This window comes from Quercus lobata, chromosome 7 (genome assembly GCF_001633185.2).
Source record: "Quercus lobata isolate SW786 chromosome 7, ValleyOak3.0 Primary Assembly, whole genome shotgun sequence".
NCBI classification, from domain to species: Eukaryota; Viridiplantae; Streptophyta; class Magnoliopsida; order Fagales; family Fagaceae; genus Quercus; species Quercus lobata.
In genome coordinates this window covers 11,547,842-11,619,930 of record NC_044910.1, presented here as the reverse complement: position 1 = coordinate 11,619,930, position 72,089 = coordinate 11,547,842, and the positions used below count along the sequence as shown (strand labels likewise).

The window sequence follows — 72,089 nt, the reverse complement described above, 5'->3', positions numbered from 1 at the left end:
TTACATACTTACACTCTTCTTCTCTTTCCCGATACGAAAATACACTCTAACATGTATAATTGTGTATGGTTTACTGCTATGGATTTTTTTTTATATATATATTTGGGGTACTTTTTAGTTTACTGTCAATCTATCATTATTATTATTATTATTATTATTGTCTAGTAATTGGTATTTGAAATACTTTTTTTGTTTTACAGGTTTTTGTTTTGTTTTAGAAGCTACTGAGTTACAGACTATGTAGTCTATGACTCTGTGTCATACTGTCATGTCATGCATAAGCAATAAGCATCATTTTCTTGCAAGGAAAAAAAAAAAACAAAAACAAAAACAAAGCTTTGGGCTGGCCCAAATTTGCCTAGCATGTGTTGATTAGGATAAGCCGGTCTAAAATAAATAAATAAATAACTAGTTCAACAGTTTAAAATTTGGCCCAAAAAAAAAAAAAAAATCAGTTTTGGATTTGACCAATCCAGTCCAAAATTTTGAAAAATATATCAACCCAAAACCAACTAGTCATACCTTGAACACTGCACCAAATTGCATATTTGACCACAAAATTGAGGTGCGGTACGGCAATGGTTTTGGCCAAACTGTTAGTTCAACTGGTAAAGTTTCTAATGGTTAAATAAGAGATCTGAGGGTCAATCCTCGTCTACACCAAAAACTGATTGATATCTTAGTTTGATGATAAAGAGCTATCATTAGAAGCGGACATCATAGGTTGAAACCCCCTAAAAAAAAAAATGCACCCACTCTTTTCCTAATGGGGGTAAATACAAATTCTTTATCCTATTTTTAGTGTTTCATTTTTTGTACTATCAGCCACCATATGTCATGTCTATTTTTACTTTTTTTTATGGAATAATTTTTCATTTTAAACTTTAGAAATGAAATATTGATAAGGAATATTTGAGAAAACTTATTAGTGCAAATCTTATAAGGTAGCACCAAATGAGGCTATTTGGGGCCAAGCGAAACAAACTCCTACAAGTTATGACCATATCTTAGGTTAATATATTAAGTGTTACGAATGCCAATTTTGAAGTGAAAATCTTGTAATTTAATGATATTATTTGAATTTTGTAATGTCGCTGGCCTTAAGAGAAATGTTACATGCAATGGTGGAGCCAAGATTTCAAGTTAGGAGGGACAAGATTAAAAGACAAGATTGAAGGTAAAATTAATCTAAGAAATATATATTAATCGATACTAATTACAAAATAAATCGGTTCAAAAAATAAATAAACAACTATATGCCAAAGTCATTGTCATACATAATCTAATATAAAATTTTAATTTAATTCATTTTTTTCATTTCTAATTAAATTTACTCAATTGCAAAATCTACTTCGATACAAGCTCATTTAGAATTTGACCTGGACATATTACTATAAAGTTGTATATGTTCCTCAATGCCATGAATGCTTTTAAAATGTTATGTAGACATTTGAGTTTATGGCAAAAACTCAGCTTTTTTTCTTTTTTCTTTTCTTTTTTTTTTCTTTTAGATAAACAAAAAATCAAGTTGAGACTAAAAATAGTTGATTACAAGAGAAAAAAATTGTAAATAAGAGGCGGACTGGTGAGGTGCTACAGTTTGGTATCACTATATTTTTTTCCCCATACCTATTCAACGAAGTTGTGTGCAAAACCAATGTACTAGTAGGCGGGACCCATTATTTAATAAAAGTGCTACTTCAGTGCTTTGTGAATGTAAAATTGTCTTTTTGTTGACAAGTTAGCTTTACATATATGGTAAAAACTAAAATGTTGTTTATGTCAGGAGGGGCAAATAACCTTTTACTACATTTATTAATAGTTTACTACTAATACATAGAGAATTTTTGAGAAGGTCAAGGGGGGCAACTACCCCCTCCTCTCTGTCTCTGGCTACGTCCATAACATTTTCACAACAAATGTTAAGTGGTAGGTTGTTACTAGTAGGCAATAAAGTAATCTTATTAGTAGATTTAACTTAAAAACTTGTAACAACCTACCACCTAAGATTTGTTGTGAATGTAACACTTCTCCAAGCCTTAATCATTCTAATAGATTTGTTAGTCATTCTACTAGAGTAAAAATCTACTATTGCTTCTTCAACTATAAATCATGTTCCTAAAGTTGTTAATGCCATGCCATAACTTGGGTCAAGAAATCGGCCCATTAGAAGATCCAAGCCCACAAATCCCTAAATTTATAGGTCTTTTTGTATTTATTCTCTTCCAAGATTGGTTGCAATAGATTTTACCATGGAATAAAATCAAGGTATATAAAATATTAAATTGGTCCATACTTGACAAAGTTAAATGGGAGTATTTTTTATGCTGCGATTGTGGTCTATTATTCTTTGGGTAATTCTACGGTACTCCCCCTTTTTTTGGGGGTATGGTACCCACTAGTGGGCAACCTGCTATACCAAGTTACCAAAACATCACATTTGATGGTACCATTCTTACAATGTGCAGTACCAGTATCACATGTGACTATATTTTTGTCACATTTGGTAGTTCCTTATTTTTTCTCACATTCAATGGTACCATTCTCACATTGTGCAGTACCAACATTATATGTAACTATACTTTTGTCACATTCAGTGGTTCCCTTTTTTTTTCTCACATTTGATAGTACCATCCTCACATTGTGCAATACCAATATCATATGTGATTGTACTTTTGTCACACTCAGTAGTTCCCTTATTTTTTCACATTTGATAGTATCATCCTCACATTGTGTAGTACCAACATCACATGTGACTATACTTTTCTCACATTCTGTAGTTCCCTTATTGTTTTCTCACATTTGATGGTATTATTTTCATATTATGCAGTACCAACATCATATGTGATTATACTTTTGTTACATTTGGTGGTTCCTTTATTATTTTTTTTTTTTCCTTACATTTGATGGTACCAACATCACATATGACTGTACTTTTATCATATTTAGTAGTTCTCTTTTTTTTTTTCCTCACGTTTGATGGTACCATCCTCACATTGTATAGTACCAATATCACATGTGACTGTACTTTTGTCACTTACGGTAGTTCCCTTATTTTTTTCTCACATTCAATGGTATCATCCTCACATTGTGCAGTACCAACATCATATATGACTATACTTTTGTCACATTCAGTGGCTCCCTTATTTTTTTCTCACATTTGATGGTATCATTTTCACATTGTGTAGTACCAACATCACATGTGACTGTACTTTTGTCACAGTCGGTGATTTCCTTATTTTTTTTCTCACATTTGATGGTTCCATTGTCACATTAGACAGTACTAAATTCACATTTGGCCGTACTTTTGTCACATTCAGTTGTACTAGTATTTTTTTTCTCACATTTGATAATACCACCCTCAAATTGTGCAGTACCAACATCATATGTAACTGTACTTTTGTCAAATTCAATAATTCCCTTTTTTTTTCTCACATTTGATGGTTCTATTGTCATATTGGGCAGTACTAACATCTTATTTGACCGTACTTTCCTCACATTCAGTGTTACTTTGATTTTTACTCACATTTGATAATTCCATCGTCACATTGGACAATACTAACTTCACATTTAACTGTACTTTTGCCACATTCAGTTGTACTAGTATTTTTTTTCTCACATTTGATAATGCCACCCTCAAATTATGCAGTACCAACATCATATGTAACTGTACTTTTGTCAAATTCAATAGTTCCCTTTTTTTTTTTTCTCACATTTGATGGTTCCATTGTCATATTGGGCAGTACTAACATCTTATTTGACAGTACTTTTTCTCACATTCGGTGGTACTTTAATTTTTACTCACATTTGATAGTTCCATCGTCACATTAGATAATACTAACTTCACATTTGACTATACTTTTGCCACATTTGGTTGTACTGGTATTTTTTTTTCTCACATTTGATAATACCACCCTCAAATGTGAGGATGGTACCGAAATATCCTTAGAACCTAAAAAATGACCGAAATAACATTAAAACCTAAAAAATGACTAAAATACCCTTAGAACAAAAAAAAAATGAGTGTAATGCCCTTATTATCTAGAGAATGTTTGAAATACCCTTAGAAACTTAAAAAATGACCAAAATACAACTAAAAATATGACTGAAATAATCGTGAAATCAATAAAAGGACCGAAATACCCTCAAAACATAAAAATAACCAAAATACTCCAAATTTTCTCTAAAATGAACAAAGTACCCCCAATTAATTAAAATTATCTTCCAGTTAACACTATTAATATTTTTTTTAAATAAAATAAAATTTTGATTATTTACTTCTACTAATTTTTGTTTTTATTTTTTCATACTTTTTTGCCAAGCATCTAGTATGAGTCGCATGACCTGTCATCATCAATAACATGATGACATTATGCTTCCAAAATAAAATGCCATACTTGGAAACCTAAATTTGGATTTAGATTTGGATTTAAGAACAATAAAATGTTTTTCCCAATTATTATTTTTCTTAAACCTTATACATTTTAATTTTAGTAACATTTTTTAATAAATACATGAGGTAATGAAAAAGCTATTGATAATTAATTGACAAGATGATGACTAAAAAATTGTCATCATAGCCAACTAAAATGTTCTATATCAACAGAAAGAGAGAACCCAAATGCATGACTTTTTCCACGACATTTAAAATCTCAAATTAAAAAATCGTTTCGAAGTTCTTAACAACTAAAAGGTTCTTTTACACAAAATTCAAAAGAACAAACTGGCACTCAATTTTTTTTTCAATAATTACTTTTTAAAAACCTTTTGCATTTTAATTTTAGTAACATTTTTAATACATACATGCAACAAACAAAGAAGCCATTGGTTGACTCCTCATATTTTGCAACATAAGCTTTAGAACCTCAACAAATTTTCACATCACCAATATTATTTATTTAAGTTTTATCAAAAAAAAAAAAAAAAACCGCCTGTCTCTCTTTTTCATTTTCACATAGCTCAAACGCTAAGCCTTCACCTCGCACCTCTCTCCCTAATGTAGAGGCCTTCACCTCTCACCTTTCTCTTCCTGTGTTCTCTCTCCATTGTTTTCATAAGCAGTAGTTTGTGGACAAATAATAACAAACAAGATTCACATTGCAAATCCTTCCATTCATAAGCAGAATTGAATTTATTTTCATTAACTTAGCCAAGCAAGATACAATTTTGAGTACACTTTGTACTTTTGAAAGTATAACCACCACAAAAAGGATTGTTGTCCTTGCTTAATTGATTTGCATTTCTCCCAGGTTGATGCTTAGGCCAGTAAACTTTGACCATTTGAACATATAACCATCACATGAAGTACGTTGGTTGCATTTCTCCCAAGTCTTTTCTACCATCTTTCTTTATAACTCTAGTTATTTTGGAGAATACAAATCTTACAATTCCAATTGAATGTTGTGAGAGTGCCCTTTTTTAGGATACTCAGGCCCAAGGATCCCGGGCCTAAATAAAAGAGAGGGATTTGGTGGACCGGGCCTTGACTCACCGCAGCTAACGAGCTGTTTAAGAGTCATGTAGGTGCAGAGAGTACTCCTGACAAAAAAAAAATGACAAACAAGGATATCGTAGAATGCCAAAAATGTTAACAACGTAAATTCAGAAGAAAGACAGGATTAGCAAAACGATAAAGAAAAGGTGCTGTGGGATCCTGGGAGTTATGAAGCAGTATTTCATTAACAAATTGTCTGTTTGATTACAGAAAGCTCACTAGGACGTGATACAAGGTCCAATCAAGCTCAAAAATTGCAATCTTGAATGGCTATTTCAGCCTTCAAAACTTGCAAAGTTTGATTCCCGTTGGATCCGAGTATGTGCAATAGTGGCCTTTACAGGATATCGGGAAAAAAGTATTTCGTTCTTTCCTTAGTATTTTCTTTCTGGGTGGATTTTTCTGATGGTTCTTTCTAGAGAGTTTCTTCTTTTTTGTGCTTCTTTCCTTTTTTTCTCGCTACCTTCTTCACAACCCGTCCCCTCCTTTTATAATGGAGTTTTTCTGGGTGTCCCGGGTTCCCCTGTTTTGTTCTTTTGCAAACAGAGCATGTTCTGTCTCTGTCGCCTCGGTAAGTCCCTTTGCCGTTTTCTCTCACTCTTTCCTTCTCTTGGTTCTGATTCCTTCGAAAGCTTCTGGTTGGCCATCCTCTTTGGGACGTACTGAGGTATGCCCTTCTCGGTATCCCCATTTCTGGCGTATTCCTTTCTTTCCTATTTGGGCAGAATCCTGTTCTGCCATTTTTGAAAGTCATTCATTGCCATTCTTTCTTCCCTGTCCTGGTTTCCCGAGGCCCTTTTGCTGTCTGTGCCATGAAAGGTCGCTCGCGTTTCTTGTTTTTTTTCTTTTCCTGTCTTCTTTCTACCGATCTGTCCCAATCTTCCTTTTTTATTTGTGCTTGAAGGGATTTGAGGATCCTTGTTTCTTTATATTTTTTGTCGTGGTCTTTTTTGGGATGTTTCTTCCTTTTCTGGGCTGCAGGATCCTCTGGGCCTTCCTTTTATCCCCATGGGTCATCCGTGCCTATTATTTTGGGCTTAGCCTGAGATTCTTCCTTTTGGGCTTGACTTGCTCTTCCATTTTTTCTTGGGCTTATTTTTATTATGACCCCTTTTAGACCTCAACATTTAGCCCCCCGAGCTCGTGGGTTGCCTGAAACCCACGCGTGAGTGATTTAGGTTTCCTAGGACTCTCATGGTATCCCCCTTTCCTTCGACTTCTACTGGGTTTCCTTCCTTTTTAATTGGGATCCCGGCCCTTTTCTGCTGCTTTTAGTTACCTCCTTTTTGCGTGTTGCATTCCCTTATAATTATTACCTCTCGCAGCTTCCTCTTTATACGGGACGTGGCAGTTGGGTATTTGAGGTAAAACTCCTCTACCCACTTTTCTCGTTTCCCGTTATTCCTCGTTAATAACTGCTGATCACTTCAAATTAAATTTCTTGGCAACTGGTGCGTCTTTCCATAAACTGTTTTTCCCAACTGCTATTTGCGCCTTTATTGTAGCCGTTTCACCTTATCACTTTGCTTCTCTGAGTTTTTCACTCTGTGTTTCTCTTTCTTTCTTTTTTCTTCTTCTCCGTTACTCTGGTCTTCCTCCCTTTCGCACTTTCAATCTTTTTTTCTTCTCAGAGCGCGTGTTGTTTCGATGGCTTCTTCTTCTTCTCGAAAGAGGAGAGAGCGTACTCCTAGTCCTTCTGAGGGTGAAGGTTCTTCTGGTTCTGCTCCAAGTGATTCTCACGAGGTTACTGAACGTCCGGCCTTCCCTTTACGGGATCCTTGGTATTCTCTCAGTGCATTTTTTCCTCATATATCTCATGGTGAGGCTCCTCCATCCCCTCACGTTTGGATGTTTTCTGGTCAAGCGGGTTTCGCTGGTTCCGCCCAAGTTCCTGACCCTAGAGAGATTTTTGATCTCCAGATCAGACAAGGAATCCGAGAGGCGGTTCCTATTTTCTTTGATTTTGTTCCAGGAAAGATTCAGGGCTGGCCTATATGGGTAGACAAAGAACTGTCTCATGCTGAGTTTGTGGGTCGTTTGGAGCGCGCCGGTATCCTAAAGGCAGTGGCTATTTCCAGAAACCTTGAGGGCTTCAGAGACGCCAAAGGGCTCAGGCATCTGGTACGTCGTTGGTGCCCTTTCCTTCATACTTTTTTCTTTTCTACTAGTGAATTAACAGTCACCTTGGAGGATGTGGTTAATAACTTCCTCCTCCCGGTGTTTGGTGAAGAGAATCCCTTTGATATTGACCTTTCTGGTGAGGATCTCATGGTAGAAGAGAAATTATTTGGTCATTTTGGTGGTCGCGCCGCTTCTTCTGGTGGCAAGCCGGCTAGGATGGGGAGATGGGTGATGACCCTCTCTCGTGAAAAAGATAAGGAAGTGAGGTGGGCCGGTTTCCTGGCTTTTTGGCTTAGTAAGTTTTTGTTCAGTGAGTTCCCTGGGTACGGAGTTAAGTCTTCGTTTTTTCCATTGGCAATCAAGTTGGCTCGAGGTACCCAGTATCCTTTGGCCCCTCTGTTTTTGGGTCATGTTTATTCTCAATTGGACCAGCTTCATGGAGATGAGGTTGAGGGTGACTCTTGTTATGTGATCACTTCGTCTCTTCACTGTGCTATCCTTCAGATTTTCATGTGGGACCGTTCTGCAGCTACTTTGGCTAAGTGCAGGAATTTGAAGTTTGTGAAAGACAAGTTCCAAGAATCCCCCGACATAGTGAAGGGTCTTTGTGGCAATTCTACCGATGCCTTTCCCATTATTTTTCGTTGGATCAGCTTGAAGGGTGGTGGTCTCAATCTTGTGGAGTTGTTTGACCAAGCAGGGAGCTTGTGTTGGAGATCCCCTCGTGAGTTTGGTCCTGGCTTTGCGTGTGATTCTATGTTGTCTTCTTTTTTATCTTCTACAGGTAATACCTTTGACTTGCGCCGTGGTGATGAGGGCAGCCTGGCTTATCTTGCTTGCATTAGCCCTTCTTGGCTTCCTGTGCCTTCTTCAAGTGGCCCAAAGTATACTCATTATTCAGCACATCGGGTGCTCCGACAATTTGGTTTTGATCAGGACATTCCTCTAGTTTTTAAGGATGTGGTGCCATCCCTTCCTTCATTGGATCCTTTCTTGAGGCTGCAGGCCTTTTCTTATTGGTCACGGGGGAGCCCCCAATTTGCAGTGCCTAACTCCCAAAGAGGAGTCTTTGCTTCTAGTGGCTATACGAGTTATTGGAGGAGAGTTCAAAAGTCCTTTGTTGATTATGTTGGCACTGGCACAGTTCGGGATGTCCCGAATCCTAGCATTGTTTCTGCTCCGACATCCAATAGACGTTTATCCCTTCCTACTGCTGGGATTGTTTCTGCTGCTGCAAGCAGCAAGACTGGGTTTGCAGAGTGGCATGCCTCCAGGGGAGGTTGGGTGGTTTATGGACAGGATTTTCCTGAGACCTGGCTAGGTGATAGCCTCATCATTGGTGCTTCCTCTGGGGTGCCCATCAAAAAGGGTGCAACAGAGACAATAAGTGCTGCCACTGCTCCGGGTAAAGGTAAGGATGTCAAGTCAAAGAAAATGAAAGCTGCTGATGTTGGCGAAAGTACAGGAGGTGTGGAGATAGGCTCTGAGGCGAAAAGAAGGAAATCGAGGAAATCTCAAACACACTTGGCATCTCAGGAAGGCAAGGATGTCAGGGAACCTTTGGTTTCAAGGACCCGGAAGAAGACTAAGGTAGAGCCTTCTTTTCCCCAGGTTCCTGTGACTGCCTCAGTCCATGGTTCTTTAGGATCCTCTGGTTTGGTATCCCAGCCTCCTTTAGGACCCTCTGGGCGTACTCGTAGTAAGCAAAAGACTTCCAGAGAATCTGTAGAGAGAGAGAGAAGGGCAAGACTTCTTTCCTTCTTCTCTCTTTTTTTTTGTTGTACTTGTTTCTATTTTGCTAACGAGTGGTGATTTCCTTTGCAGTCCAAGCGCAAGTCTGATCACAAGACGGGTAAGAGCCAATCTTCTGGAGACGACGTGGTATGTGTTCCCCTTTTTCTTTTGTTCTTTCCCTTTTTTTCTGTCATTGTATTGTCTGCATTTCCTGCTGTTGTGTTTTTTTCTTTTTTCCTTTCTTTTGACACTGTCTTCTCCTCTTCTTCTTCCTTTAGGTGGAGGTATCCCCTCCTATGACTGACAAGGCTCTGGGGAAGGAAACTATCACAGCTCTTTCTGTTGTTTTTCCTGTTATGGGGGAGGAGCCCCCTACTGATGACCCAACCGAAGAAACTGGGCAACCAATGCAAGGTTCCCAGGATTCCCAGGATCCCAAAGCTTCTAGGATCCCGTCATCTCAAAGTCCCCATCTTGAGCGTACTCCTAGTCCTATTAGGACTGTGTTTCCTCAGTCTTTGTCAGATAAAGGTGCTTTGGGAGATACTCTTTTATCCAAACAAACAGGTAAACCTTGTTTCCTTGGAATGACGTTATATTCTTCTTTCTTTTCCAATTTTTTTTCTTGAGTTCCTCCTTTTCCTTTTCCTTTTAGGTCAAACCAGTGAGAAATCCGCTCCCAGTGTTGCCTCTTCTTTAGAATTAGAGAGCTCAGAAGGTGAGTGCAAGCTACTCCAATCGTGTTTCCCTTTCTTTCTCCTCCTTTTCTTTTTATATATGTCGAAGCCCCCTGCATCTATCCCTTCTTTTAGCCACTTTGCCATTGGTCCTTCACCTTTTCTTCAACTTGCCTTATGTTCCTTCCCAGAATCTTCGGGGAAGTCAGGAGATCAGGAAGAAGAGGCTCTGCCCCAAGAAGCTGGAATCGGTTTGTTCTTCTTTTTCTCCCTTTTTTTTTTAAGACTAAATCTGTTCTTCCTTTTCTTTTCTTTTCTTCTCTTTTTTTTTTTGAATATTGATACAGGCTTTGCAGGTTCTGAGCCTGTTATTCCTGAAGGAATTGTGAGACCTGTTCAAGTTGCTGACCTTCGTCTAGAGCAAAAGGCTGCAAGTCCCCCTGTTTCTGCAAGTGGTGACACAGTGATGGGGGATGCCTCGAAGATGACTGCCTCAGATCTTGATTCAAGGCTTTCTTCTTTTCTGGCTCGCTTTGATCTCTTGGAATTCAACAGTCTTCCTGCCAGCCACTTCCATGTTTTTGGGTCTTCTTATGGCAGCTTCCTGCGTTTCTCTGTTCCTGTGGAAGGTTTGCCGTTGCTAGAGAGTCTGCTTAAGAGTCACGGGGATTTCACCAGCGGCTTCAGGGGAGGCGTTTTTCTAGGCAATATTTTAATGGAGTTGCTGTGTGCTGTGCTGATTTCCCTAAGGAATTCCTCTGTAGATTCCTTATCTGAAGAAAAGCTTCTGGAGTGGAGAGGGGTGGTGCAAGACCTTCTAGAGGCCAAGTTTAACTTGTCTTTTCTACTGGATCACTTGCGTCTGCTGGCCCATATGCTGTTTCAGAGGCAATCTTTCAAGAGTATAGACACTGAGATAGCTGCTGCTGAGGAAACTTTGGCTCGTGCTCACAAGGTTTTACAAGACTTGAAGGTCAAGCGGCAGAGGATCCTTTCTACTTTGACTGTGCCTGTTATTTCTCCGGATGCCTCCCTGTTGGCCGGCCTCATTCCTTAGCCTTCTTTTTTAGATTTACATAAACAATTTGGGATTGTATAAGTTTTTTTTTTTTTTTTTTGAACATTGTTCTGCTCTTTTCTTTCTCTTTTGTGTTTCAAAACTGCTTCTCTTTTTTTTTCAGTATGTGAATCTACCTTTTTCTTTGGTATATTGCCTTTTCTTTCCTATGGCTCTTTTCTTTCCTGAGTCCTGGACCATGGTCTTCACAGGTTTCTCTGTAAATTCTGGTCCAGGTACCCGGTAATCTATTGTGTAAGTACTGAACTGGGTACACTGGTATCCTTCTCTATGTACATATTTTTTTTGAGATACGGTCCCAGTTCATGAACTTTGACAGGTTCCCCTTTTGCCAAGTGCTAGGCTAGGTATCCTAGATATTTTGCTTTTATTCTGTGATCCTAGACCTATGCACTTGGGACTGTTTGTGGGATATTTGAAATTATTTATGGGGTGAATCCTGGGCCATATGTAAAAGGGTATTACACACTCTCCCCTTTTTTTTTTGACTCAGGTATCCTTCCTTAAATTTATCCAAACTTTGTTTTTTTTTTTTTTTTGTAGTATGAAAAACTTAAATGTTGAAGAAACAGGAATTTCATTAAAACATAGTCATTTTCAAGGAACAAAGAAAAGTCTTTTGGTGCAGTATTGACCACAAAGTGTCAATCTATCACATGTTCCTGAACAAAATTATCTTAGACTAAAATTCATGATAAAGGCTGAAAAAGACAAAAAATAAAAGGAACTTAGCAGATAGTGAAGCTGGTGAAAGGACCCTGAGGTACCGGGATCCCCTTGTCCTTATGCATAATATTGCTTCAGCCATTTCCCGTTTATGTGCTCTGTCAGGACTGTTCCATCTTCTTTGGCAAGGTAATAATACCCACTTTCATGAGCTGCATTGATGATGTAAGGTCCTTCCCATTTTGGGGTGAACTTGGAAGGCCCTGGCAGGTTCCTCCTCACATGCTCCGCCATCCTTAGCACTAATTGCCCTTTACTGAACACTCTTAGGCGTACTGCTTGTGCATATGCTCTGGTCATTCTTTGCTGGTATCTCTGGCTTCTTTTCTTAGCCAGTTCTCTTTCTTCTTCTACTCCTTCCAGATCTGCTAGCCTCTTTTCATTGTTTGTGTCCTCACTTTCTCCCTGGTTTTCCTCTAAAACTACCCTTGGTGTAGGAATGACTAACTCCACAGGGCTGATGACTTCTGTTCCATAAACCAGGGAGAATGGGGAGAATCCTGTGGCTGTCTTTACAGAGCTCCTACATGCCCAAAGCACATCTGCCAGATGGTCACTCCATTTTCCTCCATACTCATGCTTCATTTTCTTAAGGATCTTTAATATTACCCTATTAGTGGCTTCAGCTTGGCCGTTTCCTTGTGGGTAATATGGGGTAGATCTTCCATGCTTGATGTGGTATGTTTCAGTTAATCCCTTCATATCTTTGTTTATGAATGGGGTTCCATTGTCGCTGATCAATCTTTTGGGGATCCCGAACCTTGTAATGATGTGGTTTCGAATGAAATTTGCCACAGCTGATCCAGTAGCTTTTTTCAAAGGGATGACCTCTACCCATTTTGTAAAGTACTCCGTGGCTGCCAGGATCCATATATAACCATTGGATGGAGGATTTATGGGCCCTATGAGATCGAGCCCCCAAGTATGAAAAGGCCATGGCGTCGTCATATCCTGTAGGACATTTGGGTGAGTGTGAATTGCATCTCCTAGGACTTGGCAAGCATGACATGTTTTGACCAGCTCCTCAGAGTCTCTTTTCATCGTTGGCCAGTAATATCCCAACAGCAATAACTGCTTATACAGTCTTCTCTTTCCTGGGTGACTTCCACAATCTCCAGAGTGCACCTCTTTGACTACTTCTCTAGCTTCCTTTGGTCCCAGGCACCTGAGGGGATCCCCATGATATCCCTTTTTGAATAGAATGTCGTTCTGCAAGAAATACCTGCTTGCTAGTTTTTTGAGCTTGTGGGCCAGTTCCCTGTCGGTTGGCAGGATACCCCGAGCCAGGTATCCTATGAAAGGAACCCGCCAATCTTCTGCAATAAACACCGCGTAGCTTTCTTCTTTGTCTACTGCCAAACGACATTCCTGGCATCTCCCCTGTATGATTGCTGCTTCCTTGTCCATATCCGGCCAGTAATATCCCATGCGTTGCATTCTTCTGTATAGACTGACTTTTTCTGCAACTCCACATGCTTGGGCGTGTAATTCTTCTAGTTTCGCTTTCCCTTCCTTCTCGGTGATACATCTGGACAGTATTCCTCCTGGCAGTCTCTTATATAACTCTCCTTCTATCTGAGTGTAATCCATTAGTTCTTTGATGTTTCCTCTGGGGCTTGCCTCTTTCATCCTTTCTTTGATTTCATCCCTCCAGTCCCACTGTTTGGATTCCCCGGGGTACATCCCTTGGAGGATCCTTACAATAGAATGTTCCTGCCTTCCTATTTTTATCAGCGTATCCCTCCCATTAAATGGTATTTGGGATCCCAGGGTGGCGAGAGCATCTGCGAACTTGTTCTCACTTCTTTGAGTGTATTCTACGCTGAAGGTTTGAAATTCCATCTCCAGCCTTTGTGCCCAAGTCCTGTAGGCTGCTAAGCTTTGTTCTCGTAGTGCAAAGTCACCTTTCACTTGGGAGATTACAAGATTAGAATCTCCCAACACTCTCATATGTTTCACTCCTATGCTGAGTGCTATAGTCAACCCGGTTAAGTATGCCTCATATTCAGCTGCGTTATTAGAGCATGAGAAACCAAGCTTGAAAGACAGGGGCATGATATCCCCATTTTCGCGGCTTAGTACAATTCCTACCCCATTTGAAGTTGCTGTAGCTAACCCATCAAACCTCATGGTCCATTTCTTCCTTGGGATCTCCATCACTGCTACCTCACCAGGGATTTCTTCACTCAGCGGGCCTTCTTCCTTTCCTGGGAATTGAGCTAGCAAATCTGCTATGGCCTGGCTCTTAACAGCCTTGAGAGTTCTTATACCTATATCATATTGTGAGAGCAACACTAGCCATTGTGCTATCCTTCCCGTGAGAAGGGGCTGGTGCAGGAGTGCCTTTATGGGGTGGGACTTGGTTACCAAGAGGATTTGGTGAGCTGAGAAGTACCTTTTCAACCTTTGGGATGCATAAATGATCACTAGGCAGGCTTTCTCTATTCTGGGGTACCTGGTCTCGGTATCCTTGAGTGTTCTGCTTACATAATATATGGGCTGCTCATTTCCTTGGTCATCTTCTTGTGCCAGCAAAGCTCCTATTGCCTGAGAGTTTGATGCTAGGTATAGCAACAGAGGTCGCCCACGTACTGGTGCCTGGAGGGTGGGCAGATGATTCATAATGCCCTGAATTCTTTGAAAAGCTTCCTGCTGCTCTGTTCCCCAGGTAAATTCATTTCCTTTTTTCAATAGTTTGGATAGGCCTGCTGTAGCTGAGGCTAAACCAGGAACAAATCTCCTGATATAGGAAACCCTTCCCAGGAAACTTTTGAGTTCCTTAATAGTAGTTGGTCTTCTCATCGTGGCAATAGCTGTGGCCTTGGCTGGGTCCACACTTATGCCTTTGTGATGCACCAGGAACCCAAGGAACTTTCCAGCAGACACTCCAAAGGCGCACTTCATGGGGTTCATACGTAACTTGTATTTCCTGCATCTTTCAAAGACTTGCTCAAGTACTTGGAAATGTCCTGTTCTAGTTTTTGACTTGACCACAATATCGTCAACATAATCTTCCATCTCCTCATGCATCATGTCATGGAAAATGGCTGTCATGGTCCGTTGATACGTAGCCCCCGCATTTTTTAGGCCAAAGGGCATTACAGTATAGTAAAAGTTCCCAATCGGAGTTCTGAATGCCGTCTTCTCTGCATCTTTGGCTGCCATGCGGATCTAGTTGTATCCACTGTACCCATCCATAAATGAGAACATCGAGTTTCCAGCGGCTGAATCTACAAGGAGGTCGATATTGGGCAAGGGGAACTCATCTTTAGGACATGCCTTGTTCAGGTTGCGAAAGTCTACACAGCAACGGATTTGACCATTTTTCTTCTTCACAGGTACAATGTTGGAAAGCCATTTTGGATGTTGGATGGGTTTAATAAAACCAGCTGTTAGTAATTTCTTGACCTCTTGGACTATTTGAGCTTCTACCTCAATGTGGAAGACCCTAGCTGGTTGGACTACTGGCCTCATCCCTGGGTCCACATTAAGAGAATGGACTACCAATTCTGGGTCTAGACCAGGCATCTCATCATAGGTCCATGCAAACACATCTCTGTATTTTTGAAGTAAGGTTACCAGTTGTTCTCTTTCTTGAGCCACCAATTGACTACTAATGAAGACAGGTTTTCGGGATCCTGGTTCTGTTCCCAAGTCTACTTCTTTTAATTCTTCCTCAGGCTGGATCTGAGCCTCCTTAACTGGTTCTTCTGGGATTTCTTCTTGGGCCATCATGCAGCTTGGTGGTCCGGGACCTTCCTGCACAATGCATTCGGGTCCCGCGCACCTTCACAAACGATAAATTAGCCTTCCCCCAGGTTCCCGCACCACCACACATTCTCGGGATCCTGAAGAGCTGGGCTCTCTCTTTTGTCTTTTTCTTTCTAGAAGGTTTCTCAGGTCACGGGTGCCCCTTCCTCCTTCTTCTTCTTCTAGGACAGGTGCCCCCGAGGTCCCCGGGGCAGGGTTCTCATCATCTGGCTCCAACTCATCATAAAACATTGTTTCTGCAAAGTTCACTTCTCCCTGGCTGAAAGGATTATGATTGGCAGGGATTCTTATGGGCCTCCCATTCAGTCTCCCTTTAATGCATTGATGGAACGTGGATGGAATAAGGCGATGTTTATGAAGCCACGGGCGTCCCAGCAACACGTGATAAGAAACTTCTGCATTAATCACATGAAATCTTGTCAGAACTACTATCGGCCCCACCCTTAAAGCTAGCTGTACGTATCCTTCTGTTGATTCTACTGATCCTCCAAATCCTGTTATCTCCATGGGAGTCCTCAGGATCCTTCTGTCAACCAAGCCAACAGCTTCTAGGGTACTTAAGGCTATGAGGTTGAGTGATGCCCTCGTATCCACCAGTGCTCTTCTGACTTGAACGCCGTTTATGGTGGCCATTAGATAAAGGGGTCTACGGTGGTCTGGGTGCTCAATCTCCATGTCTTCATCAGTGAAGGTTATTGCATTGGTCGTTTCCAGGAAAGCTCGACTAGCATGTGACTCAGCTGTAAAGCATTCCATCCCTGAATCTGCTGCTATGCTCATGAGAGACTCTGTGGCCACCCTCCTTGCTTCTGGTCCGAATCCTAATTGATTGAATAGTGACCTTAACTTGGGATTCTTCTGGAGGGTCCTGACTGTGCTCGGGTGGAAGGATCCTTCAGATTCTCCTGCTTCTGCCGGGTTCCCGTGTATTACCACTGCTACCACCCCTTTTCCTTTGTGGTTAGGCAAGGGGTTCCTCTGTACTTCCGGCTCCTTCTGAGTGAGCTCCAGGGTTCCCTCTCTCAACTTTTTGTGGAAGAGTCTGCGAAGGGTCCAGCAATCCTTGGTGGAGTGCTTGACATAATTATGGATTTTGCAAAATAAAGGGTTCTTCCTTTCTTCTTCTGTTGGTGGCCTGGACACAGTGAATGACCTGACAACCCCATCTCCAATCCACTTGTCTAGGACATGGCTTAACTCCTCAGGTGTACATGGGATTACTGGTGGTTCCTCAAACACCTTCCCATCTGGTCTCTTCCTTTTCTCTCCTGCTGATGCTGTCATAGCTTGGGATGCAAGCAGCCTTTTTGTTCTCATGGTTTGCGCCGTCCTTCTGGTTCTCTGTAGCAGGTCAGCAAATTGTGTGATACATAAATTTTCAAGGTTAAGCCTGTAATCAAAAAGCATGTTGGCTACACAGGTTTCCACGAGCTCCTTTTCTTCATGGTCTCCATAGCAGTCTAAGGACACATCTTCGAATCTTTTAATGAATTGAACAGGATCTTCTCCAGGTCTCTGCCTCACCATTTGCAGGTTCTGGAAAGTGATTTTGTCTTCACCAGGGTAATATTTGGCGCAGAATTTTTCCATCATCTCATCCCAGGTTTTGATGGACCCGGGTCTCAGTGTGGTGTACCAAGTGTATGCCCTATCCACTAAGGATTTGGTGAATTCCCTTAGACATAATTCTTTGTCTCCTGCATAGGGGCCCATAGTGTGGACAAACCTACTCACATGTTCCACGGCACTTCCATTCCTTCCATCGAAAGGATGGAACTTTGGGGGTTCGTACCCCTTAGGGTATGGTTTGCCAAGAAGTTCTGGAGGGAACGGGGGATCCCGAGAGAATTGCTTGGGGATCCCTGAGAGTTTTTCCCTTTCTTGCTCCAGGAGGGCATTGACGTCTGCCAGCGTCAAGTACTGAGGGTTGGCCCTTCCTCCCACTGCTGACCCTCCTTCTGGATGTGCCCCATCTTGGTGACCAGTAGGGGGAATATTGTCTCTGACCTCCTGTGTCCTGCCTTCTTTGAGAAGACGAACTTCTTGCTCCAGATCCTTTAACATTGCTGTCATTCTGGCCATTAGGTCCGGTTCCTGCCTCGCGTGTCTTTGTTCTGACACCACCTCCTGTTCTACCAAGGGTATCCCACCTCCTTGCCTGGAGACTTCCTCGTTTTCTCCTACAGGCTCAGAGGCCGTAGGTGGCACATTAGTTCCCTTGCTGTTTCTTTGTCTTGGAGGCATTCTCTGTGAAGGGTTGCTTCTTCCTTCTTCTTTGCCCAGTCCCCAGCAGAGTCGCCAAAATGTGAGAGGTCCCTTTTTTAGGATACTCAAGCCCAAGGATCCCGGGCCTAAATAAAAGAGAGGGATTTGGTGGACCGGGCCTTGACTCACCGTAGCTAACGAGCTGTTTAAGAATCAAGTAGGTGCAGAGAGTACTCCTGACAAAAAAAAAATGACAAACAAGGATAACGTAGAATGCCAAAAATGTTAACAACGTAAATTCAGAAGAAAGACAGGATTAGCAAAACGATAAAGAAAAGGTGCTGTGGGATCCTGGGAGTTATGAAGCAGTATTTCATTAACAAATTGTCTGTTTGATTACAGAAAGCTCACTAGGACGTGATACAAGGTCCAATCAAGCTCAAAAATTGCAGTCTTGAATGGCTATTTCAGCCTTCAAAACTTGCAAAGTTTGATTCCCGTTGGATCCGAGTATGTGCAATAGTGGCCTTTACAGGATATCGGGAAAAAAGTATTTCATTCTTTCCTTAGTATTTTCTTTCTGGGTGGATTTTTCTGATGGTTCTTTCTAGAGAGTTTCTTCTTTTTTGTGCTTCTTTCCTTTTTTTCTTGCTGCCTTCTTCACAACCCGTCCCCTCCTTTTGTAATGGAGTTTTTCTGGGTGTCCTGGGTTCCCCTGTTTTGTTCTTTTGCAAACATAGCATGTTCTGTCTCTGTCGCCTCGGTAAGTCCCTTTGCCGTTTTCTCTCACTCTTTCCTTCTCTTGGTTCTGATTCCTTCGAAAGCTTCTGGTTGGCCATCCTCTTTGGGACGTACTGAGGTATGCCCTTCTCGGTATCCCCATTTCTGGCGTATTCCTTTCTTTCCTATTTGGGCGAAATCCTGTTCTGCCATTTTTGAAAGTCATTCGTTGCCATTCTTTCTTCCCTGTCCTGGTTTCCCGAGGCCCTTTTGCTGTCTGTGCCATGAAAGGTCGCTCGCGTTTCTTGTTTTTTTCTTTTCCTGTCTTCTTTCTACCGATCTATCCCAATCTTCCTTTTTTATTTGTGCTTGAAGGGATTTGAGGATCCTTGTTTCTTTATATTTTTTTGCCGTGGTCTTTTTTGGGATGTTTCTTCCTTTTCTGGGCTGCAGGATCCTCTGGGCCTTCCTTTTATCCCTATGGGTCATCCGTGCCTATTATTTTGGGCTTAGCCTGAGATTCTTCCTTTTGGGCTTGACTTGCTCTTCCATTTTTTCTTGGGCTTATTTTTATTATGACCCCTTTTAGACCTCAACAAATGTCAAGGCTACAACTTGTAACACACATGATCTCATAAATCTATTTCAAAAAAAAAAAAACTACAACGAAAAGTCCATTAGAAATACATACCAATTATGTTCATTAGAAATAAAAAGAGAGAAGTTCTTTAGAAATGCTTTTAATCTTTGAACCAAAAGGTCTTCAAAATATATCTTTCAACAAACATCCTAGATGGCATTTCACCTTGGACCTTACTAGTGGTGAGAAATCAAGGTATTCTATTCTATTCCAGGTGTGAGTCACTTTCCCAAGCATATAACAATAATAGAGGAATTTTTCTTAAAAGATAGCATTCATCCATAGCTCTTCAGACTGCACATGTTCATGTTCTTATAAGCTCCACTTTATTCTATTTCATGTCCTCTTGGTTACAACTTTCCAAATTAGCAATACAAACTACAAAAAGGCTGTGGGTTCTAATTTGCTCAACTGATAAAGTCTCTGATAGTTGTATTAGAGATCTAGGGTTCAATCCCTGCTTACACCAAAAACTGATTGCTGTCTTGGTCTGATGATAAAGAGCTATCATTAGGAGCGGGCATCATAGGTTGATACTCTCTCAAAAAAAAAAAAAAAAAAAAAAAACTGCAAAGAGGCCTACTTGGCCTTGACTTAGCCAACAGTATATAATGTGAAAATTTTAATTTCATGACCATAAAATATTTGAAGCAATAGTAGAGCTCTATGCACTTTTAAACCTAGAAAAAGACCTTAATGCCCTGAAAACCTAAAAATGAAAATAAAAACGTTATATAACCACTCTATTTGCTTGATTTGAAACCCATTGATTTTAAAATGAATAGATTTAAAAAAGCCTTGATTTGAAATCCATTGATTTTTAAATTCCTTGTTTAGGTCTTTTTATACAATGAATGATTTGAAATTCCATTGTTTGGATACCTAAAATTGGATTTGGATTTAGATTTGGACTTAAAATCAATAAAATAATTTTCCCAATTAATATTTTTTAAAAAAACTTTCTACATTTTAATTTTAGTAACATTTTTTAGTAATGAAGAAGCCATTGATAATCCAATTACCAAGATGATGACTAAAAATCTGTCATCTCAGCCAACTAATTTTCTTCTTTTTTTTTCCAACTATTGACAACTAAAATGTTCAATATCAACACAAAGAGAGAACCCAAATGCATGAGTTTTTTCACAACTATTAAAACTCTGTGAGAGTGCTTTTTTCTTTAGCACACAGGCCCAAGAATCCTGGGCCAAATAATTGTGTTTTGGTGGACTGGGCTTGGTTCACCGCAGCTAAATGGGGGCTGATTACGAACCAAGTTGTGCGCAAGTCACATAAATCTCCTCAAGGCAAAAATGCGATTCCTCCTCGGGCGTACTGTCGTGGGATCCCGGGACGTACTGTCGTGGGATCTCGGGGCGTATGAGGCCTGTAAGAACCCAGAATCTCTGGTTCTCTGCACTATACAATCTTTATACATATATGTAAGTGAATTTCATGAGAATGATTTAGCCACGAGGATCCTGACCCCAATTCTCACAGACTTAGTGCTTTTGCACAAGACTTGTGGGATTTGGAACTCAAGTCTGAGTGGCTTTGCTTGGACAAGGACTCAGTTTTACAAGCAAGAATATATGTATTGAGCAGCAAGAAGCAGTAAAGAAAGATAATATAATAAAGAAATATGCAAAGTAATTGTTAGAAATTCTCAAATCAATATGAGATATTTCATTATTTTTCTTGATTGTGGATTACAAATGTGCTCACTAAGACGTGATACAAGGTTCAAATAAGCTCAAAAATTACAGACTTTGATGGCTATTCAAGCCTCTAAGACTTGCAAAGTTTGAATCCTTTTGAATCCAAGTATGTGCTATAGTGGCTGTTTCTGGGATACCGGGAGACATTCCTCTGTTTTTCTTAAATTTTACAGAGTTCTAATGACTCTGTTATGATATTCTTCCTACTGAATAATCCTCTCTGCCTTTTATAATGGAGTTTTTGGTCCTCCCGGGGAACCGTTGGTTCCCCTGTTTTACCCTTTTGCAAACAGAGCACGTCCTGTATCCATCATCTTGGTAAGTCCCATTTCCGTTTTTCTCATTCTTTCCTTCTTTCAGCTCTGATTCTTTTGAAAGTTCCTGGTTGGCCATCTTCTTTGGGATGTGCTGAGGTATGCCCTTCTCGGCATCCTCATTTCTGGCGTTTTCCACTTTTCCCTTTTCTTTCCCATCCTGGCGGAATCCTGCTCTGCCATTTTGAAAGCCACTTGTTATCATTCTTTCTTCTATGCTTCTCCGTTTTGGTTCCTCGAGGCTTTTTCTATCTGTGCCATGAGAGGTCGCTGGGTTCTACTGGCGTTTGTGTTCTTTTTCTGCTTTTGTTTCTTGTTTCCTTCTTCTGTCTTTTTCTATCGAGCTGCCCTAGTCTTCCTTTGTCTTTGTGCCTGAAGGGGTCTGCGCCTCTTGAAGGTTCCTGAGGATCCTTGCTTCTTATCCCTTGCCGTGATCCTCTTTTTGGATGCTTCTTTGTCTGGGCTTCAGGATCCCTTGGGCTTTTTTTATTCCTTCATGGGTTTCCTGCATCTGTTACTTTGGGCTTAGCTTGATTTTTCCTTTTGGGCTTGACTTATTCTTTTGGGCTTGACTTATTCTTTTGGGCTTCCTTCACTATGATCCTTTGAGCTCGTGGGTTGCCTGAAGCCCACGCGTGAGTGATTTAGATTTTCTAAAATTTTCGTAGGATCCCCTTCTTTAACTTCTACTGGGTTCCCTTCCTTTTTACTTGGGATCCCGGCCCTTTTCTGCTGCTTTTAGTTACCTCCTTTTTACGTGTCGCATTCCCTTATAATTATTACTTTTTTGCAGCTTCCTCTTTATACGGGACGTGGCAGTTGGGTGTTTGAAGTAAAACTCATCTACCCACTTTTCTCGTTTCCTGTTATTTCTCATTAATAACTGCTGATTAATCCTTTCTTCAAATTAAATTTTTTTTGGCAACTGGCGCGTCTTTCCATAAACTGTTTTCCCCAACTGCTATTTGCGTCTTTATTGTAGCCGTTTCATCTTATCACTTTGCTTCTCTGAGTCTTTCACTCTTTGTGTTTTCTCTTTCTTTTTCTCTTCTTCTCTGTTACTCTGGTCTTCCTCCCTTTCGTACTTTCAATCTTTTTTTGTGTTGTTCTGATGGCTTATTCTTCTTCTCGAAAGAGGAGAGAGCGTACTCCCAGTCCTTCTGAGGGTGAAGGTTCTTCTGGTTCTGCTCCGAGTGATTCTCACGAGGTTACTGAACGTCCGGCCTTCCCTTTACGGGATCCTTGGTATTCTCTCAGTTTATTTTTCCCTCATATATCTCATGGTGAGGCTCCTCCATCCCCTCACGTTTGGATGTTTTCTGGCTAAGCGGGTTTCGCTGGTTCCGCCCAGGTTCCTGATCCTAGAGAGATTTTCGATCTCCAGATCAGACAAGGAATCCGAGAGGCAGTTCCTATTTTCTTTGATTTTGTTCCGGGAAAGATTCAGGGCTGGCCTATATGGGTAGACAAGGAATTGTCTGATGCTGAGTTTGTGGGTCGTTTGGAGCGCGCCGGTATCCTAAAGGCAGTGGCTATTTCTAGAAACCTTGAGGGCTTCAGAGACGCCAAAGGGCTCAGGCATCTGGTACGTCGTTGGTGCCCTTCCCTTCATACTTTTTTCTTTTCTACTGGTGAATTGACGATCACCTTGGAGGATGTGGTTAATAACTTCCTCCTCCCGGTGTTTGGTGAAAAGAACCCCTTTGATATTAACCTTTCTGGTGAGGATCTCGTGGTAGAAGAGAAATTATTTGGTCATTTTGGTGGTCGCGCTGCCTCTTCTGGTGGTAAACCGGCTAGGATGGGGAGATGGGTGATGACCCTCTCTCGTGAGAAAGATAAGGAAGTGAGGTGGGCCGGTTTTCTGGCTTTTTGGCTGAGTAAGTTTTTGTTTAGTGAGTTTCCTGGGTACGGAGTTAAGTCTTCGTTTTTTCCATTGGCAATCAAGTTGGCTCGAGGTACCCAGTATCCTTTGGCCCTTCTGTTTTTGGGTCATGTTTACTCTCAATTGGACCAGCTTCATGGAGATGAGGCTGAGGGTGATTCTTGTTATGTGATCACTTCATCTCTTCACTGTGCTATTCTTCAGATTTTCGTGTGGGACCGTTCTGCAGCTACTTTGGCTAAGTGCAGGAATTTGAAATTTGTGAAGGACAAGTTCCAAGGATCCCCCGACATAGTGAAGGGTCTTTGTGGCAATTCTACCGATGCCTTTCCCATAATCTTTCGTTGGATTAGCTTGAAAGGTGGTGGCCTCAATCTTGTGGAGTTATTTGACCAAGCAGGGAGCTTATATTGGAGATCCCCTCGTGAGTTTGGCCCTGGCTTTGCGTGTGATTTTGTGTTGTCTTCTTTTTTATCTTCTACAGGTAATACCTTTGACTTGCGCCGTGGTGATGAGGGCAGTCTGACTTATCTCGCCTGCATTAGCCCCTCCTGGCTTCCTGTGCCTTCTTCAAGTGGCCCAAAATATACTCATTATTCAGCACACCGGGTGCTCCGACAATTTGGTTTTGACCAGGACATTCCTCCAGTCTTTAAGGACGTGGTGCCATCCCTTCCTTCCTTGGATCCTTTCCTGAGGCTGCAGGCCTTTTCTTATTGGTCACGGAGGAGCCCCCAATTTGCAGTGCCTAACTCCCAGAGAGGAGTCTTTGCTTCTAGTGGCTACACCAGTTTTTGGAGAAGAGTACAAAAGTCTTTTGTTGACTATGTTGGCTCTGGTACAGTTCGGGAAGCCCCGAATCTTAACATTGTTTCTGCTCTGACATCCAATAGGCGTTTATCCCTTCCTACTGCTGGGATTGTTTCTGCTGCTGCAAGCAGCAAGACTGGTTTCGCAGAGTGGCATGCCTCCAGGGGAGGTTGGGTGACTTATGGATAGGATTTTCCTGAGACTTGGCTGGGTGATAGTCTCATCATTGGCGCTTCCTCTGGAGTGCCCATCAAGAAAGGTGCAGTGGAGACGATAAGTGCTGCCACTGCTCCGAGTAAAGGTAAGGATGTCAGGCCGAAGAAGATGAAAGCTGTTGATGTTGGTGAATGTACAGGGGGTATGGAGATAGGTTCTGAGACGAAAAAAAGAAAAACTGGGAAATCTCAAGCACACTTGGCATCTCAGGAAGGCAAGGATGTCAGGGAACCTTTGGCTTCAAGGACCCGGAAGAAGACCAAGGTAGAGTCTTCTTTTTCCCAGGTTCCTGTGACTGCTTCAGTCCATGGTTCTTTAGGATCCTCTGGTTTTGTATCCCAGCCTCCTTTAGGACCCTCTGGGCGTACTCGTAGTAAGCAAAAGACTTCCAGAGAATCTGTAGAGAGAGAGAGAAGGGCAAGACTTCTTTCCTTCTTCTCTCTTTTTCATTTGTTCACCTTGTTGCACTTATTTCTATTTTGCTGACAAGTGGTGGTTTCCTTTGCAGTCCAAGCGCAAGTCTGATCACAAGAAGGATAAAAACCAATCTTCTGGTGACGACGTGGTACGTGTGTTCCCCCCCTCCCCCCTTTTTTTTTTGTTCTGACATTGTGTTGTTAGCATTTCCCCATTTTTTTTACTTGGCATTGCCTTTTCTTCTTCTTCCTTTAGGTGGAGGTATCCCCTCCTATGACTGGTAAGGCTCTGGGAGAGGAAACTGTCACAACTCTTTCTGTTGCTTTCCCTACTGTGGGGGAGGAGCCCCCTACTGGTGGTCTGGCTGGGGAAACCGGGCAACCGATGCAAGGTTCCCAGGATTCTCAGGATCCCAAAGCCTCTAGGATCCCTTCATCTCAAAGTCCCCATCTTGAGCGCACTCCTAGTCCCATCAGGACCGTGTTTCCTCAAACCTTGTCAAATAAAGGTACTTTGGGAGACACCCCTTTATCCAAACAGATAGGTGAGCCTTGTTTCCTTGAAATAGCGTTATCTCTTTATTTTCTTTTCCAGTTTTTTTTTTTTTTTTGAGTTCCTCCTTTTCTTTCTCCCTTTAGGTCAAACCAGTGAGAAATCTGCTCCCAGTGTTGCCTCTTCTTTAGAATCAGAAAGTTCAGAAGGTGAGTGCGAGCTGCTCCCATTGTGTTTCCTTTTCTTTTCTTTCCTTCCCTTCGCCCTTCTCTTTCCTTTTCTTTCCTGGCGAAGCCCCCTGCATCTATTCCTTCCTTTAGCCATTTTGCCGTTGGTCCTTCACCTTTTCTTCAACTTACCTTATGTTCTTTCCCAGAATCCTCGGGGAAGTCAGGGGATCAGGAAGAAGAGGCTCTGCCCCAAGAAGCCGGAACTGGTTTGTCCTTCTTTTTCCCCTTTTCTCTTTTTTTTTAAGAATAAATCTGTTCTTCCTTTTCTTTTCTTTTTTTTTTGAATATTGATACAAGCTTTGCAGGTTCTGAGCCTGTTATCCCTGAAGGAATTGTGAGACCTGTTCAAGTTGCTGACCTTCATCCAGAGCGAAAGGCTGCAAGTCCTCCTGTCTTTGCAAGTGGTGACACAGTGATGGGGGATGCCTCGAAAGTGACTGCCTCAGATCTTGATTCAAGGCTTTCCTCCTTCCTGGCTCGCTTTGATCTCTTGGAATTTAACAGTCTTCCTGCCAGCCACTTCCATGTTTTTGGGTCTTTTTATGGCAGCTTCCTGCGCTTCTCTGTTCCTGTGGAAGGCCTGCCACTGCTAGAGAGTCTGCTCAAGAGTCACGGGGATTTCACCAGTGGCTTCAGGGGAGGTGTTTTTCTAGGCAATATTTTGATGGAGTTGCTGTGTGCTGTGTTGGTTTCCCTGAGGAATTCCTCTGTAGATTCTTTGTCTGAAGAAAAGCTTCTGGAGTGGAGAGGGGTGGTGCAAGACCTTCTGGAGGCCAAGTTCAATTTGTCTTTTATGCTGGATCACTTGCGTCTACTGGCTCATATGCTGTTTCAGAGGCAATCATTCAAGAGTATAGACACTGAGATAGCTGCTGCTGAGGAAGCTTTGGCTCATGCTCACAAGGTTTTACAAGACTTGAAGGTCAAGCGGCAGAGGATCCTTTCTACTTTGACCGTGCCTGTTATTTCTCCAGATGCCTCCCTGTTGGCCGGCCTCATTCCTTAGCTTATTTTAGATTTACATAAACAATTTGGGGTTGTATAAGTTTTTTTTTTGAACATTGCTCTACTCTTTGTTTCTTTTTTTCTGTATTTCAAAAAACTGCTTCTCATTTCTTAGTATGTGAATCTGCCTTTCTCTTCGATATATTGTCTTTTCTTTCCTATGACTTTTTTCTTTTCTTTCTTGAGTCCTGGACCATGGTTTCCACAGGCTTCACTGTAAGTTCTGGTCCAGGTACCCGGTAATCTATTATGCAAGTACTGAACTGGGTACACTGGTATCCTTTCCTATATTTTTTTTTTTTGAGATACGGTCCCAGTTCATGAACTTTGACAGGTTTTTCCCTTTCCCAAGTCCTAGGCCATGCCACTTGGAAATTTTTTTTTCTTTTTTTTTTTTTTGATCAAGTCCTGGGATAGGTACATGGAAAATTTGCCATTTCCCAAGTCCTAGGCCATGCCACTTGGAAAAATCTGTTTTGGTCAAGTCCTGGGCTAGGTACATGGAAAATTTTTCCTTTCCCAAGTCCTAGGCCATGTCACTTGGACAATTTCTTTTTTTTTTGATCAAGTCCTGAGTTAGGTAAATGGAAAATTTGCCCTTTCCCAAGTCCTAGGCCATGTTACTTGGAAAATTTCTGTTTTGATCAAGGCCTGGGCTAGGTACATGGAAAATTTGCCTTTTCCCAAGTCCTAGGCCATGTTACTTGGAAAAAATTCTGTTATGCTCAAGTTCTGGGCTAGGTACATGGAAAATTTTTTCTTTTCCCAAGTCCTAGGCCATGCCACTTGGAAAATTTGTTCATGACCATTGAATTTTTCAATCTTCAGAAAAAGTTCCTTCGTAGCCCTTCATTTTCAAGTGGGCTTACTGAACTGATTTCTTTTCTTTTCTTTAAAGGGATGAGGATTTGTTTTCTTCTCCGAGGATCTTCTAAAATATCCTTTCTTGGCTGTGAACAAATTCTTTATGGAAAGAATCTTCTTTTATGAGTCATCTAAGGTTGCTCTCAATGGTAGACTGATGGCCAGGAGCTCCACCAAAAATGATCTTTTTCCTTTTTCTTTTTTTTTTTCTTTTTTTTTTTGTATTGATAACTGACTGCTGAGTAGGATAGGCCCTGGGTTCCTTGGGTCAGCCCCCAAGTTCACTTCTTCTAGTTTTTTCTTTGGTAGGATTTATGCCTTCCTTTCCATATCCGTAAGTTTCTCCAGGACCTTCATAAGCAATATATTAACCTTCCTCCTTCTTTCTTTTGTCTGTCCAAGGGATCCCTCAAACCATGGGCATTGCTTCCTTCTTCTAGGATGGGAACCCCTCGGGATCCTGGAGATGGGAAATTCTGACTCATCGTATCCCCAGGTTCCTCCAAGATCTCTTCCTCGGCTATCATGTAAGATGGTGGTCCGAGATTCTCTTGTAGGCTACATTCAGGTCCCGCGTGCCTTCATAAGCAATATTCTGCTTTCCCTCCAAGTTTCTTCTTCTTCTGCGATAGGAGCTCCCGGGATCCCAGATATGGGAGCCCCCTGGGATCCTAACAATGGAATATTCTTCAGCTGGAGCCAATTCATCATAAAGTATATTTTCCACAAAGTTTACTATGTGCTGGATGAAAGGACTAAGATTGGCAGCAACTTTTATGGTCTTCCCATTCAATCCCTCTTTCACGTACTAGTGATATGTTGAGAGGATTAGGCAATAGTTGTGATGTCATGGTTGGCCTTTAGAACTAGTTGTAGGTGTCTTCCAGTGGTCTCTGTATCTCCTCCAAATCTTGTTATTTCCATAGGTGAGCCCAATTATTGAGCTGTAAGAAATGATAGATGTATTGTATAGTTGTTGAGCTTTCAATAATGTTGATTTTGCTACTGACTTGCAATATAGTGTTTCTATTGATTTTCTTCAAAATATATTTAAGGTCCACTGCATAATAGGCTTTAGCCCCCAAGACATGAGGCGGTTGTTGAATCATGCTTGATCCATCTTCTCTTGATGCTATTATGGAACTTCTATCCATTTTTCGGATGCCTCCATTTTTTTTTTTCACAACCATTTTACTTTGCTGGATTCGTGGAAATACTTCGCCTTTGCTGGAACTAACGATCTTTTAGGCTTTGTTGAAATTAAGAGTGTACTTAGCCTTGCTGGAATTAAGGATCTCCTCAACTTTGTTGGGATCCAGGATCTCCCAGGCTTTACTTTCCTGGAGTTAAGGATCTCTTAGACTTTGCTGGAATTAAGGATGTACTCAGCCTTACTGGAATAAAGGATCTCCTCAGCTTTGTTGGGATAAAGGATCTCCTGAGCTTTGTTGGGATCAAGGATCTCCCAGGCTTTACTTTCCTGGAGTCAAGGATCTCTTAGACTTTGCTGGAATTAAGGATGTACTCAGCTTTGCTGGAATAAAGGATCTCCTCGGAAATGATTTCTTAGGCTTTGCTGGGATCCTCAGCTTTATTGGGATTAAGGATCTCTTAGGCTTTGCTGGGATCAAGGATCTCCCAGGCTTTACTTTCCTGGAGTCAAGGATCTCTTAGACTTTGCTTAGACTTTGCTGGAATGTACTCAGCCTTGCTGGAATAAAGGATGTACTCAGCCTTGCAGTCTTGCTGGAATAAAGGATGTACTCAGCCTTGCTGGAATAGGATCTCCCAGGAGTGTAGACTTTGCAGCCTTGCTGGAATATGTACTCAGCCTTGCTGGGATCTCCTCTGCTTTGTTGGGATCAACGATCTCCTTAGCTTTGTTGGGATCAAGGATCTCTCAGGCTTTGCTTTCCTGGAGTCAAGGATCTCTTAGACTTTACTGGAATTAAGGATGCACTCAGTCTTGCTGGAATAAAGGATGTACTCAGCCTTGCTGGAATAAAGGATCTCCTCTGCTTTGTTGGGATCAACGATCTCCTTAACTTTGTTGGGATCAGGGATTTCTTAGGCTTTGCTGGGATCATGGAACTATTTCATTTTGCTAAACCCGTGGGTGGAGCCAAGGAACTTGTCCATTTTGTTAACCTGCGCCATATGATATTATTATCAAGTTGCTGCAAAATTATTTAGCCCCACAACGTGAGGAAATTGCTTTGCTATGTAATTTACATTTCATCAAATCTCTTTGATTCACTTATTTCTCTTTCTTCTTTTTTTTTTTTAAACAAATGAAACAATATCATGAATTTTTTTTAAAAGAAAGAATACATTAGCCCCCAAATGTGGGGCCATTTCTCTATTATGTAGCTCATAGAATCTTCATTTCATCAATATATTTCATTTGTTCACTTCTCTATTTTTCTTTAAAGCAATGAGACAATATTATGATTGTTTAAATATTACTACATGACCCCCTGTTTTTCTTTTAAAAAGCAGGGCAATGATCCATTATGTTCAAATGAGACAATATTATAATTGTTTAAATATTACTACATGACCCCCTGTTTTTCTTTTAAAAAGCAGGGCAATGATCTATTATGTTCAAATTGTAAAGCAGAGAAAATAATAACGCATAAAACTTATCTTGTGTTGGGAAATTCCCCAAAATTCCATATAGAATCTCTCGGTAGAACGTTCTTTGGAGGAACCCACACTTTTGGGATCTTGATGTTGAATGCACTAAGAGGAACTTTCCTTCCTCTAGGTGTTTCCTAGCTTTGGAGCCATGCTTGCGAAGGGACTACTTTTTCCCTCTCCTTTTTCCCAGTCCCCAGCGGAGTCGCCAAAATGTGAGAGTGCTTTTTTCTTTAGCACACAGGCCCAAGAATCCTGGGCCAAATAATTGTGTTTTGGTGGACTGGGCTTGGTTCACTGCAGCTAAATGGGGGCTGATTACGAACCAAGTTGTGCGCAAGTCACATAAATCTCCTCAAGGCAAAAATGCGATTCCTCCTCGGGCGTACTGTCGTGGGATCCCGGGACGTACTGTCGTGGGATCTCGGGGCGTATGAGGCCTGTAAGAACCCAGAATCTCTGGTTCTCTGCACTATACAATCTTTATACATATATGTAAGTGAATTTCATGAGAATGATTTAGCCACGAGGATCCTGGCCCCAATTCTCACAGACTTAGTGCTTTTGCACAAGACTTGTGGGATTTGGAACTCAAGTCTGAGTGGCTTTGCTTGGGCAAGGACTCAGTTTTACAAGCAAGAATATATGTATTGAGCAGCAAGAAGCAGTAAAGAAAGATAATATAATAAAGAAATATGCAAAGTAATTGTTAGAAATTCTCAAATCAATATGAGATATTTCATTATTTTTCTTGATTGTGGATTACAAATGTGCTCATTAAGACGTGATACAAGGTTCAAATAAGCTCAAAAATTACAGACTTTGATGGCTATTCAAGCCTCTAAGACTTGTAAAGTTTGAATCCTTTTGAATCCAAGTATGTGCTATAGTGGCTGTTTCTGGGATACCGGGAGACATTCCTCTGTTTTTCTTAAATTTTACAGAGTTCTAATGACTCTGTTATGATATTCCTCCTACTGAAAATCCTCTCCGCCTTTTATAATGGAGTTTTTGGTCCTCCCGGGGAACCGTTGGTTCCCCTGTTTTACCCTTTTGCAAACAGAGCACGTCCTGTATCCATCATCTTGGTAAGTCCCATTTCCGTTTTTTCTCATTCTTTCCTTCTTTCAACTCTGATTCTTTTGAAAGTTCCTGGTTGGCCATCTTCTTTGGGATATGCTGAGGTATGCCCTTCTCGGCATCCCCATTTCTGGCGTTTTCCACTTTTCCCTTTTCTTTCCCATCCGGGCGGAATCCTGCTCTGCCATTTTGAAAGCCACTTGTTATCATTCTTTCTTCTATGCTTCTCCGTTTTGGTTCCTCGAGGCTTTTTCTATCTGTGCCATGAGAGGTCGCTGGGTTCTACTGGCGTTTGTGTTCTTTTTCTGCTTTTGTTTCTTGTTTCCTTCTTCTGCCTTTTTCTATCGAGCTGCCCTAGTCTTCCTTTGTCTTTGTGCCTGAAGGGGTCTGCGCCTCTTGAAGGTTCCTGAGGATCCTTGCTTCTTATCCCTTGCCGTGATCCTCTTTTTGGATGCTTCTTTGTCTGGGCTTCAGGATCCCTTGGGCTTTTTTATTCTTTCATGGGTTTCCTGCATCTGTTACTTTGGGCTTAGCTTGATTTTTCCTTTTGGGCTTGACTTATTCTTTTGGGCTTGACTTATTCTTTTGGGCTTCCTTCACTATGATCCTTTTTAGACCTCAACAAACTCAAACTAAAAAATTGTTTCAAAGTTCTTAACTACTAAAAAGTTATATATCATGGTGCGGACACAAGGTAGAATCCTTCAATTATACACATTTATGGGAGGAAGAGCAAAAAGAAGACGCCCCAACCTGTGGCCTTATTGATGGAGCATGTTAGTAATTGGGCTTGAGATTAAGCAAGCTCGAGCATTTAATAATTAGGGTTTTTTTATGCATCTTATTGTTAGTGAATGCTCAAAAATGTGTTAAAAATACAAGAGTTGTTTAGAACCCCAATTCAAAATTACGGCTCAATAGATTTTACTCTAACTTATACTAAATGCGGAATAGAGTAAATGCAAACGGATAAACAAATAAACTACTCTAAGCCATATTCAATAAACCACAACAGTAATATGAAAGTTAAAAAAGTAGGGAAGAAGAATGCAAACACAAGATAACACGCTGATGTGTTATCTAACAGGAAACCGAAGAACTCAGCGAAAAACCTCTCCGCAGCCCTCCAAGTGGTAATCGATCCACTAGATAATCAATTGGGATACATGGGTTAGCAAGAGACCCTCCAAGCCTAATCTACCCGATGCACTTAAGCCCTCCAAGCTCCTACTCCAACAAGACTTCTCGGAACCGTGTCTTGTCTAGCTTTTCGGATCCCGCAATACGTCCGATTGCATCTGCCAAAGCCTAGCTTCTTCCAATGCTTTCCAGTAGCACCAAAACCTCACCGAACACTCTGAAAGGGTGTGGTAAGTGTTTGGGCTATCAACCTCTCAATGGTATGGAAATGGAGAGGTAGGAGTTAAGGAAAATCCACGAGCAATTTGTGTAGAGAATTGTGGGTATAACAATCTCTAACTTTCAAGGTTTATGGCTAGGGTTTTCTCTCAGAATTACTCCTCAACATCTGTGGGTAATGTGGGTATAAATAATGTAGGCATAGAAAGTGTGTATCAGAAATGATAGTCTGGCAAAACGAAATGTTTCGAGGTATCTCATGGGAATGCCTTACCCGCGAGACACTCGCAAAACACAGTTGTCTCCATCCTATCCTGACTCTTCACATTCCAGTCATGTGCAGGGCACATGCATCACTTCGCGGGATGCTTACTCGCGAGCTATCTGCGAAAACACTTCAGTCTTCAATTTGCCTTGAGTCTTCACACACACTCTCTCTCTCTCTCTCACACACAACCCTTACAAATAAATCCCACATAAAATACAGGGTACAAAAGATTGAACAAAATTACAATCAAATTTGGCACGAAATTAAAGCCAACAAAACACATAGTTGTAATATTAGCTATTTAAGCACTTTTTCTGATTATTGCAAGACAGTTTTTGAGAATTATAAAAATATTGTGTTTCATTTTACACTGGTGCCAACTCCAGTTTGCTTGGTGCTGACTCCAAGCAACCCTTAGGTGCTGACTCCTAGGGTTTATTCTTGATTCTATGGTTCTTTAATTGTTCTATTGAAATAGTGTGGTTGTCCTTCATCATATCAAGAGAGATGATAAAGTATCCAAAATATGTGTTTTTAACACAAAATTCAAAACAAAGAGGCCATTGATACACCAATTGACAAGATAATAACTAAATATCTTCCATCATAGCTGTAACACCCTGACCCAATTTTTATAATTAAACTATGTGTTTAAATGGTTAAGCATTATTAATATTTTAAGCCACTTACAAAAATTAATATAAGAGTATTTAATAAACATATTATTTTATAATGTCATTGAATAAGAATTGTAAAGATTATAAATGACTATTTGTATTATAAATATATATTTAGCTACAAAACTATATTAAGTGGGTGAAGTTATTATATACATAGTTGGTATTTTAATTAAGCATGATGCATGAGATAGTATAGTAGAAATTTCACCCACATACAACCAATGAGAATTCAACACATAATGCCAAAGTTTCATGCATGTTGACAACCCAAAGACCAAGACTTGGTTGGCCATGCAATCACCAAGCTCCACCTCACTTCTTCCTTGACTTTTGTCAAGACAAACATCCAAGAAGCCTCTCCATTTCCACTAGTCCATGCAAAACCAGAATTCTCACCTCTAACTTTACTCTCTTTTCTCTTAAGGAAAGTGCTAGGAACTCTCTTAAGTCCCTTTTGTCAAACCCATGGGTCCACACTTTGAAAGAAAGACAAGACTCCATCCTATTTCTTCTTCATACTCTCTCAAAGTAATTAAAACATATATCCTCTTTTAATGTGATGGATATAACTTTATAAAGGTAAGGATATATATATATATATATATGTGTGTGTGTGTGTGTGTGTGTGTGTAATATGATATTATTCTTTGTAGAAAAGTGTGAGTGTGAATGCAAGAAAGTTGGAAAAGTGGGTGGTGAAATTTTTCCTAATCACCACACATATTCCACCCAAAGTCCCCATCTCTTATCCCCTTTTTGCTGCCCCAAAAGTCTTCTCCTTATCTCATCTTTTTGGTTGCACCAGATAGAAAGTCCAGCCGTCTTTCTCTACTCCTTTTTCTTTATTTTGTTTTTCTTCTCTCTTTGCTCTTACACAGCAGCATTCCCTCTCTCACCAAAACAAAATATCCCTCTCTAAAGAAGAAATTAAAAGGTTAACACTAAAATTTCAGCTTCAAAGTTTGGGGGTAAGTAATCAAAACTTCATTTGTTTATTTCTACCTCTTTATCCTTTATCCTGATTTTAGATGCTGAACTATGATTCTGTTTTAGTGATTTGAAAGTTTGATGATATTGTGATCAATTGAATGCTTATTAACATATTTTAATATGTATATAATGGGTATAAAAATACCCAAATGAAATTAAGGTCTATTGCTATTTGTTGATGATTTTGTAAGAATATGTACTGAAGCTGTCTCTGTGACAGATTTGATGTTTACAACAAGAAAAAATATGTATTAAATCATATTTTTGTATTAGGATGCTAGGAGTAGTTTTTATGAATTCTAAGACACACATGATTGTTATGGAAGTAGTCTCACAGCATTTGGATGAACATAAAAATAATGGTTTAATTTGTAAGTTGCAAGAAATTCTGTCAGGACAGATTTGAGTATACTATCTTGCGTGATTTTTAGTAAATCATGGGTTTATGCTTTGACTCCAAAATTTTTATGGTATATACTGGACATAAGGGGAGTAGTTCTGTAAAATTTCATGACATTTGGATGTGTATGGACAGCCCATTTGTATTTTACAAATGAGCATACGCTGCTGTAATGAGCAGTGAACAACATATGCTACACCTGACTTTGTGGATTTAATTCTCAAGTTTGGGTGAATGTTTTGAGCTATAATTTAATATGCTCGTCCTTTGGTATGTTATGATCATATTTAAATTTTATGAATTGATTTCTCTATGATTAGTTACATCATATTGTCTGATGAATGTATTTTGTAATTTATGGGAACCTCATTGAGGTAGGATTAGGAATTCCTAGATTTTAAGAGATAGGCTTTGAGATGAATGTATAAGTTATGATAAGGAATAATTGATAGTGAGTAATAAACTTTGATATTTGGTTTAGGTGTTACCAGTTCCCCGGGTCTAAGCTCCTTCGACTGTAGGCTCTCGGTTACTCTACTTTCAGGTAAGGGATAAGTTATATGGGTATTTGGTAAGTCATGAGGTTATTTTAAAGTATATTATGCACTAAAAGGTTTTTGATTTGAGATATGACATATAATCATTATTCTGACAAAGATATGTTCGTGAGCTTTCGAAACCTTATATATATGATTTAAGCATATTGATGCCATTAATAATTTCCACGAACATGATGTTTAAAGAAAAGAATGGAAATGCTATTATTATGAAATGTTATGTAAAATAAGAAATTTCAATATGACGCATGAGTATGAAAGGTTTTCGGGTTATGTCATTTAGTGATCTGAACTCGGCCAGTAGGGGTTAACTACTGGCTTTCCATGGAAAAATGTTATATGTTTGGCCATTTAAAGTAGAGTAAATGGGGTTGCCCATAACTCTAGACCATTTAAAGTACAGGAAATGGGGTTGCCCGTAACTCTAATCTGAACAAGGCCTTCTCCCCAATGTGTACAGATGGTGGGGAGGAATAAAACCTTGAGGAGATGTGTCATCAGGCCTCTCAAAGAGGACAATATCATGCACACGAGGTCACCCAAATGTGATGAGGCCTTTTCTGTACAGACTTATTAGATATGGACTAACCAATATGTTATGAACAGCTATGTTATGTTATTAATCATGAGGGAATTATTTTGTTTAAATGCATTGTGAAAACTAAAAGCTCTCATGGCAAGAAGAAGTTTCTGATGAAAAGAAAAACTGTTCATTAATGATAAAAGTTTCTGAAATTCTGTTGTAATATAAAGAAAAAGCTTCTAATAAAAGTACAAGTTTATGTTTAAAAGTTATCAGATACCTGTTCTTTATGAAATGTTAAGTTTTATGACTATGAAAGTTATAATATTTTTCGGGAAGAAGTTTATAAAGAAAGGTTTTCTTATTGGATCAAGATGTTTCTAGTTTAATACAAAGTTGTTGATTATCTGATTTAAGTTAAAATGATTATTTTGTAATGAGAATGCATATATATTGATTTTAAACAATCAATATTACATTTGGTGAATTTGTAAGAAATGAAAGAGATAAAATCCGAAAAGTTTTGGTAATATTATTCTAATAAGAAAAGGGGGGACAATTATTTACTTATAAAAAGCATATAAGTTATTATTATGAATAGTATAAAATACTATGCATGAAAAGTTGTTCTCCTATTCGAATATTCATAGAATGAAATGATCTGATTTACATGCATCCTTATTAATTTCTCATATATCTTACCTTTATTGAGCTGTGTAGCTCATCCCTTCCACTCTTTCAGTTAGCAGGTTTTATGTTGGAGTAGAGGGAGCCTTAGTCGAGTTTTGGAATGAGCTAATTTTAGTTTTATATGTATAGATCCTAAACTAGCAATTTGATGTTTAGATTTGTAGTATGGTGTATTTTAAGATATAATGAAAGTGTGTACCTTAAAGTATTAAGAGATGTATTATGTGAAATTTAGAATTTGAATAATTGGTGGATTGTGTTATCCTTTGAGGTACAATGTAGATGCTCTAAATATCAAGTGGAAAGTTATATCATTTAAGTAAAGAAACAAGAATGAAAAGAAAGAGGGAAGCTTTTGTAAAGGTTTTGGAAAAAGTTAAGTTGGTTCTTGTTAATATCAGGTTTAAGCTTGATATTAGCATGCCGGTCATGGTTACAAATCCGGGTATCGGGTTTGGGGCGTGACAATAGCCAACTAAAAAAATATCTTTCCAACTCTTGCCAACTAAAATATTTTAGAGAGAGAGAGTACCCAAAATACATGGGTTTTTTTTAACAACATTCAAAATCTCAAACTAAAAAACTGTTTCGAAGTGGATCTTTTCTACTCTTTTTTCTTTGGCAAAACTCAATTATATAACTTATTGATAACAAATGTTGACATGTCGTTGTGCAATAGGAGAATTCATCACTTTTCTCCTTCCTTAATCATAACTTCAACTGAATCGTCCATATATTTTGCACCAACACCAATAGCTCTATCCCTCCCACACATGATCTCAATGTCCTTCAATTTCAATAACTTTGTTTTTATATCACATGCTTTTGTATTTTTCTAAGGAGAAAAAAAAGAAGCAATGAGTTAACTTTTTTTTTTTTTTTTGATATAGCAATGAGTTAACTTAAATAAATAAATTGGACAATAAAACAAAGGAAAGGGGAAAAAATAAAATAAAAAGCAGGACATTATGTGATGATTGTATTAGTGATAAACTTATATTTAATAATAGTTGTACTCTAGTTAGTAATGTTTTATAAACCCGGTTTAAAACACTAATGTTACTATTTTCATGTGTGTTCTAATAAGTATTACTATTTACTCAACAAAAAATAATAATAATAATAGCTAACAATCTATACCCACAACATGATAAGCACATCAAAAGACAATATTAATCACATCAAAAGACAAGTTCACATATAAGTGTGTGCATAATAGTTTTTTTCATTGAAGTTACTTGGAGAGACTAGATTTCTTCAGTTTTAGCAACTAGAAAGCAAGGTGCTAATCCTACCAGTAAACTGTTAAATACACCAAATAGCATCATTAAACCATTAAACTACAATAATTGAATATAGAAGACTACATTGCAATTCGCTCAAGTTTCGAAAAATATTTAAAAGATTCTAGATTATGAAACTTGACTAAATAATGAAAAAGTTAAAACAAAATGAGTAATGCTATTTTCAGTGGGTTTCTCACTTGTAAGATAATCCTCTTTCAAGCAAAGTTTTCACTAGGAAATGAATATCATGGGAAAGGAAGGGTAAAAAGGTCTAAACAATAATACCCTATGAATTTTAAAAATTATAGAAATCAATACATTACATGCAGTAGATAGAGTATGTTAATCCTGCAATCACTTCACAAGGTACAAGTCTGCATGAATGTCCTCAATGTCCTCTCCTGCTGACTTAGAAGTCAATGTGAAAGATATATCAATCCCTGCAATCACTTTGATTAGGCCTTGTACCACAACAACCAAGTGAGCACTAGTACCAGAAATGAGCCAAAAATTTTCATTCCTCCACCACTCTTCTAATCCAATACCAGCCCATTGCACCTCTAGGGTAGCAAGTGAGATAAGGCATATGGTTATGATAAACACGTAGACCAAGAAGGTCACACTTAGAGTTTGCACAATGAAGTGGCTAGAGAAAAGTGAGAGTGCAAGGAGGAAACAATAGACAATGAGGAATCCATGCCATGCGTCGGAGAAATGTTAGTTGCCTATAGTCTAGCTAAGGATTGTTTCTAGAGAAGAAAATCTACCACTATTAACAAGCTATAGCCAATACATATAGTACTAAAAATTAACTTTCATTCATTCACAAGTCAGAACCATTCACAGAAAATATATATATTCAACCTAATTTCAGTTTGGATAAAAAATTTAAAACAAAAGCTTAATTGACAGAGGTAAAATTTTCCTGTTAAGAAAATACATGATCGAAGTAGAATAATCATGCCCAGCTCAAACAAAACACAAGCAACCACCTAGCTTAGACAAACAAAATACTTCTGAGAACCCAGTAACCATTGTAAATGGAGAAAGATATCAAAGTCATCTCAGTCAATAAATTACACATAGCTCACAAATTCATTTCATCAAACACTTAATTTGCATTTCCAATTAATCCAACATTGAACTCTAAAAACATTATAAAAAAAATCTAACAATTCCTTAACACAAATAAACCAACCCAATTCTCTAAATCTCATATATAACTCCCAAAAAAAAAAAATCAACAACATTGCCATTCCCAAGTCCCAGCTTTACCAATAAATACAGACCTAGATAGACAAATCCAAACTAAACCCACACAACCCAAATACAAAAATAAAAACAAAATGGAGACTGTGGGGCCAGAGAACTTACGACCCGGCCCACTCTCCACTAAGGCCCAGGGCCCGTGCCGAGGAGGGTAGTTGCCGAGGACGAGTAGGGAAATGCCAAATAGCCTAGAGACACAGCCGAGGATGACCATGTCCTCGGCATCCTAAGACTTCAAAGGGAAAAGCGACATCTCGTCGAAGGTTGCCTCCAAAACGCCTCCAAAGGAAGAGGCGAGTAGAATGGGGCCCACATGGGGGTACAGAGTGGGGGTGGTTCAAGGTAAATATGTCACCTCCGCATTGAATACGCCCACAAACGTCCTAGCCATATTAATGAGAAAAGACGCCTGAACAATGTAGTTTCGGTTAGTACAACTAACAAAAAGCAGGGGGAGGCAGCTAATGGGACAAGTATTCGAATAGGAACCTGCCTGATAAACAGGTGGAGGGTCAGGATCAACCGAGAAGGGCTATATAATGTAAAGACTTGTGCGCCCAAAAAAGGGGGCTTCCAGATGAGGGAGTCCTAAAAAAGGAGAGAATAATAAGGAGATGAAGCACCTTGGACGGGGTTTAAAGACCGGAGCCACCATAACGTACCAGAATAGATTATTATTATACGCGTCAGGTTCATCCTCGTGCAAATCACTATGGAAACCCTGACTAACCATCACCCGATGACCAAGGCCTAGCCTTTCAAACCCATGCTCTACAAATTATATTATTTGGGCCTTCTTACATGTGAACCTAATATAATTTTGGGGTTGTTACAAATTGAGTCCTTACAATTGGCGCCGTCTGTGGGGAAGGTTTATGTGTTGGCACAGGCAGTGGGTCGAGAAGGTCCCCCCCATCACTTCCAGCAGCCCGTTGTAGTGCCCTAACATAAAGTTCCATTAGGGGCTACGTTTTTCCATTAGGGGCTACGCTTCGAAGCGCCAATAGCACGGATGGTTCTAGGGGCTTGACTGAGGAGCTAGTCCCCCCAAACCAATGTCCCACACCTTGGCCGAGAGACTAATCTCCCCAACTACTTAAAAAATCAAGTTTTGGACAGAACCAAGGTATTGCATGATCCTCGGACTTAAATCTATGGGGAAACCAACTACTTAAAAAACTAAGTTTTGGACAGAACCAAGGTATTGCATGGTCCTCAAACTCAAACCTATGGGGAAACCAACTACTTAGTAAAATCTAAGTTTTGGACAGAACCAAGGTATTGCATGGTCTTCGGACTCAAACCTATAGGGAAACCAACTACTTAAAAAACCAAGTTTTGGACAGAACCAAGGTATTGCATGGTCCTCGAACTCAAACCTATGGGGAAACCAACTACTTAAAAAACCAAGTTTTTGACAGAACCAAGGTATTGCATGGTCCTCGGACTCAAACCTATGGGGAAACCAACTACTTAAAAAACTAAGTTTTGGACAGAACCAAAGTATTGCATGGTCCTCGGACTCAAACCTATGGGGAAACCAACTACTTAAAAAACTAAGTTTTGGACAGAACCAAGGTATTGCATGGTCCTCGGACTCAAACCTATGGGGAAACCAACTACTTAGTAAAATCTAAGTTTTGGACAGAACCAAGGTATTGCATGGTTCTCGGACTCAAGCCTATGAGGAAACCAACTACTTAAAATCTAAGTTTTGGACAGAACCAAGGTATTGCATGGTCCTCGGACTCAAACCTATGGGGAAACCAACTACTAAAGGAAATCTGGATACCAAGTTGGTCCTAACAACATACAGGACATCTCGGATGATGCCTATATCTCCACTGGAGTAGACTCGAACACGAATTCAACATCCTATTGGTGTGAGTAAGTCAGAGTTCCCGGATATGATCCCAAATATATCGTATGTACAACCATTCATATATGTTAGGATAACTAGTACAAAAATCAAGAGATCTACAACAATAGTAAGCATCAGCAAGGGCAACCAGCATGTAATTTAAAGAAAGAAAAGAATTTCAGATACATGGTTAATAAGTTCAACTACCATCAAACTAAAATGTTTTCAAAACAAAAGAGAAACGAGTCAAGTAATTAAGTAGGAAACAAATTCAAAGGACGGCCAGGGTTGCTACTTCTTCGATGTCGTCTTGTCCACGTCCTCGGAAGGCAGAGCAGAACTAGTCTCGAGGCCCAGGGGGACATCCCCTTTTTGGGAAGGCTGAGCAGGGTCGGTTTCGATACTCTTGGGGACCTCAGTAAGGGGAATTGCCTGTAGGGGCAGAGCGAGGATGGCTGGCTCTTCGGCATCAGGGATCTGAGCGCTGATTGTAGGCTCGGCACCCTCTTTGGGCATCTCGAGATTCCTACTTTCAGGTGCTTCTATCACATCATGAAAATCTTCCCCTTCAAGCGACTCGCCAAGAGGGACGCTGATCTGTGCAGCTTCTGACTGAGTAACCCCTGCCTTGTGTTGATTGCTCACAGCCTCGGAGCTAGCGGAGGCGACCTCACAGATGGTTGGAGGATAAAATATGCTCTCCGCCTTCCACAGATCAGACAACGCATCCACCCCAGCTAGTTTTAAGGCCTCTTCCCAAACCTGGGAGCAGTATAGCCTGCACACTCCGGGAATTTGGGCTTTAAGGGAGGCTTGGGTTTCAGCTACCCCCGTATCGTAACCCTCCTCCTCGGCCTTATCCCTAGCAGCTTCAGCCTCGTTTCTGGCAAACTCAGCCTCCTACTTGGCCCTCACGACTTCGTCCCGGGCAAACTCCGCCACGCCCTTAGCATTCTCTGCCATGATTAGTTTTTTCTTCAAATCACTGATCTGCTCCTTGGCTATCTGCAATTGATCTTCGGCCTCGAGTAGACGTTTTGTCTGTTCCTCGGCCTGTTTTTGGGTGCCATTTAAACCCACCAAGGCACTATCCCTTTCTCGGATAGCCTCCTTTAAATCCTCCCTAGCCTTTGCAAGGTCATTCTCGGAGGCTTTGAAGGTCCGCGCAGCATCTATGCGTTTGGCACGTTCAGTCTCGGCGGCCTTACTCTGCTTATTAACTTCCTCCTCCATCCTATAGGTGGTCTGGAGAGCCTGTCAAATGAGATAAATACATCATGAGTGAAAGTCCGGGAACAAGAGTTAATAGAATTTTAGGTTTCCAGAGTTTACCATGCACAAGTGCCTTTTTACGCTGAGGAAAACCTCCTGCATCCTCATGTTCTTCAGTTCTGCCACATCAGTGGGAAGCAACATGGTTCTCCCTAATGCGTCGGCCACATAACTGCCCTCGCCGTCTCCAAGGTCCCTCATGGACGCGGTTTCCAGTAATGGCTCCCCGTGGAGCATGGGGGCGGGAAGCCAAGCACTCGGCGCAGATTGGGCTTCGATCCCTTTCCCCTTGCCTTGAGTGGATTGGGTCTCAGTCCCTTTCCCCTTAATTTGGTGCCCAATCTTTAGCTGTTTTTGGGCTCGCGAGGTCTCATCACTCTCCTAAGAGGATTGGGACTTTCCCTCATCCATGGGTTCCTTCCCTTTGGGACTCCTCTTTCTCTTTGAGTCAGTGGGCTCCAGCCGAGGAGGTAGAGCTGATTGAGGAGGAGCAGGAAATTTGGGGCAGAGAGATTGTGGCTGCAACTTAGTGGAGGATAACCTAATCTGGATGGTCTGGGCTGAGGTGGTGGAGATGGAACACTGGACTGCGGTTTTCCCTGCGCACCCTTCCCCGGTTGACCCTCAAGGAGGTCGAGTAAGCTGGTCGGGGGCTTTCTCTTAAGTCCCATCTCGGCTCGGGAGGATGTCCCCATTGATAACAGTTCCGCTTCGGACAAGGCTGGGTCACCTAGATCACCAAAAGGATCCTCGGATTGGTCGGCTAGGTCAAATACCCCAAATCCCTCCTTGGACTGACCCAACTCGCCTTCGTCCTCCGCTGCTTGGTGAGATGGGGAGAGGTCCACCAATGGGATGCCCTCTGAGACAGAAGATCCTTCGGAGATTAAAAATCCTGATTCGACTACGGTAATTTTTGGAAGCCGAGGATGGCTAGCGTTGATCACGTGCCTTAGGTCGGCAAATGACTTCTGAAGGGAAGCATACCCTAAGATTTTGTGAGCAGCTCTGACTTGACCATCCTCGTCATTTACGAAAACTGCCGCTTGAAGAACAGTCTCCAAGTCCACCCGATTAACTTGGTGAAAGTGTATGTGAAAAGCGTTTGGATCTGCAAGAAAAAGACATGCACGTGGTTAGTAACTGAACCACATCAAATTAAAATGGTGCAAAGGACCGGTGCCCTTCCATTCTCTATACCATACCTGGTTCTCCCTCCACCATTGGGCATGGAAAGCTATCATGCCATTCACCGGATACGATAAGGAAGTCCTTGTTTAACCCCATGTTGGAATCAGGGAGGCATTGGATTAGTCGAACCCTCTCGTCTCTCGTCTTCATATAATAGGATTTTTCCTTCAAATTTTGGAGATTATAGCACCAATTCATGTCATCTTGGGTCAATCTTAGCCCCATCTTTTCGTTTAAGGCATCCACACAACCTAGAATCCTAAATATGTTGCTGGTGCACTAGGTGGGGGCTAATCAGAAGTGCCAAAGGTAACCCCTCGTTACCGGCCCCATGGGGATTCTCAAACCTCCCTCTACGAAGGCGAGAACAGGAATTACCACCTCGCCCGTCCTTCTCAGAAGGTGCCACTCCCCCATCTTACAGTGCCTCAGACTCACGTTGGGGGGAATCTTATAATCGGCGATGAACTTTTCCATCGCCTCTTCACTATCAACCAATTTCCTCAATCTCAATTTAACCATCTCTAAGAGTTACTGAACAAACTCAACCAATGACGGGAGAAGGAAGGGAACAAGAGAAAAATAAACCCAGAAAAGAAAAAGCACGAGTTAACGAAGGCAGAGAACTTACAGAAAAGAGGAAAAGTGCCTCAGACAGGCTTTTTGTGCTGGAGATAGACTTGAGTTTGGACGAAAGTTCAGATGAACCCAGGGTATATGCGCTAGAACTCTTAAGTGCAAAACTGAAGAGACAAATCAGTTCCAAAAATCATTTATGCCTCTCATCGAAAGTAACTGCACGAATTTTCCCGCCCATAAAGGCAAGGAAATATCCACTGTTGGATCTCCATCACACCGTTGAACGTGGGAAGCACAGAGCCGCCCGCATTTAATGAGGACACGTTTCACCTTCCAAAGACTCCAAGAATGTGTCTCGGGCAAACGAAAAGTCTCGGGAACAGATAGGTGATAAGGATTGGCAAGCATTGACAGACGTCTGATGTCATCAAAACCCTCATATCCGTCCAAGGAGCCGGATAGCAGGATTTTGAGGGGCTATTGTGGGGCCAGAGAACTTACGACCCGGCCCACTCTCCACTAAGGCCCAGGGCCCATGCTGAGGAGAGTAGTTGCTGAGGACGAGTAGGGAAAGGCCAAATAGCCTAGAGACACAGTCGAGGATGACCCTGTCCTCGGCATCCCAAGACTTTAAAGGGAAAAGCGACATCTCGTCGAAGGCTGCCTCCAAAACGCCCTCAGAGGAAGAGGCGAGTATAATGGGGCTCACATGGGGGTACAGAGTGGGGGTGGTTCAAGGTAAATACGTCACCTCCGCGTTGAATGTGCCCACAAACGTCCTACCCATATTAATGAGAAAAGACGCCTGAACAGTGTGGCTTCGGTTAGTGCAACTAACAAAAAGCAAGGGGAGGCGGCTGATGGGACAGGTATTCGAATAGGAACCTACCTGATAAACAGGTGGAGGGTTAGGATCAACCGAGAAGGGCTATATAATGTAAAGACTTGTGCGCCAAAAAAGGGGGGCTTCCAGACGAGGGAGTCCTAAAAAAGGAGAGAATAATAAGGAGATGAATCTCCTTGGATGGGGTTTAAGGACCAGAGCCACCTATAACGTACCGGAATAGATTATTATTATACGCGTCAAGTTCATCCTCGTGCAAATCACTATGGAAACCCTGACTAACCATCACCCGATGACCAAGGCCTAGCCTTTCAAACCCACGCTCTACAAATTATATTGTTTGGGCCTTCTTACGTGCGAACCCAATATAATTTTGGGGTCATTACAAATTGAGTCCTTACAGAGACAAAGCCACAAACAATAACTCATAGAAATACAGAAATCCATAGACAATCCCATAAAACCCCATTGATATTTTGTGAATTCAAATTTTGTACTAAAGGAAAAGGTAGATACAGAGGTTTAAGAGAATGCGAAGAGTTAAGAGAGACATCTTGGAGTGAAACATAAATTACATGTAAGTAATTAAATTTGTTTGGTGAATACACTTAGTATCCATTTGGATACGGATGAAAACTCACACATCTGCGTTTTTGCCTCTCTTTTTTTTCTTTCTTTTTTACCAGTGCCTCTTGCACTGTTCATGGAAAATGAACAGTGCATTAAGGCAAATGTACAATGTTTGGGGATTGAACAGTAACCAAAAACTACTTTTTTCATTGTTTTCAGCTATAAGTTTTTAATTTTTAACAAAATAAGCAGTATTCAAACACACCCGTGTCAGTTAGTACCAAATAGGAGGAAATTCCAAATCAACTTTCTTAACAAAGTTAGCAAACAACACCCAAATCTAGCTCCTATTAAAAAAAAAAAAAAAAACCCTAAATCAATCGATAAGCTCAACTTGGATTAGTAACGATGAATAAAAATTAAGACAACTTACATATATCTCATGCATTGATAGTTAAGCGGCTGAAATTGAAGAACCTAGCTTCTTTGGTGGGTTAGCCGTCTGGGTTCTTGTGGTTGGTTTGGCCGGGGATGGAATTGAATAACCCTATTTCTTCTTTCGTGGGTCATCCATAGGGTTTTGTTTAGTAGCCACTGGGTTTCTTGTGGTTGGTTTGGAAGAGAAGTGAGATGAAATAAGCAAGAGATGAGACAGAAGCATAGAAGAGGAGCAAAGATAAGCGAGAAGCGTAGGAGAAGAGTCTGATTTGTTTTTTGTTTTTGATTTTTTGTTTATATATGTTACCTGTTTTACCGGTTACTAGTATCCACTTAAAATAAATGAATGGTCAAGATCAAAACACAATTGAATTAATGGTTTAGATTTAAGTGGGTATCATATCCCAAAAAATGAAGAGGTATAGTTCATTTCAATTAATCATAGCAAATACATCCTTGCCCTCTGAATGACGTGGAACAGGTTTTTTTTTTTTTTTTTTTTTTTTTTTTTTTGGTAATAATCTAATAAATGTAACAAAAAACTAAACGAATATAACATAAAACTCTACACCACCCTTATGGTGATCATAAATAAGTGCCACAGATGGAAAATTCGAAACCAAAAAAATACGACGGTTCTATCTCATTACATTACATGGCTTTAAAGGGAAGAGTAAATAGGGACACCTGGTAAGGTGGCACCAGCATCAACAATGAAAATGTTGCCCGAAACATATTCAGAAGAGTCGTGTACCAAGTATCGAACAAGTGATGTCAATGCGGGATCTGAGGTGCCATACTCTCTTAGAGGGACGGTTTTCCTTTCCACATTACGCAGCCAATCTCTTTGCATAAGACCTTGAGTAATTTCAGATTTGAAAAGGCCAGGTGATATAGAATTCACTCTAATTTTGTATATACCCAATTCCAGGGCCATGACCTGTTATAAGTAGAACCATCATTATATGGAAAAATAGTGACAAGAAGAACAAAATCAACACAACACAACACAACACACACATATATTATGCAGCACTCTTATATAAAAGTAGGAGGCACAAACGTTGAAATAAAAGACAAACTAGTCTGAGTCTGATAATTGATAAGAATAAATTTCCTATGGGCAAAGACTTAAAAGAGACTGGCTCTTAGCTCCAAATAAGTGCAGGGTATTCCATAAATATTAAGTTTTTGATGTGTTCATCATATAGTTACAGAAAAAGACATCTAGGCAAACAGTCAGCGGACATAGTACACCTGTCCCAATTTCATGAAAATACAGTATGATGGTAATTATGTCTGTTCTGACACACAATTCCAAAGGGGATTAATGTGAAAATCTTTAGGACTTGCAGTTGAAAATGCCTTACCTGAAGAGAATCTCTAGTCTTCATTTGTGTGTCTACTATCTAGCTTCCTCTCTTGGAAATTGGTTCTTTACTCTTTTATTTTTTTTTTGTCTCCAAATGGTAAAAAAGAAGCATACATTTGTTTTCCAATTGTTGAAATAATTGAAGTGAACTTTTTCTTTTTCTATTACGATTTTTCATCTTATAGTAATTATTTTGTTTCCAAACAATTACAAAACATGACAATGGTATTACCCCTATATTTTGGAAGAGTTGCATGGCAATCAACATTACCTTTGTCAAGGTGTTTAGGCCTGCCTTTGAAGAATCATAGGCCACACCTCCAGGCAATAGCCCACGGTCAAGACCAGCAATAGAAGATATGTTTATGATTGATCCTCCCTGCTCTGCATCGCGCATGCGTATGCAGATGTATTTTGACACCAACCAGGCTCCTGTTAAATTTGTTTTGAAAGCCTGATTCCATTCCTCCTCAGACAATTCTAATGGAGATCTCACATTACCTAATGTACATCACATAAGAGTTAGAAATATGTATCAGCAATAACCTTCAACAATCAAATAACGAAAACAGACAGGTTGACATCCAATGTTAACAATACACTCCAAGATGCACAACTGATCTTGTGAATTCAAGAATGAAAAGTGAAAACTCAAAGATGTAAGTCTTAAATAATCAACTGTGGGATGATCCAACCAAGCCATCTAAATCACACTTTTCCATTTGACTTCATTCCTGTGTGATTACCTTAAATATACACAACGTTCACCTTTATGAGCAAGACAATGAAGTCACATGTGAAAATCATGTACAAGGTGTTTAAAGAATAAGAAGCTAGGAGTAAAAGGGCTTTAAACTAGAAATAGAAGAGCAGACTGCGCCTCATTTAGAGAGTAAAAAAATGAGCAACAGCTTACTAGTGACTATTAGATTAAATGATAAAATTCATAATTTCTTAATAAGTTAAGCTTTTGGGGCTGTTAGTAATTTACCATGGTATACAGGTCTTGGGTTTAGTCCACGTTTCCACCATATCTCTCATTTTAAAAAAATTTCTTTGGCCCCATTTAATAAGAGTAGTTTAGCCTCGTGCTTGAGAGAGCATTAGATTAAATGATTAAATTTACTATTTCCTACTAACTTAAGTTTTTTGGACTATCGGTATTTGCCAGTGACAAACATGGGGCAACCTCCACTTTCATTCCAAACCTACAGAATAAGCAATCAATCCAAGAACACAATCGGACAGGCAGCCATTGAGAAACTATTGATAACTTTCAACACAAGCACAAACATCATCTCTAATTGCCTTGAACAGCTAAGACTTCACTTAACCATTATAGATCTGGCAATTTTTTGAAGTCAAAATATGGTAAATAGTAGCAGAAAAGGCAAGCTTGCACAGATTCACAGTTCTACCATTCAACCCTCAAACACCCCAATGAGATCAACAATCATTGTATATAAGGATTAAGGATAGCTAATACTACTCTGCAATGTTGACTTTTGGCCTCACTGACCCACCAAAGAACTAGGATAAATAAGCAAAATTATTATATTTTAATGGATCCGGTTATCAAGTGTTTAAAGTGCATTACTTAGGATTGAGTTTTTTTTTTTTTTTTTTAAATAAATTGCAGTCATCAACAACAACAACAAAGCTTAGTCCCAACAATATCAGATGTAGGATATTAGTTTATGAAATATTTTTATAGACTTTTTATGAGAAATGAAAAAAATAATTAACCTTTTAGGTGACTTTTTATATTTCCCATAAAATATTTCTCATAAACATAGTATTAAATATTTTCTAAAATAATTCATTAATAAATACCGTAAAAACACCCATTAACCATATATATATATATCTTCCTCAAAAAAAAACCATATATATATATATATATAATGTGAGTTTTATTACAATTTACTAGCTTTTTTTATTTGGTGACTCAAGCCCCATATAGTCAAAGGAGTATTTGATTATGAGTTATTTTAGAGCCACAATCTTAACCATATTTGTTTTTCACAACTATCCTATTAAATAAATTATGATTGATTGACCGTCACTTTTAATTGAACCATTATTTTTTTCTCCGCTTATCATAGGCACGTTTAATAGCTGTGGCAAATGATGATAAAAACAGTTTGGTCCTAAAATTTATGTTTGATTATTGGCTTTAGAGATAGTCGTTACTTCACAATCAGTACAACTCGCTCGAAAGAGCGAAGGTATGTGTGACGTGTAACATGGCCCCCCAAAACTTTGAAATCCTCTGTATGATGGTTTATAAATTTAATAGAGCCTCTACTGTTAGCTTTTATATTAGTTTCTACATCCACACACTTTTACTAAAACTCAATAAATCCCTAGGCACCATGTGTCCTTACCTTTTATTTTCTTATATGTATACAAAAGTATGCACTGTGTTCCTAGCTTCTTTGTGTGTTAAATTGTGAAAGTGCATTGTGCACTGCTTGAACTTCAAGAGTTTTTTCAATTTTTTTGCCCCAAAAAATTAATCTTTTTCTCATCAATAAAATTTTCTGTCATCACCATCATCTCAGATTTATTTTTTTGTCTTTTACTTTTGGACTTAGGTGTGTAATACGTTGTGCTAACATTGATTTATTTCTAGGAGAGAATTTAGGTTGTCATATCCTATAAAATTGATAATGGATGAATTCTATTGAATGAAACATTGATATAACATCTATAAAAGATTCAAGATTTTTTTTAAATGTTTTTTTGGTGCCTGTTTATAGCAAATTAGATAATATTTGTACAATTATTTGAGTCAAGAAATTATTGTCATAATTTGATTTTGTTCATTTTGTATACAATATATTTATGAATTATGACTAACATATAAATACATAATATCAGCTTTCCAAGTAATAAATCCTAACTACGCTCGTGGTTGCACAATTCCTACCTAACAAAGTAGGATCAAACATATTCCTACGTACCTCGAAATCCGGCATTATTGACTAGGGCGTGGATATGGCCAAACACATCCCAAGCCTTCTGTACAGACTTCTCGATGGTGGGTCCATCGGCAGTGAGGTCGAGCTCCACAGCCACAGCCCCTGGGGACCCTGAAGAAGAAGAAGAAGAGAGGTGATTGATTTGATGACAGAGTGATTGGAGTCGATCGACACGTCGAGCAGCGGCAATGATCTTGCAGCCAGCTTTAGCGAGGTCAAGACAGAAGCCAAAGCCAAGGCCTGATGAAGCCCCAGTCACCATCACCACTTTTCCCTCTAGTTCTCCCCATTCCTCCAACGCCAATGCTGCCATTTCTGTGACTCTGTTGGTTTTCTCTAGTTATCAGTTATCACCAAACTTTGCTGTCAGTGTAGTTGTTGTTTTAATACTGAACGGTTTAAGATTTTTAAAAGCATTAGGAGAATTTACTTATTACCGTTTTAAGAATGTAGAAAGATGCAATGAGTGAGAATTGAAATAATGTAACTGGAGCTTTTTGGAGCCAAAACCAAAACTTCTAGCTAGTACCACGAAAAAGGAAAATGCTAAGGACAAAAAAAAAAAACACAGCTTTAGAGAACGTGCAATTGAAAGTCACATGCGTTCAACTACAGTGTATTTCATATGATAGTTGTGATAAAAATTATGATAATTTATGTTCTACTAGCTAGAATTACTTAACTGGTAACTCAATCGATAAAGGCTTTGATAGTTGAATAAGAGATCTGGGTTCAATCCTCACCTACACTAAAAACTGATTGATGTCTTAGTCTGATGATAAAGAGCTATCATCAAAAGTGAACGCTATAGGTTGAATCTCTCTCAAAAAATTAAATAAATAAAATAAAATAAAAAACCTAGAATTACTCATGTTAGTACACACACTTGTCACAATTGTCATATGTAGCATATTGTGATAAATTCTAAAACTAACGAGTAGTTATTCATGGTCTATCATGTAGGATAATTATGACAAAAATTATGGTGTTTTTTGTGATATTAGAATTACTCACATTTGTATACACACTTCTACACACTTTTTACAACTCTCATAAACAACAAATTTGATAGATTATAATTGATTGTCTACCCTTAGACATGGCAAAACGGGCAAAAATTTATTGACCCGACCCGAATTGTCACATTTTAACCCGACCTGAACTAGAATTTTTTTACTGAAATAAAAAAACAGGTCAACCCACAACCCGTCCGTTTTTTTTTGTGGACCAACTCGACCCGGCTAACTTGTGACCCGTTACATCCATCACTATTACATGAACCATTATTTTCTCTCTACTGCTCATCGCGTAACATCATTTTCTCTCTACTACTCATTATCTGTCTCATTGTACATTATCTGTCCCATTGTACAATCATAACAAATGAATGAAAGTGAATGATACAAGAAAAAACGTGATAGAAAGAAAAAAGTGGAAGCTAGCAGCTTTTCTTTGCAAATCTTATTTTATTTCTAGTCAAGTACAGGTACAGCTTTCTTTTTTGAGTAATGGTCAGGACACAATTTTGTGCACAATTTCGTGTCACAACTCGCCATGTGGACTTGAAAACAAAATGTAATCTAGCTCTTGATCAGCCCCTAGTCTAGCCATCAGATCAGCGCACCAGTGTTTAACTTGAACTTGCTGAAATCTGGTTATCCTACAATCATCCAAAATGGGAGATATTATATGATTTACATAATTAGAATTTTGAAAGACATCCACAACCACTTTGGCATCTATCTCAACAATAAGGCAGGGGATATTCAAGCTACAGCACAACATAAGACCATCCCTAAGCCCCCAAAGTTCAACAGCAAAACTATTAGTTGCTCCTACATATCTTATGAAACCTACAACCCAATTCCCCTGCTCATCCCTAACTACTCCTCCTCATCCAGTCTGCTCCATACACCCTATAACCGAGCCATCAGTGTTCAATTTTTTCCACCCTATTGGAGATTTCTCCCACCGGATTCTCTTGCTAATTTTGTAGACTAGGTTTCGTGGTGAAGTGACACAATACATATACTCTGCAGCTTGGTTGTAAATCTCCCTATACAGGTTCGGATTTGGACTCTTCCTATTAAAGGCAAAAGAATTTCTACTCTTCCAAATGCTCCACACAGCAAAATTGAACATGATTCTCCATGGTGGCTTCCCTTGTATAAGACTGCAGCTCACTTTCCCATTGTTTTGCAGCCAATTATGTAGATTACTCCTCCAAAATTCACTACTTGTTTCCTTCACACCCAGCTAAACCCAAATTTGCTTTACCCTTGGACAAGCTCTAAGGGCATGCAATATGGTTTTCGGTTCTCTTTGGCAGATGGGATACCCTTCTTCATCCACAAATCCTCTCATAATAAGGCAAGTTTTAACTCCTATGCTACTGTGAACACATCTCCATAAGAAAGTCTTAATTTTAGGGAGTGTCTCTAATTTCCATATCCTGCCAGCATCTATAATACCCACACCATCCACCTCTCTAGCAAAGGAGTAGGCACTTTTGAGATCAAACATGCCTCTTGCATTACCCTTCTAAGCTATATTATCCCTACCTCCCCACTAAAGAAATAGGAATGGCTTGGATGATCAATTTAATTTCAGGTGTAAACTCAAGGGGAATTCGATTCCAATCCCATCCTCCATTCGTCAATACATCTTTAATCTTCCATTGGCTTGCTTCACGGGTTAAAGGGCCATGAATAAGGCTACGGATAGGACCTTTACATGTCCAGTTGCCCAACCAAAAGATGAGTGTACTGCCTCTATGAACCATCCACATGCTGCCTTTGTTAAAAGCTTCCCTACCCTTTTTAACGGCTCTCCAAATCTTGGAACAAGGCAATCTATCCATATTAACAGCATTTAATCTCCTATTGCTGCAATATTTTCTTTTCAGCACTTGCACCCATAAAGCACCATCTTCTGTATGAAACCTCCAATTCAACTTGGCAAGGAGTGCAATGTTTCTACCCTTCGCCTCTTGCAAACCCAGCCCACCTTCTTCTTTAGGTTTTGGTACTTTCTGCCAGCCAACCCAATGAATTTTTCTCGTAGTCTCTAATGAACCCTGCAAAAAAATTTCATTAACCTGGTCTATGCCATCCAAAATTCTTTCTGGTAAATAAGTGCCTTGCATGACATAAGAAGGAATTGTTGCCAAGGAAGCTTGAATCAAAACATCCCGACCAGCTAAGGACAGCATGTTAGCTTTTCATCCCAACAACTTTTGCTTGACTCTATCCAAGATAAAATTAAATTCATGAGTGGTGGTACCCGGATGCTTGATGGGAAACCCAAGGTATTTGCCAAGAGAGGGCGTGGATGCAAACTCAAGAATATCACATAGTGATTCTCTTGTATCCCTATCCACATTAGGAGAGAAATACACTCTTAACTTGGTAATGCTCACTGATTGCCCTGACATGCTACAAAATTCACCAAGAACATCTCTAATAGCAACACAATTCATCCCACCTACCTTCCCGAATAAAACTATTCATCCCACCTGCCTTCCCGAATAAAACTAAGTCATTCGCAAAGAATAAATGCAAAAAAGCTGACCCACTTTGAGAAGCCTTAACAGGTTGTCACATTTTTGCCTCGTATTTTTCTTGAATAAGTTGACCAAGGAAGTCCATGCACAAGATAAACAAGTACAGGAAGAGTGGGTCTCCTTGCCTAATCCCTCTCGATGGATAAATGGGATCCAATGCTTCTAGATTAACCAAAATTAGGGTCGAAACTGTTGACACGCAACTCATAATGATATCAATCAGATCAGCGGGCAAATTGGCTCTAATAAGCATGCCTCTTATAAAGCTCCACTCAAGCTTATCATACGCTTTCTCTAAGTCCACTTTAATGGCCATATATCCCACTTTCCCCTTCTTTTTTCTAAGGGTGTGTACAATTTCATGCACTATAATTGCATTATCAATGCCTTTCCTCCTCGGCACAAAGGCAGTTTGAAGAGGGGATATAAACTTCTCCAAATAAGGCCCAAGTCTGGCAACAATAATCTTCATTATCACTTTATAGACTGTATTACATAAACTAATAGGTCTATAGTTGCCCAATGTCTCCGATCCTTGAATCTTTAAAATGAGGGCAGTGTGAGTCCTATTCAAGAATTCTGGTACTTTCTTCTCAATAATAACTTTCTTCACCAAATCAATCACAAAATTGCCAACAATCAACCAAAATCTATGAAAAAATCCCACATGCAACCCATCTGGCCCTGGGGCCTTAAATGCCTTTAGAGACTACAAGGCATTTTTAATCTCCTCCACTGAAGCATCCCCACTAATGCTATCCCTTTCCTCATCTGACAATCTACCTTGCCAAATAGTGGTAAAAGGAATAGACCAAGAAGCACTATAAAGTGAGGAAGAGTACATTTCATTAAAACCACTCCTAATGAAAATTTTTATTGCCTATTCCTCATACAACCACTCCCCCACTGAATCTTTAATCGCCAATATTTGATTCCTTTTCCCCCTAACCAAGGTAGACACGTGATAAAAAGTAGTGTTACGATCTCTTTGAATCACCCAATTAACTCTAGACTTTAATGCCCAAATCTCTTCCTCCTAATTCAGCACATTATCATGCTCTTTAAGCAACTCACTCTTAAGATTTAGGAGGAAGTTTGACAGTCTGATTGCCACAGCCCGCTGAATGCCATTCAAGCGAGCCATAATATTCTTTTTTCTAGCAAAAACGTTCCCAAATTGCCTTCTATTCCACTTTTCTGCCTCTTTAGTGAAACACTCTATAGCATCCACAAGCATGGGGTAATGTCTTCACGCTTGAGAGACTATGTTGGGAAAAGTTGGGTCAGATAACCAACAAGCCTGGAACTTGAAATGTTTTTTTCCTATTAACAGCAACTCTCAGCTGTATTTCCAAAAGCACAGGGTAGTGATCTAAATGGCATCTAGTCAGGTGTACCACTTTTACTTCAGGGTACATAAGGCACCAACTGGGGTTAACAAAAAATATATCTATCCTCTCTTGAATGAGAGCTTGAACATTTCTTTTGTTAGTCCAAGTAAAACGCGGGCCAGAGAACCCAATGTCCATCATACTACATTTATCCAAGAACTCCTTAAAAAGTAAAGATCTACTGACACTAATAGCCCTACCCCCAAATTTATCACCCTCCATAAAAGGCTCATTAAAATCCCCAGCTAAAACCCAAAGCATATTATGCATCTCAGCAACTTTAATTAAATTATTCCATAAAACATGTCTTTCAACAATTTTAGGACTAGCATATATTGCAGTAAACAATCAATTGGAGTTAGAGCTTCGTACCTTCACCACAGTATGAATCTCCTATTCAGTATTGGCTAAAGCTGTGATCTCCACCCAATCTGAATTCTACAGCATCCATAAACCTCCCACATACCCCAATGGTCTCCGTGTGAATCGTACCATCGAATAGCAGCCTATCTGTGATCTCCCTAGCCCTATCACCTCCAATTCTAGTTTCCATCACTATCAATATTGCTGGATTATGGCACCATATCAATTCCCTAACATGTCTCTAAAAAGAGGGCTTCAGAGCGCCCCTACAATTCCATACTATTATATTCATGATGAGAGAGTGCTCCAAGGTAGGACATTCATCAAAAAGCAAAAGTGATTTCACCTCTTCCCTCAAGTTCCATCTGATCCAGTTCACTATCTCTTTTGTCTACCCCTCCTCTAGAAGCATAGTCAAGTTGTGCTAAAGCACTCCCATCTCCATTTCTTATACTACTACGTGCATGTTGAACACCATCGTCAGCTTGAAAACTTGGAAGAGCTTTGTAATGTGCTTGTTCCCCATGATGAACATGGAGATTGGTGATCTTTCCAACATCCGTCGCTCGGTTAGACATTCCATTGGATCCACTTCGCACAATAGGGGAGTTGGTGATATCTGAGGCAAAAACTCCTAAGTCAGACATCTCTTCCCCTCCACCGACGGCAAGTCCGCCATAAAAACCCACCATGGATTTTTCGCTGCCTCCCACGCTGGATCTAGAAGAGACAATCCACCCTCCTTTGCACTCCTCTCGATTAGAGAAAAGATGAACTTCCATGCCAACTGTAATTTCTTGTTGAACCAACCTATAGTCCGAGTTGGATACGCCCTGATCTCAACTAAGACCACCTCTGGTATCTCTACTACAACCCCCTCTAAATTGATAGCCCAACGTTGATTTTGACCCAGTTGAGAACTGAAATTGAGTGGGAGTTCCCAATTGTTGCTTTCCATCACTTCCTTCCTCTCCTTCATGTGAGCTCCTTTCCTGCGAAGTGATTAGCAGTGGCAAGCCAAATACCTTTGTTCCTTCAACGGTGTTAGATTGAATAGAAGATGATGCCCTACTTCGAGCAATTCCCTTCTTACCCTTTACTGAGGCTTGCGGGTTGGACGTGTTGGGCTTAATAAGTGCATCAGATGATCTGTCTCTGTCATTGGGCTTGATAGATGTTGCCTCCTTTCCAGGCCTAAATTGAACCTTCTCTATTAGCAGACTACTTGGGCCTACTTCGTTGGAATCATTAATTTGATTAAGGCCCTCCTTCACTAGGTGCTAGACTACATTAGTAGATTAAAGCCCATCAACAGCTCTTCGAGGTGAGAGCCTTCTCTTAAAATCTCTACTCGGCCCAGTACTCGTTTCAGTTGATCCAGGAAGCATGTAGGACCGCGTCTCCTTCCCTATTCATGGTTGCCCATGCCCTATATTCATTGTGGTCCCATCACGCCTCTTTTGCTTAGTCCCTTGTTTCTTGCACATTACCACTACCCATGGTCCGTATGTACTTTCGGCTAAATCCTCTTATGCACTATCATGCATGTTCAAACTGGGCCCCACGTTTTGCTTGGCGTTGTCAGGGTCATGCATATTGCATGCCTGCACCTCAGTCTCTCTATCAGATTGGTTAACCTCCATTCTCGGTGGTGATGGCTGACGGATAGCATACGGACATTGCTCTTTACAATGTCCTATTCTCCTGCACCCAAAGCACAACTTGTGGATTCCCTCATAACACACTGGCTACTCATGTTTTCCTATCAAAATGGCCATAACAAGCAGCTTCTCAACATCAACCTGTACGCAAAGCCTGGAAAACCTACCTCTAGATTTAGAGGCCATGTGAGTGTCCACCCTCAACATGATACCAATCGCTTTTCTGATCTGAAGCAAGGCCTCTGCATTGTAATACTCTAACAGGAGTTCGTTCAACCTTATCCACACTGCCACCGATGATACATTTGCCAACGCCGGTCGAAAATCCGATTCCCAAGGTCCCCTTTTAAGCGCAACTTCATAATCTTCTCCCAGTGAAAATCTTGTATGGAAGAAGCCATGGCCTAAATCAACACAATCCAATCTTCCAGCAGGCCTCCACATAGATAGCAGTCTATTTTGTAGGAAATTAAACCCCACAGACCGACCATATACTTTTACTATAAGGGCTTTAGACCAAGGGCTATGAATCCGCTATTTAAACTCCTTAGAAAACTTCACTGTTACCAATCCTTCCGTAAGGGCTTCGACCTCTTCATCAAATTCAGCATCGTCTTCCATGAGGTTTCCAAAGCTGAAAGCTTATGTGAAAGCACCAAGGATTTCACCGACTAGTTTGTCTTTGAATGGCGTGGCTCGACTCCAAATACCTCCATTGTTTCTTGGAGAAGAAGCAACTGAGTCCAGACCTTCTTGAAAACCCGCATGACTTACATCTTTAACTTTTTGCTTACTACGCTATATTTCCTCCTATTCCTCCCTAGAGAAAGCACGAGAGCATTCCTCTTCTTTCTTACGAGAAAGCCCTACATTTTCTGAGAAAGCTAACATTTTTTATAACTTCATTTGTATTAGGATTAGGTGGGTATTTTCTTCTCCCAAAAAAAAAAAAAAAAGATTAGGTGGGTATTTAGTATTTACTACTTTTTTTCTCACAAATTCTTTTTACTTTTTTAACTGTTTCTTTTAATATTTTAAATTTAATAGTTGAGACTGAAAATTACTTTTTACAATTTTTAATCTTTATCATTGATTACAATTGCAATGCACCTGATCTCTATCACCATTATTTTTGTCCCATTATTAGCCTTTAGGTACAGTAAATTGATTAGACTTTTTTATGATTAAATTTAAATATATGGCTTTTACTGACCGATAAAAAAATTAATGCTATTTTCTCTTTTAAGGAAAATTAATATAATATAATTGTAAGTTTTAATTTAAATTTGGGAATATACTTTAAAAATTGTACTTAAGTTTTATGTTTTTACCCAACCAAAAAATGAACCTTTAAAAAAAATATATTGATGATTAAATGAAACATACCCCAAATTTTTAGAAAATGAAAATTACCAAGGAAAAAAGAAAGACGAAAAAAGTGGTTTGAGCATACTACTAATACAAGTGAGAGAAAGAGAGGAGAAGAAAGCTGCATGGTGGAGCTGATATCAATTAACTAGTTTTGTTTGCTTTTTATATTTCTAGTCAAATAATTACGAACAGAATTTTTTATTGTTGTTGTTATTGTTGTTATTATCATTTCGATAAGTAGATAATGAGGGAGGGGGATTTGAACCAATATATATAGTGTCCCATTTTCTTAGAAAAAAATTTGTCCCCAAACTTATTAATATCTTATTCCAAACTTTTATGAAATTATAATAAAATATCATCAAGTTTATTCTATAAAATTTATAAATCTATCTAAAAAAAAATGATGTCACATTTAATTTTTTTTAGATAAAAAAAAAATATGTTATAAAATTTACAGCACGTGATTGTCCTATGTCTAATACACCTAGGTAGGGGTGTTTGCAGTATGGTTCGGTACGATTTTGTGCCATTTAAGCACTGCACTACACCTCAGTTTTATGATAAGAAAACCACACAAAACCTCACCCTATATATATATATATATATATATATATATATATATATATATATATATATATATATATATATATTTATTTATATTTATATTTATTTTATATTAAATATATATTTATTTATATTTATATTTATTTTATATTAAATATATATTAATATTATATGAAATATGAAGCGGCCATTGTTAGTGCGTTTCAAGTATGCCCAGGGAGTAAACGACAATGTTTTAGTTAGTGTCATTAGGCTTCTCACTTTACTTCTCCATCAATCCATCTCACTCACACTCTTCTCTTCTCTCTTGATATGATGATACCCTCTAACATGTATAATTGTGTATAGTTTAATGTCATGGATTATTTTTTTGTCTAGTAATTGGTATTTGTTATACTTGTTTTGTTTTATGGGTTTTTGTTTTGTTGTAAAAACTACTTAGTTACTAACCGTGTAATCTATGACTCTATGTCATACTGTCATGTCATGGTTAAGCAATAAACATCATTCTATTACAAGGAAAAAAAAAACAAAAACAAAGCTCTGCGCTGGCCCAAACTTGCCCAGCAGGTGTTGATTAGGAAAAGCCAACCCAAAATTATAATTTATAAAAAAATAAAAAAATAAATAAATAAAACTAGTCCAATAGTTTAAAATTTGCCCTAAAACAAAGAAGAAGAAAAAATCAGTTTTGGACTAGGCCAATCCGGCCCCAAATTTTGAAAAATATATCAGCCCAAAATCAACCAATCATACCTTGTACACCGCATTGAATTGCATATGTGACCACAAATTAAGGTGCAAATGGTTTTGGCCAAATCGCACTGAAAAGTGAAATGCTAAAAATGACCTAAAATCGCACCAAACCATACTATGAACACCCCATAAATGCACCCACTCTTTTCCTAATGGGGGTAAATACAAATTCTTTATCCTATTTTTTGTGTTTCATTTTATATACTATTAGCTACTCGTATGTCCATGTATATTTTTACATATTTTTTATGGAATAATTTTTCATTTTAAACTTTGGTTATTTTATTAATGGAATATCGATAAGGAATATTTGAGGAAACTTATTAGTGCAAACCTATAAGTTAGCACCTAATGAAGCTGTTTGTGGCCAAGCGGCGGAAGCAACTCCTACAAGTTATGACCATATTTAAGGCTAATCTAACAAGTATTAGAAATGCCAATTTTGAAGTAAAAAATCCTGTAGTTTAGTGATATTATCCGAATAGGGTATTGACGCTCTATCGTTTTTTTTTTTTTTTTTTTTTTTTTTTTTTTTTGCACTGTTGTTAATCATCCTACTAGATTTGTTTAAACAGAGTTAAAAATCTTTTGGTTCTTCGACTATAAATCTTGTTCCTTAAAAGTTGTTAATGCTGCAACTTTTGTGAAGAAATTAGCTCATTGGAATTTTATTAGAGCATTCGCATTTGGTATTGCAAATGCTATATGTAAGAAAATTTTAGCATTAATGCACTTGAGCATTAGCATTGAAAAATTCCAATGCTATTTTATTTTACCATTATAAAACACCACTTTATCAATATACCATACCATTTTACAATACCTCCACATCCCAAAACTCTATTTTTATTAAAATATTATTTTTTAATCCATTCTTTATTATTTCTTTCCAACTGTTTAGTCTCATTTTCCTGGACTTTTTTTCAACAACCATTTTTATTCCTCTCTCCTCTAGCACTAGTTCAACACACAACACATAACACACGCCCATGATACACCGATCAACCTATCCAAACCCATCACCACACCCACATACACAAACACAAACACAAACATCAAACCAGTAACAAAGCCACACACACAAACACAAACCAGCAACAAAGCCAAGCCACACACACAAACACAAACCCATTCAAAAACTGGGCCACCGATCAAAAACCCAGGCCAGGCCACTGATCCACGCCGCCGATCAACCGATCCACGCCGCTGATTTGAAACCCAGGCCACCGATCAAAAACCGGAGCAAACACATTCAAACCCATTCAAAAAACATCATCATTGGAGCCACCGGAGCCATCGGAGCAAATCCATTCAAAAAAATGAGAGAGATGAGAAAGCAGATGGAGAGTAGAGATGAGAGAGCAGATGGAGAGCAGAGACGAGAGAGCAAACCCATTCAAAAAACATCATCACCGGAGCCACCGGAGCAAACCCATTCAAGAAAAACATCACTGGAGCCATCGGAGCAAATCCATTCAAAAAAATGAGAGAGACGAGAGAGAAGATGGAGAGCATAGAAAGAATGAGAGAGATGAGAGACAGAGCAGAGACAATAGAGATAAAATATATTATTTTTGATACAATACTTGCTACAGTGCAATTCTATATTTAGAATTGCACTATAGCACTATTGCAAAAAAATTTGCAATAGTGCTGTTTACCATTCTCTGATGTAGATGGTTTTGGAGTTAAAAATGCTAAATTTCCTCTAGATTTGGCATAAGCATTTTCCAATGCTAATGTTCTAAACAAGTCCAGCATCAGGACTTGCAAACACCAACTATAGCAAAAAAATTTGCAATAGTACTATTGTGCAATTCTACCTTTAGAATTGCACTGTAGCACTATTCTAAAAAAAAAAACTAATATTTTATTCATTTTATCAATTTCTCTCTTTGGATTTTGAGTTTTTGTTTTTATTTGGATTTTAGTATATATTATTTTATTGTATAAAAATATTATTTTAATATATTATATTATAAAATAAAAATTAAAATATTAAAAATATTATAAAATGATATAATATAATTGATAAAATAATTTTTTAAAATTATAAAATAGAATGATATAAAATTTTGAAACGTAAATACTCTAATAAACCGAAGACCCAAGCCCAATGCCTTCAAATTATAGGGCTCTGTTACCAACAGACTGTTAGTGATGGCCGACCTGACAGGGGCATCAATCTATAATAGAGGCATAGACAAGTAGACAAGATGGGATTGGCCCACATCACTGCTTTTTGTCTTTGTCATAGAGCAAGTAAAAACTCTGACAAAAAAAATTTGATATAAAGTGTTTCCTTAACAAGTTTATTAGACTATTTACATCAGTCATGGATAATCTTGTAAAATATAAAAATGAGCTCTTTTTATATATTTTGACCTAGAAATGCTTCACATCATTACTTTTAAAATTATATAAAAATGTGTTTATCTCTACATGAGTTACAGTAACCGTATATATTACACGGTTACTGTAACTTGTCCATTTATTATTTTATTAATTTCCCGTTAGCTCCCTTTTTTCTCTCTCTTCTCCGTGCTCAACAAACTCAGTAACTTCTCCTTTTCTCATCTTCTTCTTTTTCCTCAGATGCACATAAATACACCCACACACAAACACATCCACCTAGAAAAATCAACACAGAAATACACTTACTTAAAATAAAAATAAAAAAATAAAAACAGAGATACACAAACACACCCACACACAAACAAACCCAAACAGACAAATAACAATGAGACAGATTGGTGCTTATCGGAACGATCGGTGCTTGACTAGAATGATCGAAGCTCGTGGATCTCGCTCGATCGGAGCTCGTGGGTATGGGTCTTGCCTGATCGGAGCTAGGGAGATCGGTACTTGTGGATCGGAGCTAGGGAGATCGGAGCTGTAGATCGGTGCTTGTGATCGGAGCTGTGGATCGGTGCAGCTGTGAATCGGTGCAGCTATGGATCGGAGCTGTGGATCGGAGCTGTGATCAGAGCTGTGGATCGAAGCTGTGGATCGGTGCTGTGGATCGATGCTTGTGACCAAGATGATGTGGATCGGTGCTTGTGACTGAGAGGGAGAGAGATAGGTATAGAGAGATAGAAGAGAGAGAGCAACAAATCAGAAAAATGGGTAGAGAGAGAGAGAGAGCGTGTATAAAAATGGGTTAGTTGAGAGAAATAATAAAATAATTGAGAAAATTGATTATTTAAATAAAAGAGGTGATAGAATATATGAACTAATGTGGGTGTTTTGTAACAGTAGATGTGTAAAATAAAAAAAGTAGGTTTTTTCGTGTAAAATAAACAGAAAATTTAAACAAGCTGATGTGGTTGCTCTTACGGTGTCTATTAACACTAATCAAAAAATAAACAATAAACAATGCCAAGTCAGGACTCAATTACTATAAATTTTTTATAAAAAAATATTTTTTTAGAATAAATAAAATAAAGTTAAAATGAAAGAAGAAGAAGAAATTAGGATCCAATTAAATATTATATGTACCTTGATTTCATTCCATGACAAAACTTATTGCAAACAATCTCGGAAGTACTTTCAAAGAGCATCTTCAGCAGTTTTTTCAAAATTTTATATAGTTTCGAGAGTAAATAGTTTATTTTTTCTATATACTTTTTCAAATAAACTTTTCAATAGACTCGCAATCTTTTTCCTATTCCATTTCAATTTTTTTTTCTTAATTCATTCTTTAATCTTTATTCATTCATTACTAATGAATATATTTTTCAAATTTCCAACAACTATATGTTTTAAATCTCCAAATTTCCCAACTGCATACTTTTTTTTTTAACGAATTTCGTGGAGCACTCGTGGCAGTGGTATAGTAAGTTGTAGGACCATCTAATTTTAATGAGAAATGCTATGTCCACGTACAATATTTTTACAACAAATTTTAGGTAGTAAATTCTTATTGATTCTAAAGTGAATCTATTGCAAAAATTACATTTTTGCCCACTTGTAATAGCCAGTAACAACGTTTCGCTTAAGATTTGTGGTAAAAGTATTGTGAAAATATTATGGACATAACATTTCTCAATTTTAATTTCTTTATCTTTATTTTATTTTTCCCTTTTTTCTTTATTTTTTTCACCCTCATCAACCCAGCTCAGCATACTATGAAAATTACTTTTTTGCCCACTTGTAATAGCCAGTAACAACCTTTCACTTAAGATTTGCTGTGAAAGTGTTGTGAAAATATTATGAACATAACATTTCTCAATTTTAATTTCTTTATCTTTATTTTATTTTTCCCTTTTTTCTTTATTTTTTTCACCCTCATCAACCCAATTCAACCTAACCCTTAGCCTAAAAACTTAATAAAAATAAAAAAAAATTAGTCAAAATTTATAAACCTAATTCCAATAAATAAGGGTTGTGGGGCCGGGGAACTTATGATCCGGCCCACGCTCTATTAGGGCTCGGGCCCATGCCGAGGAGGGTGTGTGCCGAGGACGAATGGGGAAAGGCCGAAGTGTCGAGGGGAACAGCCGAGGACGACCCTGTCCTCGACACTCTAGGACTTCAGGGGAAAGAGCAACATCTCGATGAAGGCCGCCCCCAAAAAGCCCCTTGAAGGAGATGCAAGTAGAATGGGACCCACGTGGGGGTACGGTGCAAAACTGGTTCAGGGTAAATACGTCCCCTCCGCATTAAATGCACCCGCCAGCGTCCTGACCATGTTAATGAGAAAAGACGCCTGGACAGGGTGACTTCGATCATCGCAACTAACAGAAAGTAAGTAGGGACAGTTGATGGGACGGGTACAGAAGTAGGCACCTGCCTGACTAACAAGTAGAGGGCTAAGATCAACTAAGAAGGGCTATATAATGTGAAGGTTAATGCACCAAGAAAGGGGCTGGGAAAAATGGCCAAAAACCAGAGCCTCCCAGCCAGCCTCCTGAAGAAAAACTCCTAGAGCAAACATGATTTAACTATGTATGAACACCACGAAAAACCCACCGTCTGGTAACTAAGGCCTAGTCTTTCAAACCCACGCTCTATAAATGATATTGTTTGGGCCTTTTCTCGTGCGAATTCAACATTATTATGGGTCGTTACTAATCGTGTCCTTACAATTGGCGCCGTTTGTGGGAAAGGCTTGTGTGTTGGCATGGGCGGTAGGTCGAGACAGTCCCCTTGTCATTTCCAACAGCCGGTTGTAGTGTTCTAGCGTAAAGTTCCACTAGGGGCTACGTTTCTTCGCTAGGGACTGCGCTTTGTAGCGTCAGCAGCACGGGTGGTTCTAGGGGCTTGCCTGAGGAGCTAATCCCCCTAAACCAAAGTCTCTCGCCATAGTCGTACTTATCAAAATCAAGTTTTGGACAGAACCAAGGTATTGCATGGTCCTCGGACTCAAACCTATGGGGAAACCAATTACTTATCAAAATCAAGTTTTGGACAGAACCAAGGTATTGCATAGTCCTCGGACTCAAACCTATGGGGAAACCAACTACTTAAAAATCAAGTTTTTGACAGAACCAAGGTATTGCATGGTCCTCGGACTCAAACCTATGGGGAAACCAACTACTTAAAAATCAAGTTTTGGACAAACCTATGGGAAGCCAACTACTTTAAAGAAACCTGGGTACTAAGCTGGACCTAACACTACACATGACATCTCGGATGATACCTATATCTCCATTGAATGAGGGTCAAACATGAGTTCAAGGCTCTACAGGTGCAGGTAAGCTAACGTTCTGAAACATGATTCTAAATATATCGCATGCACAACTATTCATACGTGTTGAGATAATTAGTTCAAAACTCATAAACAATAGTAAGTATCGACAGGGGCAACTGATAAGTAACCAAAAGGAAAAAGGAATAAAAGAATTTCATATACATGGTCAACAGGTTCAAATTACCAATAGAATACAAAGTCTTGTCAATAAAAAAAAAAAAAAAAAAAAAAAAAAAAAAAAACTAGCTAACCATTAAACTAAAAACAAATATGAAGCCTGGCTGGGGTTTTCTACTTCTTTAATTTTGCATCAGCCACGTCCTGGGAAGGAGGAACGGGATCAGCTTCGGTGCCCTGGAGGACAGTCCCCTCTGGGGAAGACCGAGCAGTTTCGGCGACGGTGTTCTGGGGACCACAGCAAGGGGAATTGCCTATAGGGGCTGAGCAAGTATGACTGGCTCTTCGGCATTAGGCATCTGAGGGCCGACCACAGGCTCAGCAACCTCTTCGGGTACCTCGGGATCCTTACGCTGAGATGCTTCTATCACATCCTGAAGCTCTCCCCCTTTAAGCGACTCGCCAGGAGAGGCGCCGACCGGTACAGTATCCGACTGAGTGACCCCTCCCTCATGTTGGCCGCTCACGGCCTTGGAGCTGATGGAGGTGTCCTCACAGATGGCTGTGGGGTAGAATATGTTCTCCGTTTTCCACAAATCGGATGAAGCATCCACCCCCGCTCGCTTCAAGGCCTCTTCCCAAACCTGGGAGCAGTAAAGCCTGCATACTCCGGGAATCTGGGCTTTAAGGATGGCTTGGATTTCAGCTACCCCCGCGTTATAGCCATCATCCTCGGCCGTTTCCTTGGCAGCCTCAGCCTCGTTTCTGGCAAACTCGGCCTCCCGCTTGGCCCTCATGGCTTCGTCGTGGGCATACTCCGCCACACCTTTGTCGTGCTCTGTCGTGATCAGTCTTTTATTTAAATCATCGATCAGCTCCCTGGCTATACGCAACTGATCCTCGGCTTCTAGCAGACGTTTTGTTTGATCCTCGGCCTATTTTTGGGCGCTAGCTAAACCCGCCGAGGCGCTATCCCTATCTCGGATAGCGTCTGTTAGGGCAGTCTTGGCCTTGGCAAGGTCATCCTCAGAAGCTTTGAGAGTCCGCGCGGCCAATAAGCGCTTGGAGCGTTCATTCTCAGCCGCCTTACTCTGATTGTTCACCTCTTCCTCCATCCTATAGGTGGCTTGGAAAGCCTGTCAAGGGAGATAAATACATCATGAATGACAAACCGGAAGTGAGAGTTAATAAAGTTTTAGGTTTCAAGAGCCTTACCATGCGCAAGTACCTCTTAGTACTGAGGAAGACCTCCTGCATCCTCATTTTCTTCAGCCCATCCACGTCGGTGGGAAGTAGCATGGTTCTTCCTAGTGCGTCTGCCACGTAGCCACCCTCGCCATCTCCAAGGTCCCTCATGGACGCAATTTCCAACAGTGGCCCCCCGTGAAGCATTGGAGCAGGAAGCCAGGCACTTGGCAATGATTTGGCCTCGATCCCCTTTCCCTTGCCTTGGGAAGATTGGGATTCAGTCTCTTTACCCTTGCTTTGGTGCCCAATCTTCAATTGTTTCGCACGTGGGGCTTCATCCCTCTCCTTAGAAGGTTGGGATTTTCCCCCATCCATGGTTTCCTTGCCCTTGGGGCTCCTCTTTCTCTTTGAATCAGCGCCTTCCAGCCGAGGAGGCAGAGTTGGTTGGGAAGGAGCAGGAAGTTTGGGGCGGGGGGATTGTGGCTGTGACTTTGTGGAGGATGACCTAGTCTGGACAGTCTGGGGCTGAGGTGGTGGGGAAAGAGCATTGGGTTGTAGTGTTCCCTACGCATCCTTCCCTGGTTGACCCTCGAGGAATTCGAATAGGCTGGTCGGGGGGGCTTTCTCTTGAGTCCCATCTCGGCTTGGGAAGATGTGCCTACTAATGACAATTCCGCCTCGGACAAGGCTGGGTCACCTATATCACCAGAAGGATCCTCGGATTGGTTGGCTAGGTCAAACACCCCAAACCCTTCCTCGGGCTAATCTAACTCGCCTTCGTCCTCCGTAACTTGATGAGATGAGGAGAGGCCCACCAGTGGGATGCTCTCTGGGACAGATGGTACTTCGGAGATGAAAAATCCTGTCTCAACCACGGTAATTTTTGGAAGCCGAGGGCGGCTCTCGCTGATCACATGCCTAGGGTCGGCAAATGACTTCTAAACGGGAGCGTACCCTAATATTTTGTGAGCGGCTCGGACTTAACCATCTCCGTCATTTATGAAAACTGCCTCTTGTAGAACGGTCTCCAAGTCCACCTGGTTAACTAAGTGAAAATGTCGTTGATAAGCGTGTGGATCTACAAAAGAAAAACACATATGCATGGTTAGTTACCGAACCACATCAGATTAGAATGGCGCAAAGGGTTAGCGCCCTTCCATTCCCTATACCCCACTTGGCTTTCCTTCTACTATGGGGCACGGATTGCCATCATGCCATTCACCGGAGACGATAAGGAAATCCTTGTTTAACCCCTTGTTGGAATCAAGGAGACATTGAATTAGTCGAACCCTTTTGTCTCTCGTCTTCATGTAGTATGATTTCCCCTTCAAATCTTGGAGATTATAGCACCAATTCATGTCATGGTGGGTCAGTCTTAACCCCATCTTTTCGTTTAAAACATCCACGCAACCCAGAATCCTAAACATGTTGCCGGTGCACTGGGTGGGGGCTAATCGGAAGTGCCTGAGGTAACCCCTCATTACCGGCCCCATAGGGATTCTCATACCCCCCTCTACAAAGGCGAGGACGGGAATTACTACCTCGCCTGTTTCCCTCTTATAGTGCCACTCCCCCATCTTACAATGCCTCAGACTTACGTTAGGAGGAATCATGTAATCGGCGATGAACTTATTCATCGCCTCCTCAGTATTAACTAATTTCCTCAGTCTCGATTTGGCCATCTCTATGATTTACTAAACAAACTCAACCAGCAACAGGAGAAGAAAGGGAACCAAAGAAAAATAAACCCAGAAAAGAAAAAGCACGAGTTAATGGAGGCAGGGAACTTACATAAAAGAGGAAAGACGCTTCGGATAGGCTTTTTGTGCTGGAGATAGACTTGAGTTTGGACGAAAGTTCAGATGACCCCAGGGTGTACGCGCTAGAACTCTTAAGTGCAAAACTGAAGAGGCGGATCCGTTCCAAAAAATCATTTATACTTTCTAGGGTAACTGCACAAATTTTCCCGCCCATAAAAACCAAGGAATCACCACCGTTTGATCTTCATCATGCCGTAGAACGTGGGAAACACAGAGCCGCCCATATTTAATGAGGCCACGTTTCACCTTCTAGGGGCTCTAGGAACGTGTCTCGGGCAGATGAAAAGTCTCGGGAACCGATAGGTGACAAGGATTGACAGGCATTGACAGATATCTGATGTCATCAAAACCCTCCTATCCGTCCGAGAAGTCGGATAGCAAGATTTTGAGGGGCTATTGTGGGGCCAGGGAACTTATGATCCGGCACATGCTCTATTAGGGCTCGGGCCCATACCGAGGAGGGTGTGTGTCGAGGACGAATGGGGAAAGGCCGAAGTGTCGAGGGGAACAGCCGAGGACGACTCTGTCCTCGGCACTCCAGGACTTCAGGGGGAAGAGCAACGTCTCGATGAAGGTCGCCCCCAAAAAGCCCCCTAAAGGAGATGCGAGTAGAATGGGACCCACGTGGGGGTACGGTGCAAAACTAGTTCAGGGTAAATACGTCCCCTCCGCATTAAATGCACCCGCTAGCGTCCTGACCATCTTAATGAAAAAAGACGCCTGGACAGGGTGACTTCGATCATCGCAACTAACAGAAAGCAAGGAGGGACAGCTGATGGGACGGGTACAGAAGTAGGCACCTGCCTGACTAACAAGTGGAGGGCTAAGATCAACCAAGAAGGGCTATATAATGTGAAGGTTAATGCACCAAGAAGGGGGCTGGGAAAAATGGCCAAAAACCAGAGCCTCCCAGCCCGCCTCCTGGAGAAAAACTCCTAGAGCGAATACGATTTAACTATGTATGAACACCACGAAAAACCCACCATCTGGTGACTAAGGCCTAGCCTTTCAAACCCAAACTCTATAAATGATATTGTTTGGGCCTTTTTTCGTGCGAATCCAACATTATTATGGGTCGTTACTAATCGTGTCCTTACAAGGGTAAAATACTATTTTGGTCCATAGATTTTACCAAAAGTTTGTTCTTCATCCCTAAACTATAAAAAGTTAGTTTTTATCCCTAAACTATTGTAAAGTTTATTTTTTGTCCCTAAATTATTAAAAATGTTTTACTTTCCATTCTTAAACTTTATTAAAAATTTGTTTTTCATCCCTGAACTATTAAAATAAGTTTTTTTTTTTTTATCCCTATTTTTGTTTCTAAACTATTAAAATAACTCTTTATAAAATTGAAGGAGGAAAAAAAAAACCTTTTTAAAACTTAGGGACGAAAAACGAACTTTATTAAAGTATAATGATCAAAATAGTATTTTACCCAATAAATAAAGAGTAATGCTACAACCACAAACTATTTGGCAATATTTGTACAAAACTATTAATGTAATAAATTCTTACAATTTATCATCTGAGTCCACCACTAACATTACTTTTTTACTTACTAATAACCACTCATCACATTAGTAGTTTGTAAAAAAATTGTAAAATAGTTTGTGCCTTAAGCATTTTCCATAAATAAAATAAAAGAGAGAGACGCAAAGAGACTAAGATATGTTTATTTGTCTTTGTCTTTGTTCATAATTTATTAATACTAAATAGATGCTTATTTGGAATTTCTTGATTTTTTTTTTTTTTTTTTTTGCTATACTCCGGTTCGCCTTAACTAGAAACCTAGCTTCATCCCTAACCATACTCTTCTCCTCTCACATGGTCTACCACCATCACCTGGGACACGCAACGATCCATCAGGCCCTTAATCATGAGCACCCCCTGCAAACACCAAAAACCAAGGTTAGAAAGAATAAACAGACAACATGACTGAAAGGAAAGATGGATGGATGCATACCTAAGCCAAACTAAAGAGACTTGTCTCCCCCATGGCCTCAATAGAGTGGTTACCCAGATCCTCGTAATCTTCACTTGTGATGATAGACGAAAGTTGCTTAAGGGCATATTGAGGATCTTTGCGAAGAAGGATGGGGCGTTTTTCATTGATGGGGCCTTGATCCATCATCAAGCCCTTACCTTTCCCATGGACGGGCGGAGGAGGTAGCTTTGTCTTGGTAGGAGTAACCACAATAGACCTTACCATCACCTTAGGTTTCTTAGGTGGACAATCGGTCTTGTCCAACGGTTTCCTCTTTGTGGACGGGTTGGACAGACCCGTTCCCTCCTTCTTCCTCGCAGTCGCCTACTGCTTGATGTAAGCCCTCCTCCTTCCGTCCTACATTTCTGTATAAAACGGACAAAAAGGAGTTAGGTAAAACTACTATAAGTTAAAAAGGAAAAGTAATAAATGATGGACTTATGTTGATGCGCTAGATAGTCATGGTGACGGACAGCTTCTAAGGGTTCAGGACCCTTGTAATACCAATAGATAGTATCCAGGGTAACTAGCTTCGCCCAGGTTCTCTTCGACAACTTGGTCTTAAAGATCCACTCCAGAAACTCCACTACTCGAGAGTAACCTCTGGATGGTCCGAAGTTGCAATAAGAGATGATCAGAACATTACATGAAACGAATAATAACAAAATAAGATTTAAGACTAACAGACACCTACCAGATGGGGGCATTATACCCCAAGTCTTGTCCACTGGCATGAACTCCTAATCGTCAGGGTGACACATCTAGTCATCCCCCTGAAGGAAGAAGTACCAACTCTTCCAGTTCTTGTTTAAGTTAGAAGTCTTACACACTAACCTAAGAGACGGCTTCCTTGGTGCATGCCCAGTTTGTAAGAACTCCATACAAGACTTCCGCACCAAGAAAAACTTTTCAAGCATTTGGAAAGATTTGGGTGACGGCCAGTCCAAGGTATTGGAGAAGACAACGATGAAGGCCACTTAAAGGGAACCTAAGTCCAGCTTTAAACATTTGCTCGTACACTTTGACGTCATCGACACCCTGGTAGTAGCATTTTTCATATTTAAATGGCAGATGGATTGGTATGCCGACGGAGATCTGGTATTTTTCCCTAAAGGTATCGAAGTGTTTTTTCTTAATGGTAGACCTGAAGTCATTCACTATCCACAACGAAAGAAGAATGAACTACCTAAGGCCATCAGGCTTATGACGGATTGGGAAGGGAGTTCAACACTGACTATGTCCTATCATTTGAGTCACCCTCTGATCCGTCCACATCCTCATCCCCCTCCGCAGAAGATGAGTTAGAGGATGGAACTCATTCATCATAGGAGGTGCCGGGGTCATCCTGACCTGACGGATAAACCTCATCGTCGCCCGTCCTATCGCAAACACACGATTGATCACTCAACGCCTCACTAGACATATGTCACCTACACATGACAGATAAAACCCTAAGACTTTACAGTTTTACATAGTGGACGAGCATACAATATTTAAGAAAAGCAAAAAAAATAAAGTTCAGCTTAAGGTAAAGGGTACTTACAGATGAACAGTGCAAAAAGGCGTGGAGAACGGTCACACCAAGAAGACGATATATTGGTTTCTGGTAGGCAATGGTAGTTCTCTGACTGGAAATTTGTGATGGAAAGT

At 40.0% G+C, this 72,089-nt stretch overlaps 1 protein-coding gene and 1 long non-coding RNA gene across 2 annotated transcripts; one reads left to right on the top strand and one right to left on the bottom strand.

The window, feature by feature from the left end:
• Nucleotides 1–33,913: 33,913 nt before the first annotated feature.
• LOC115951198 lies at nucleotides 33,914–36,680 on the top strand. The gene is made up of 3 exons (XR_004083248.1): nucleotides 33,914–34,109; nucleotides 35,013–35,075; nucleotides 36,354–36,680. It is a non-coding gene; the product is annotated as an uncharacterized LOC115951198 (long non-coding RNA).
• A 9,482-nt stretch (nucleotides 36,681–46,162) lies between these two features.
• Nucleotides 46,163–50,324, bottom strand: LOC115954228 (3-oxoacyl-[acyl-carrier-protein] reductase FabG-like). The gene is made up of 3 exons (XM_031072139.1): nucleotides 49,950–50,324; nucleotides 47,255–47,484; nucleotides 46,163–46,551 (listed from the first exon to the last, which is right to left on the bottom strand). Exons 1-3 carry the CDS (start codon nucleotides 50,278–50,280, stop codon nucleotides 46,273–46,275), a joined length of 840 nt encoding a protein of 279 aa, XP_030927999.1. The 5' UTR covers nucleotides 50,281–50,324; the 3' UTR covers nucleotides 46,163–46,272.
• Between the last annotated feature and the right edge of the window lie 21,765 nt (nucleotides 50,325–72,089).

What these genes read in the sequence shown, in the direction of transcription:
- LOC115954228 (XM_031072139.1), bottom strand. Translation starts at nt 50,280, where the DNA reads ATGGCAGCATTGGCGTTGGAGGAATGGGGAGAACTAGAGGGAAAAGTG. An exon ending in CAATAATGCCGGATTTCGAG is followed by an intron (nt 47,485 to 49,949) that starts GTACGTAGGAAT and finishes GATGTACATTAG; the next exon opens with GTAATGTGAGATCTCCATTA. An exon ending in GCCTAAACACCTTGACAAAG is followed by an intron (nt 46,552 to 47,254) that starts GTAATGTTGATT and finishes TACTTATAACAG; the next exon opens with GTCATGGCCCTGGAATTGGG.